The 72,089-nt window shown below is 44.0% G+C and overlaps 1 protein-coding gene and 1 long non-coding RNA gene across 5 annotated transcripts; one reads left to right on the top strand and one right to left on the bottom strand.

Moving 5' to 3' along the window:
* Window positions 11,946-33,843, top strand: MSRB2 (methionine sulfoxide reductase B2). 2 transcript variants are annotated; one of them, XM_005668153.3, is made up of 6 exons: window positions 11,946-12,084; window positions 12,281-12,421; window positions 19,991-20,091; window positions 25,966-26,042; window positions 32,084-32,231; window positions 33,088-33,843. In XM_005668153.3, exons 1-6 carry the CDS (start codon window positions 11,961-11,963, stop codon window positions 33,190-33,192), a joined length of 696 nt encoding a protein of 231 aa, XP_005668210.2. In that variant the 5' UTR covers window positions 11,946-11,960; the 3' UTR covers window positions 33,193-33,843. The 2 variants fall into 2 exon arrangements, with proteins under 2 accessions (XP_005668210.2, XP_020920577.1); XM_021064918.1 differs by having other exon boundaries at window positions 12,049-12,066.
* On the bottom strand, window positions 23,013-52,651 carry LOC110255700. 3 transcript variants are annotated; one of them, XR_002336380.1, is made up of 4 exons: window positions 52,540-52,651; window positions 51,591-51,830; window positions 49,695-49,767; window positions 23,013-23,267 (listed from the first exon to the last, which is right to left on the bottom strand). It is a non-coding gene; the product is annotated as an uncharacterized LOC110255700 (long non-coding RNA). The 3 variants fall into 3 exon arrangements; XR_002336382.1 differs by lacking the exon at window positions 23,013-23,267 and adding an exon at window positions 30,490-30,668; XR_002336381.1 differs by lacking the exon at window positions 51,591-51,830.

Below are 72,089 nucleotides of genomic sequence, written 5' to 3'. Positions count from 1 at the left end.
GAAAAAAAAATTAAATTCAAAAAAAATTAAACCCCCCCCCACACACAAAAAAAACCCAAGAGAGAACCTGAGAAAAACGCTGCAGCTCTCATAAAAAAAAAAAAAAAAAAAAAAAAGTTGTAAGTTTCTTGTAGTTTCCAGAGGTGATTTGTACTCCATCGTCTTGGTAGTAGATCTAAAGTGGCCTTAAATACAAGTACTAGTCTCCTCTTCATCTGTTCTGTAACTCTGAATTCCTTGTTTTTCCATTGGAATTTAGGAAATGTCACTTTTTTAACCTCACGATAGCCATCAAATTAAAGAAAAGCATACATTCGACTCCTATGTTTATTTTTCGAGGTAAAACTTCCTTTTGAGTACTGGAACATAAATTGGACTTTTATGCCTTGCCGAAGGTGGTATCAAAAGGGCTGCAGCTTGCATTGTAGAGGTGTCCCTATAATGGGCTCTGGAAACATCTTGCTTCAGTTTGCCTGGGACTGGAAGGCAATCAAGAGGGCAAAGGCAAGTCCAGTCATGATTACTTCTCAAATCCAATGTTTTGATGCTTTCGTTTTGGTTTAAATGTGGCCAATTCCAAATGCCTCTGAACTCATGAGTCAAATCAAAACCAATACCCACACTCATGCAGAACAGTGGGCAACCTCTCACACTCCGATGCAACACAATTCAATCAACCTCAGCCGTCTGTATGGCCAAGGTCTTAAAAGAAGGGCTCTGCACAAAGCTTCCAGGGTTGAGAACCCCGGGGGCTATCTGGAATAATTTGCTCTTACTTTTTCTTTTTTCCATGATCTGATTTTTAAGTGTACAGGATTACACACTGCCTGCAGCTCATTAATCACGGCAGCTTTTGATGAGGAAAACTGCAATCCAAAAGGTAGAACTCTGAGGACTTGGCAGAGAAGTTCTATGCCCATCCCTGAAATGTGCCAGAACACCCTGCACTCTGCCAACTATGATTACACTTGGCATTAATTGAAGATGCTGAGAGCTATAAGCCTTCCTGAGTTTAGCCACCTGGAGCAGATTAAAATCTGGGTCCTGCCAGTGAGGAGGTTTGAGGGATTGGGAATACAAGGCTGTTTTAATCTTTTCCAAGTCAGGCTGTTTAGAAATATCCATACATCAAATGTTCATGGATCTCATACAATTTCCTTCTCAGGGGAGAATTCAATCACCAGTAACACAAAGTGGGATTAGCTTTGTGGAAAGCCATCTGGAGACAGAAGATTCACCTTCCCCTGTAAATATGTTCAGAGATTTGCCACCATGCTTTTGAAGAAGGTGCTTAAAGTGCAAAAAGGTACAAAGGATGTTTCCTCTGAAAGTCTTGTTCAGTTGACCCAGTGAAATTAAAATGCAGCTGGAGGAAAATCTAGTTCTTCCTCTCTGCTTTAATATTCCTCTGCCACAGGAGGGCGCTATTAGGGTTTCAAGGACCAGCTTGAGTATTTGTCAAGCTATGACAAAAAGCAAGTGGAAACTGTCCTGAAACTGTATTGCACAGAAAAAGAGAAAAGCTCATGAAAAGGAACATGAGTGGAAGGAGGCACTGACAGGGAAATTTCTCAGACTCAGAATTCACATCTCTGCATCCCGCTAGAGTGTCAGATTAAGGGCTGACTCTCTTGAAGAACACAGAAACAGCTCTCTTACGATGCAGTGAGTTAAGGATCTGGCAATGTCACTGCCATGGCTCGAGTCACCGCTATGGTATCGGGGTTCAGTCCCTGGCCTGGGAACTTCCACATGCCATGGGCACGGCCAGAAGATAGGTAGGTAGATAAATCAAATAAATAAAAAGAACACAGAAACAAATTTAGATTAGCCTTCGAAAGTAGAGCCCCAGAGGGGCACAGAAAGCAGAGAAAGACTTCACATTTTAATGGACAAAAACGAATTAGCATACTCGGGGGATAGAGAGAAGATGGCCCTGGAGGTCAAAGGCCAAACTCAAGTTCCCTGGGCCAACTCAGGTCATCTGAAATGATTCCAGTCTTCAGAACAGTAAGTATATCTGTCCTCTGGAGGAGTAACTGAGCCTCAATGAAAAAAGTAAATGCCAGTCATACCAATTTGACAAGAAAAACTCTGTGATGTGAGGGTGGAACCAGATGGATTAGGAAAATAACAGATTATTTTAAATTGCTTTTATTAAATATTTACCATCGTCACTAATGAAATTACTGACAAACTATACATACATTGCCTTCTTCAATTTGTAAGTCAATTATGAAATGAACAATAGCGAAGCCATTAAAATTATGATACATTGATTGATTCTGAACAATATATATAAGGCCTCTAGATTCCTTTGGTGAGGCTAGCAAGTTTGATATTTAAACCAGGCAATGGCACCATAAGAATGGAAAATTATAATGTCAACTCAGTTTTGAATGTAAATGAGGAAATCCTTAATTGAACATTGACAAACCATCTAAAACTGTGTAAAAAAAATACATAATGACTAAGCTGGGTTGATCTCAAGATTCAGTGATGGCTTACCTTTAGTACAAAGTCTATTAATGGAATACTCTACAATAACATAGGGAAATAGAAAGACCGTGTGGTCATCTCACTAGATATGGAAAGCCAACAACTACAATTCAACACTCATTCATGACAAGAACTCTTAGTAAACTAGGAACAGAAGGGAACATCTACACCTTAGTAAAGATGACCAAAAATCTACAACAAACACCGTGCATTTTGGAGAAATGTTAGAAGCATTCCCTTACGTCAGGAACAAAACAAGGGTGCCTGCTTTTAATGCATCTGTTCTAAATTTTTTGGAAGTCCAAGCTGGCACAATAAGAAGTTAAAGATATAAGGACTGGAAAGAAAGATGATGTAACACCAAGATTGTTTTCATAGAAAATTCAAGAAACTCTTCAAGACAAACTGTGGAATATAAGTGGAGAATTTTTTCAAAATTACTGGGTAAAAATATCAATGTACCAAAATTGCATTCAAATACATAAACATCAAGTAATGAGAAATTAGAACATGAAATTCAATAGCAACCAAGTTACAAGTTGTCTAAGAGTAAAGCTAACAAAAGATGGGTTAACTCCTTCATCAATAAAACATAAAATGTAGTAAAACAAAATTAAACTTATAAGTGGAGAGCTACATTACTTTAGTAAACATTATCAAAAATAGCGATTATCTGTCCTTTAATTTGTAAATTCAATGCAATTCTGACCAACGCTCCAAGAGAGTTATCTTTATGCAACTCAATTCCATATGAAAGGTGCTCCTATACTTCATTTGGATGAACGAAGAGCCAAGAGCCAATACATTTCTGAAGAAGGGAAATTTATATTTGCCATTTAGTGTAGTTTCATATAAAATTTTAGTATTGAAACAGTGTGATATTGGTACAGGGATAAACAAATAGGCTAGTGGGACAGAACAGACTTTTAAATAAATGGTTTAATAAATGGACATTTAATAAATGGTTCTTGACAATTGGTTCTCCATCTAGAAGAAGACAAAATTAGATCCATACCTCACACTATACACAAAAATTAATTTCAGGTGGACTAAAAACTTAAATGTGGGAGTTCTCATCGTGGCTCAGCAGGTAACAAACCTGACTAGTATCCATAAGGATTCGGGTTCAATCGGTGGCCTTGCTCAGTGGGTTAAGGATCTGGCGTTGCTGTGAGCCATGGTGTAGGTCGCAGACATGGCTCGGATCCCTTGTTGCTGTGGCTGTGGTGCAGTCCAGCAGCTTCAGTTCCAATTCGACTCCTACCCTAGGAACCTCCTTATACCACGGGTACGGCCCTAAAAAGACAAAAACAAAACAAAAAACAAAAAACAAAACCCTTAAATGTGAAAATAAAAAAGTGTAAGCTTTAGAAGATAAGAGAATATCATTATTATGTAAGATCCATGAAAAGAAAATGAAATCTTGGTAAGATTCCATTAAAAGAAATTTTATCATACAGGTAAATTTTTATTTTTTTAATATTTTATTATTTTAGTTTATTTATTTTATTTTGTCTTTTTGCCTTTTCTAGGGCTGCTTCTCGCAGTATATGGAGGTTCCCAGGCTAGGGGTCTAATCAGAGCTATAGCCACCAGACTACGCCAGAACCACAGCAACGCAGGATCTGAGCCTCACCTGCGACCTACACCACTAACCCACTGAGCAAGGGCAGGGAGCGAACCCGCAACCTCATGGTTCCCAGTCGGATTCGTTAACCACTGCACCAGGACGGGAACTCCAACAGGTAAAATTTTAAAACAAAATACTGAGTGAGAAAAGCAAGTTGGAAAAGAATACATACATTTTGATAATAGTAGTATGTATTGTTTGTGGAAAATTATATACATACATACAATAAAAGAACATAAACTATAAAGGCAGATAAATCTAAATACTTAAAAATTAAAACTTCTGTACAAATATATCATTAGCAAAGTAAAAATTAAAATCATGTAAAGACAGAGCTCCCACTGTGGCCCAGAGGGTTACAAATCTCACTAGTATCCATGAGGATGCATGTTCAACCCCTGGCCTTGCTCAGAGGATTAAGGATCCAGCGTTGTTGTGACCTGTGGTGGAGGTTGCAGACACGGCTCAGATCCTGTGCTGCTGTGGCTGTGGCTGTGGCTGTGGCTGGCAGCTGCAAATCCAATTAGACCCCTAGCATGTGAATTTCCATATCCCACAGGTGTGGCCCTAAAAAGCAAAAAAAAAAAAAAAAAAAAGAAAGAAAGAAAGAAAAGAAAAAAAAATTACGTAACGAGGAAAAATAATTACAGCCCATACCGTTATCCATAACTGCATAATAATAAAGAAATCCAATAAGGCTGTAACAAAACAGAAACAGTCTAAAAAAAAGAGACAAGAATTCCAACAATTCACAAAAATTGTGCATTAGTGGCTATTAAGCATCTGAAAAGATTCTTAACCCCATTAACGATCAGGGAAATGAAAATTAGAAATCAACGAAATCCCATTTTGTACCCATCATATTGGCAAAAATTAGCAAATCTCGTAACATCAAGGACTGGTGAAGATGTGGGGAAACAAGGACTAATACGCATTGCTGATACCACCACTTTGAAGAGCCACTGATGAAGTCTTAGGAAAAGGAAGGTACATTACACTTTGATCCAGTATATCCACTTCTACATCTCTACTCTAAAGTAATTTTGCATGAACAATAAGGAGTGTACCAAGTCATTCATTGTAGTACGGTAGTGTGTTTGCAATAAGCAAAGAATGAAAGCATCCTACTGTTTCTAAGTAGGATAACAGATATCCTCTGATTTGGCAATACAATGCATTTATACAGCAGTTAAAATGAATGAAGTAGATTAATATCTGTCTGTCTATTGCAATAAATCTTTAAAAACCAAAATACTGAATAATAAAATCAAGCGCTAAAGGCATACTGACAGATTTTAAAGCACATTAAACAGCAGTTAAACTGTTTTAGAATACAGTCATCTGTATCCTGTCAGTGGTTCCCCGCAGGGGACATTTGGCAGTGTCACAACTGGATGTTAACTACTGGCATCTAGTGGGTAGAAACCAGAAATGCTACTAAACATCATATAATGCATTGCACAACTATCCCCCAGCCTCAATACCCTCCACAGAATTATTTGACTCCAAATGTCTGAAAGACTAAAGTTGCTTGATGGATCTTGCTGTAGATCCATCCTATCCAAATCACCTAACTGGGCACAAGGGATTGGGGAAGGAGTGTATTTCAAGATAAAAAAAAAAAAAAAAATCAGGAATTCCCGTTGTGGTGCAGCAGAAATGAATCTGACTAGTATTCATTAGGATGCATGTTTGATCCCTGGCCTCGCTCAGTGGGTCGGGGATTAGGCATTACAGTGAGCTATGCTGTAGGCTGCAGACGTGGCTGGGATCCTACATTGCTGTGACTCTGGTGTAGGCCAGCGGATAAAGCTCTGATTCCACCCGTAGGCTGGGAACCTCCATATCCTGTGGGTGTGGCCCTAAAAAGCAAAAAAAAAAAAAAAAAAAAAATCAGAGTTTAATTCAGGGAGAAGGGAAGTAATTAAAACATATTAACTACAATATGTATGAAAAAGATTGAAATACATCAAAATATCAGTAATGTTTTCTGAAATAGTGTTTAAGAATTGTGTATACTTCCATTTTCTAATTTATTTATTTTTTGGCGGGCGAGGCTGCACCTGCGGCATGAAGAAATTCCCAAGCCAGGAATCCAACCTATGTCACAGCAGCAACCTGAGCCACTGCAGTGACAACACTGCATCCTTAACCCAGTGCACCACCAGGGAACCCCATGTTCTACGTTTTTTCGTTGACATTATTTCATATAGATCATTCCATAAATCCAGAGACCCAGATAATCTTCATATTTGAAGTTTTACTAGCTATACAATGTTTCATTGTATTACTATGTCAAGATTTACTTAGCCGTTTCCTACCTGTTAATGGTTTGGGGTGCTTCTATTATCATGAAAAGCAGAGATATAAACATCTTTGCAAAAATCAAGTATTTCCCTTTATTGAATTCCTTCTTTGGGATTTGCTCCATGGAGCATTATATGGAAGGATATAATGAGTTCTTTGATATTTGGTACATGTTGTTAGGTTTCTCTCCAGAAAAATTATGCCACAATTTCTACAATCAATGTATGAGTATACCCAAGTTTCCCAAACACTGTTAACTTGGTCTTTTTAAAATCAATTATTAATTTAATATGTAGGAGGTAGTGTACTGGGCTCTTTTAATTTGCAGTTCTTTAATTATTAGAGAAGCTAAACATTTTCCCAAGTGTTTGTTCACTATTTGTTTTTTCCCTGGTGCAAACCATCTGCTCATATCTTTTAACCATCTGGCCAATCAGACCTGCATATTTTCATACAGATAATATTAATTTTCCTTACATTTGTAATAATAAATGTTTATAGGTTATTACAGTGCTCCCCCTGTTATTTTCCTATTTATTTTTCCAATTTGGGACTGTGACGGTTAATTTTATGTCAATTTGACTGAACCACCAGATCCTCAGATAATTAAGCAAACATTATTTGGGTGTATCTGTGAGGGTTTTTCTGGAAGAAAGTAGCATGAGTGGACTCTTCAAAGCTGGTGGCCATGCACAGAATGGAAGGGGAAACAACCACTTTGGAAAATATTTTGGTAGCTTTAAAAAGTTACATTTAACTATGACTTAGCCATTCCATTTGCAGGTATTTACTGGAGAGAAAAGTGCTACTGAAAGTAGGTTCAGCTGCTCACAGTTCTAAAGCCAGTGAAGAGGCAAGGTTGGTAGCAAGGAAAGTTTCCTTTTTTTGGATGCCAGCAATTGAAGGTGGGGGTGGGGGGGCAGACTCCTGTCCAAAGGCTAACTCCTCCCACTGACAATTAGTGGGCAAAGCTTTTATGCCCCCGGGGAGGCAGCTACAGGAAGAAACAGCACAGTCAGCTCTGACAGTCTTCTTGAAATTGGTCATGGGGTGGTCTGATCAGCATCACCTAATTGTTTTAAGCACAGGTCTCCTCAGTTCCAAGGTCAATTGTTCCCACATCTTTGAGGCTAGTTCCTGGGATGGTGGCCGCTTATGGCGTGGCTACAGTCTGGACATCGTGCAGTTAACTTCTTCCACCTGGTGGAGGTTTCAGTCTCTACAAGATCCCTCTCAGGAAATGGCTCAATGTTATCCATAGCCCTTGAGAAAAGGAACTAAAGATCCTTGACTTTGCTTATAGACTAAACTATTCTTGTTTTGTCCTGTTTGTTTTCCTTTGCTTCTGTATTTTTTCATTTCTCTGATTATACTTTTTTTTTTTTTGGCTAAAGTTTTTCTACAGAAAAAAGGCAGGTGGAGGGTCATGGGGGCAGGGAAGGACCATAGGGTCCTACTCCGTTTCAATCCCCCCTTTTCTTTGATACACCTCAATCTTGAGGAGAGACAGGTACAGAGCAAGAAAGGAATAAAGTTTTGGATAGAGAGGTGAATCATAAACGTGGCCAAGGAACTCGGTTTTCATTTCCATTTTTGCTGCAATTTTTCCCAGCTCTTTGAGGAAATGGGGTGATGACCTCATTTACCTAATTTGGGGAATTGACACAGAGTTGGAAAAAATCCCAAGCTCCAAGCTTAGCATCCATATTGTGTATTATGAAGACATTACCTCTCTCTTTGATTGCCTTGTCATGGTACCTGGACAAACATTTGAAAATTAGCAGATATTACAATGAGGATAATAATCGAAACGTATTGGTGTACTATTTTCTGAATGTATTTTTTCTCTAATGATTAAAGCAGATGTACACTGTATGTTTAATAGGCCATAAATAGGCTGTTTGGGTTAGTCCAAAGTTCAAACTCAATAATGCAGAAGCCAGAATGACTTCTCCATACCTCAATATGTGAAAATTTCTTCCACCATTTTTCCCTTTTAATTATAAATCTTTCCAGAGAAAGTACTGATAATCAATATAATTTTCCAACATTGCCAGAGTGGCTCAGTTGCCTGCTCTGGGTCTATTCATGTCCCTCAGTGGTAGACCTATTTTTGTTTATATATTTGTCTAGTTAGTCAAATTGTGGGAAAACTAATCAGACATAACAACCATGTACAGAGGTATGTTGATGGGGAAACATTTTACAGGCTATACATTTGAGCAATTATACCCAATTGTCAAACAAACGTTGTAACGTGCTTGTAGCAGTAAACCCAGCGTAATTATACTCTGGAACAACTTCACTAGACAATTATTTTTTTCACCCTGAACATTGGAGTCAAAAATATTGTTGGGGGTGAAGCAATAACTTTTCATGATAATTTTCGAAATTTCCTACCAATATTTCTCTCCGAGATGCTTCAGGAGACCCAGGAAAACTCAGTTAGCTAGGAAAAGAAACTTGCAATCTATTAGCAAAGGCAGTGCAATATTCCTCTGTTTTTTTTTTTTTTTTTTTTTTTTTGTCTTTCGCCTTTTTAGGGCCACACCCACAGCATAATCGGAGCCGTAGCTGCTGGCCTACACCACAGCCACAGCAATGCCAGATCCAAGCCGTGTCTTTGACCTACACCACAGCTCACGGCAACACCGGATCCTTAACCCACTGAGCAGCAAGGCCAGGGATCAAACACGCAACCTCATGGTTCCTAGTTGGATTCATTTCTGCTGCGCCACAACGGGAACTCCTTCCTTTGTTCTCTTAACAGAGAAAACCAAATTCCAATCTTGAATCAGTTTACTATTAATAATAAAGTTTATTCACCTAATTAAATTTAATCTAATCTTAACTCTGAAATGTACAAAAATTTTTAATCCAAGTTTCTCTTTTACAAGCCATTTATCATTTTCTGTATTCATATTTATTCCATTTAGAAACAGCCAACTCTAGGAAAAAATTATCATATTTTTCCTCAACAAAAATATCCCCATTTTTTAAATATTTTCTCCCACCAACATATATCCTACTTGCTTTACATACTGAAATGCTTCCCTTATCATTTTTACATATTACAATTTTTAATCCTTAAAAACCAAGACCAAGAAACAAGGAATTGAACTGTTATACCAGCATTTTTGGCTAGTGAACTTAAGAACATATTCCATAACCTCTAAAAACATACATTTTTTTCTTGTAGCACTACTCCTCTTTAATGTGGTACAAGATGCGTGTTTAATAAACTTAAACCCCCTTTCTCTCTCCACCCCCACCCCGTGGCTTGAAGTTTTACTAATTAACCCAAGGCTGAAGTCTCGGGCAAAGAGAGCTGTGTTTGTTTTCAAGGACAAGATAAGAGTTAACTTCAAACTTTCTCTTAGGCGTATTTTTTTTTCTCAGGAATAGAATTCTGAAGAAATATTTTATTAAGCTGGTTTTCTCTAACTGCATATGGAAAACTAACCAGTTTGGGAATTTCAAAAGAGTTTCGTCTTAACTAATTTTTTTCTGGAGTTTGAAAACTTAGGGCCACACAGTGTTTTAAAAAATCATCTTTGTCTTTAGTCATAGTTTCATAACTAAAATATTTCTAATGAATCGAATCTGAATTTCTCATTTTGCAAAAGGCAACAAGAATACCAATCACACAAATGGGAGTACACATTCACACACCAGAAGACAGAACGGTCACAAATCCTCCAAGAGAATGACCAATACAGAGTCCCAAACACTCCTTCAACACAGAAGTACTCCATGGTAGATACACATCAGAACCAACTGGCAAAATACCCAAATGACACTTAGTGCTCACAAATAGTCTGCAATGGCAGACAGACATCAGAAACAAATGGCAAAATGCCCAAATAGCAATTTGCGCTCACAAACGGTCCTCAATGGTAGACACAAATCAGAACCAACCAGCAAAATACCCAAATCACAACCAGTGCTCACAAACAGTCCCCAATGGCAAACAGACATCAGAACCAACTAGAAAAGGCCCAAATAGCATTCTGTGTTCAAAAGAGAAGGCTGCCTGGGTGCACACCGGTGGACTTACTCAGTCTTGGAGCCGTCAGCTTGTCCAGAAGCATCTTTATGTTCCACTGAGGAAATGCATACGTTGCCAGCCAGTGTTGAGCAGGGGAGACACAGGGAGGATCCCTGAAACAAATGGTTTCCGGAGCTGCTAGGAATGTCCCCCAAATCCCCCTCTGGGGGCCAGCTAGCCAGGAGCAGGGAGCAGCAGGCACGTCACGTCGATTCCGGCGCTGACATGGCCGCGGCTCTGCTTGAAAACCCGGGGAGCCAGATGTCGCGAGAGCGCGGCAGCCCCACGTGGGCGCCAAAACCTGTTACAAAAAGTGGGCTTCCACCTGGCTCACCAATCTAAAGCCAATAAAGAGGCGAGGTTGGTGGGAAGGAAAGTTTGCTTTGCTTCAGAGTCTGGCACCCGGTGGCAGGGGTGAGAGGTTCTTGTCCAAAGGCGGACTTCCCCCCAATGACAATTAGTGGGCAAGAGCTTTTATGGCTGGAGAGAGGGGGCTACATGCAGAAACAGCAGTCAGCTCTGACAGTCATCTTGAAATTGGTCATGCACTGGTCTGATCAGTGACATCTTGATTATTTTAAGCACAGTTCATCCTCAAATCCAAGGTGGGTTTGTGCTCATTTCCTTGAGGCTAGTTCTTAGAATTGTGGCAGTTTATGTCATGGCTGCAGTCTGGTCATACAATTGACTTCTTCCACCTGCTTGGGGTTTCAGTATCTACAAGATCCCTCACAGGACATGGCTCAGAACTTTGTCTATAGCCGTTGAAAAGGAACTATCTCAAGAAGGTCAAACTAAAAAAGGTCCTTGAGTTTGCTTACCAACTAAACTATTATTGTTTCGTCCTGTTTGCTTTCCTTTGCCTCTGTATTTTCTCACTTCTGATTAAACTTACTCTTTGGCTAAAGTTCTTCTACAGATAAAAGGCAGGCAGCGAACATGGGAGGGAAGGACCATACATATCCTCCTGCTCCTTTTCAAAAGGAAAGTACATATCAGGAGTTCCTGTCATGGCACAGCAGAAGAGAACCTGACTAGTATCCATGAGGATGCAGGTGTGATCCCTAGCCTCCCTCAGTGGGTGAGAACCTGGCTGTAGTTCGGATTTCATCCTTAGCCTGGGAACTTTCTTATACGGCTGGTTGGTGACCCCTCAAAAGAAAAAAAAAAGAAAAGAAAAAAAAAAAAAGGAAAGCACATATCCATACAAAGAATTGTACAGAAATGTTCCTAGCAGCTTTGTTTCTAATAAGGAAAAATTGGGACCGAACCACATATCTGTCAACACATGACTAGATACATTGTGGTATACCCAGAAAAGTACTCAGCACTAACAATGAATGAAAAATTGTTACACGCAAGAGCAAGAAGGAGTATAAAAATAACTATTCCGAAAGAAAGAAGCCAGACAAAATATTCAAGACTATGCAATTCAAGGCATACAATTCTAGAAAAGTAACCAACTATGGGGGGGGGATGTTGTGGGGCGGGAAGAGGGGAGGAGCTGCAAGGGATCAGGGGAGGAGCTGCGAGAGAGTCACAGAGCTGTTGCGGGGCGGGGGAGAAGATCGCAGGGAGGCAGGTGGCTATATAGGCAAAGGTGGGCGGGAGAAGGCCAAGAAGGGCGGGTAGGGGCAGGAGCACTAATGGGGTTAGGAAGAGGGGTGCAGGTGGTGGGAAAGAACGCGGGGAAGAAAAGAAAAACAGGGGCGGGCGGGAGCGAGGACAGGAGGGGCTGAGTGAGGGTGGGGAGGGGTCGGAGCCTGACGTGTGGGCTGGGCCTCGGGTGTGGGCAGGTCCCGGCGTGCGCAGCAGCGTCATGGCGCGCTTCTTCCGCGCGGGCCCGGGCTTACCCTTCCGAGAGGTGCTCTCGCGGGCAGTGTGGGGTCGTGCCGACAATGGCGGCCTCAGCCCGAAGGTCGGAACCGGAGACGCAGGTAGGACGCAGTCCCCGCCGCCATCTCCCGGCTTTTGGGTTCCCCTCACTCCCTGGGACTTGGGGGCCCAAGTTCTGGTTCTGAACCTGGCAATTCCTTCCTCGAGAAGCTCCTTTGGGGCGCCCCTGCCCGCCCACCGGCTGAGCAAGCGAGCTGTAAGCTCGAAGGGACGTGGACGGGGGCTCACTGACCCCTCTGAGAATTTGAAAATAATCGGTCGTTTCCTCAAACGTGCACTTTTTTTTTCTTTTTTTTTTCTTTTTGCATTAAATGTCAGGCTCCGGATCAGGAACCTCCCGGTGAAGAACCTCGGTGTTGGGCCAGCGGCTCGACCTGCGCTCTCTCTGCTATTACGGCCCCTGATCTGTTGCACGGTCCCCCTCTTCCAGTTATGTCTGGTGCTTCTCGCGTATGAGAAGCAGACAGTGCAGACTTTGCATTCCCGTGGGTCTGCTTCCTCTCTGCTCTGTGTTCCTGTGTTTCCAGGACCCACAGTTGCGTGTGGGCTTGTAATCGGTTCCCCCTTTAACCTGATACCGTTAGTCATTGGCTGAGGTTCGGAACAGGGAAAAGAGCGTGTATTTTCTACAAAATGTCTTTTGCTGCTCTGTGGGATTGGGGTCCGTTTACATTTCATCCTTTAGGACGGAGTCATCTGTGGAGACCTGTGTCAGCTGGCCCCGAATTTCAGATACATTGCAGGGGAATCCAGTTCCCCGTGTCGATTTGCTTTTTGGTCGACTACCCAGCATACTATCTCTGAATCCAACTGTCATGTGTCCGCTGAGGCCATTTAAAGATACCTATCTCTGCTGAAGATGGACCCCGTCAAGTGGAATTCTTTCTATCCCCTGATGTTTTCAAAATGTAGTGGTAAATAAATAAAAGCCCTGGCTCTTGTGGAGTGGAAGCTGACCCAACATGACTTCCGGCCTTGGCCTTCAGACCCCTTGGTGTCTGTAGTCAACCAGTCTGATATTTGTTCTTTGCCAAGCGCTGGTTTCCTGAGAACCACAGGTAATGGGGACATCACAGGTGTGGGCTAGAGCTCTGCTCATTCCTCTTTATAGAGTGATGGCTTCAGTGGAAATTTGTCCTTCATGTTTTTGTTTGTACTTGGTGCTATGGAAACAGCCTTATGACTTGCCTGGGAATCTGAGGGGTGCTTCAGCAACATTAAAATTTGGCCAGACACCAATACAAACAGGAACTGCTGACCTCTCAGACACCCCCCTCCTGAGCCTTTATTCTAAGGAAATAATTCAAAAGAAAAACAAAAGTTATTTGTGCAAAGATGTTTTTAACACCACTACTCTTAAAAACCAGAAACTGGCTAGAACCCAAATGTCCATCATTTAAGGATTTAACTGAACCATTAAAGTTCAATTCAGCCAACTAGTGGGCACCCACTAAAAATGACAGGCAGGTAATAGTTCTGTGGCTAAGGGGATTTCAGTGTGGATAGTTTCACTTACTGGCCCTATGTCTTTGGGCATGTCTTGAACTTGATAAGCTTATACCTATTTTTTTCCTCTGTAAAATAAGGATAAGGATAATAGCAGCCTTGTCCAGAGCAAATGAAAAAAAAAATGTTTTATCAGAATATTGGAACTTAGCCAGCACACAGTAAGCATTAATTCTAATTACACAAATAAGGAGTTCCCATTGTGGCTCAGTGGTTAACGAATCTGACTAGGAACCATGAGGTTGTGGGTTCGATCCCTGGCCTTGCTTAGTGGGTTAAGGATCCAGCGTTGCCATGAGCTGTGGTGTAGGTCACAGATGCGACTCAGATCCCGAGTTGCTGTGGCTCTGGCATAGGCCAACAGCTACCGTTCCGATTAGACCCCTAGCCTGGGAACCTCCATATGCCCTGAGTGCGGCCATAGAAAATCCAAAAAATAAAGATAATAATAATAATTACATGAATAAAGTGTAGCTACCATTTTTTTTTCCCCTTTTGGCCTGTGCATGTGGATGTTCCTGGGCCAGGGATTGAACTCACATCACCAGTGACCTGTGCTACTGCAGTGACAATGCTGGATAATTAATCCACTGTGTCACAAGGGAAGTCTGAAAGTGTAGCTAACCTTTAACCTATGTTGTGGACTTGGGGAAGGTAGAAAGAGAAGATGCTGAAAGTGATAGACCACTGTGCTCCAGTGCTGACATTCCTGAGGCACAAGAGGCAAGGCCCCTATGGTTTTGCCATCCAGACTGACCAAGAACAAACTGAAAAAGCAAAGTAAGAGGTATCCTGGAGAAAACAGTGTTATTTCAGGAAACATTCTTTCTAGAGATCATCTGCTAGGAAACCATTCTGAGCATAAGGTTCAACAGTTCAGTCACTGTGGTGGGAGGGAAGACTAGTCCGCAGATTGGAGTGGGCGGGGACTTCTTTTTATACCTGTTCTTATTAAGTTCCCTTTATGTCAATCAGTATTTATTGCAGTGAGGCTGGCTCACATGGACAGTTGGCAGTAAAGCAACTTTGGCCAGAGGTTAACAAAACCAGAAGGAGGTAACCAAGGGGTGGACCGTATGACCAAGAGTGGGTTTCCTTAAAGGTGAGAAAGTCAAGGCACACCTCCTGGAACGTACGACCAAGAAGAAAGCCTGTGCAAATCACAGCACAAAGAGAAGGGAACCCAAAGGAACCTGAGTCTATCAAAGCATAGCTCCAGGTACAGCTGTATAGCTGTCTAGTACAAAAGCAGCAGGCGAACACTTTTTGGTAATGCAGGCAGCAAGAGTGCAGCGGGATCTGAAAGATGCGCAGCTCCAAAAGGACCAGCTCGAGGTGCAGGGGATGTGGCTTAAGGGCAGAAACCACCTGCACACACAGGAGAGGAGAAGACCAACTCCAAATCCTACTCTCTAGCCAAGACCTGACTTATTCCTGAGGGACACCTTGTGTGTTGTGTGTCATGCACCTAAATGGCTGTGTAGCAAAACTGCATAGAGTTTACCCACAAAGCAATTGTCGTTTTTTTTTTTTTAGGGTCTTACCCACAGCATACGGAGGTTCCCAGCTAGGGGTCCAATGGCATTGCTGTGGCTGTGGTGTAGGTGGAGCTACGGCTGCTGACCTACACCAGAGCCACAGCAATGCCAGATCCAAGTGGCATCTTCGTCCTACACCACAGCTCATGGCAACGCCAGATCTTTAACCCGCTGAGCAAGGCCAGGGATTCAACACGTATCCTCATGGATACTAGTTGAGTTCAGTAACCACTGAGCCATAACGGGAACTCCTATTGACGACTTTAGATAGCTACTCAAGATGATAACAGAGTTTTACAAAGCAATGCAAGCTTAAATGCCAACTAAATGGTGGAAACATTTTCAAATCATTTTAGGCTGTGTTAGCAGAGAAAGGTGTTTTCATTGTTTTAAGAGCAAGTGGGATTGGAACTGGTTTAAATGGATGTGAACTATGTGTTGAAGTGTAAGGGAAGTGGAAGGTCTTCCATTGTAGGCAGTTTTAAAAACTGACAGATGTGTGCATATAATTACATTTTGTAAGGCTTCAGCCAAGGGCAAGACACCAAAAGATGGCCAGTGCCAACGTGAGCCAGTGTGTCAGAGTGACAAGCTTGGACTGGTCACTCTTAGGATTACCCTAAATGGCGGGAAAAAGGAAGGCAAAAGCAAGAGCAGGCTTTGGTAGTTAGAGTGAACTGTCTCCAATTCCTCCTCCCAGAATCATTTTTAAAGTTAAATTCAAAACCAAGTTTCTAGGAGTTCCCATTGTGGCTCAGCAGTAAGGAACCCAACTAGTATCCATGAGGATGCAAGTTCTATCCTAGGCCCCGCTCAGTGCATTAAGGATCTGGTGTTGCCATGAGCTGTGATGTAGACTGGCGGGTGCAGCTCCAATTAGACCCCTAGCCTGGGAACTTCCATATGCTGCATGGTGCAACCCTAAAAAAGCAAAAGCAAAAACAAAAAACAACCAAAAAACCCCCCAAGTTTCCAAATCTGCCAGAGCCCAAAAACTGCACAGTCCCTTGACCCTTTTTTTCTCTCACCTCCACATCTGACCCATCAGCAGATTCTCCGGCTGGACCATCAGACTGTCTGGCATCTGACCACCTTTCAGCTGCTCTACTGCTGCCGCCCTGATCCAGGTCTCCACCTCTCAGCCGGACCAAAGTAGCCTCTGTCGTGGTTCCCCTGCTTCAGTCTTTACCCTGCTTCAATTTTTTAAGTATCTCTGCCACTAATCCTTTTAAAATACATTAGATTATGCCATGCCTCTGCTAACTTTCCATTGACTTCCAGATTCACTCAGAACAAAAGTCTTCCAGTAGCCTTTGAGGCCCTAAATGGTCTAGCCACCATTACCTGTTTGCTGTCAGGTCTATTGCCTTCCCTGCCAGCTCCAGCCGGTAGTCTGGCCTCCGTGCTGTCCTTCAGACATGGCAGGTGCAGCCAGCCTGTTGCTCCTCTTGCCTCCGAGATAGTCACATGGTGTTTGCTCATTTCTTGCAAATTTTTGCTGAAATGTCACCTTCCCAATAAGGCCTTCCCTCACTACTCTATTTTAAATTGTGTGTGTGTATACTCACACATAAACATGTATACACATATATCCTCACACGCTTGAATCTCCTTTGTGATTTTTGAAAACATCATCTGAAGTTTTATATTCTTAGTTAGCTTACTTTACCTCGGCCCTGTAAGGGCAGTGATTCTTGTCTGTTTTCTTTTCTTTTCTTTTTTTTTTTTTTTTTTGTCTTTTTGCCATTTCTTGTGCTGCTCCTGCGGCATATGGAGGTTCCCAGGCTAGGGGTCGAATCACAGCTATAGCCCCTGGCCTACACCAGAGCCACAGCACGCAGGATCCAAGCCGCATCTGCGACCTACACCGCAGCTCACGGCAACGCCGGATCGTTAACCCACTGAGCAAGGGCAGGGATGGAACCTGCAACCTCATGATTCCCAGTCAGATTCGTTAACCACTGCGCCACCACAGGAACTCTTTGTCTGTTTTCTTTACCTCGGTATCCCCAGTATTTAGAATAGTGTCGGTATATAGTAGGTGCTCTGTAAATAGGACCAACCAAATGAAGAAATGAATATTTATCAAATGCCAAGGCACTCTAATATATTCTAGGAATACACTGAACAATGATCAGCTTTTTCAGACTTTCAGCTTCAAGGTGGATGAGCCATCCACACAAATTAACCTGTGATTGATGTGATTAAATAGGTCTATTGTAGAGGCACTGAAGGCTGTGAGAACACAGAGGAAGAGCTTGCAACCCAGACCTGGGGGTGGGGACTGGGGGGCTCAGGGAATGTTTCTTGGAGAAGATAGCATGTAAACTGAGACCAGAGATGGGACATCCTGGAGGAGATACACAGGTGTGGATTTTGTATGGGTCTGGAACTCAGCAGAGAGATCTAGGATGGAGGAAAAATAGGTTAGGAGACTCGTCGTGTGGCTGGTACTTTAAGGATTAAATCACCTGGTGGTGAGGAGGGATGACAGAAGAAAGCCTAGAGGGGACAGACTCCTCTGCAGACACCTGTATTCAAGGGAGGCTCAAGGAAGGAGAGCTGAAGACGGACGCTAAGAGGGAAAAGCTGGAGAGACAGGAGAATTTGGCATCATGGAAGCCAGGGAGTAGATGATACCACGAAAGAGAGAATGTCCAGTGTCACCACGTAGAAGTAGATGGGTGAGGATGAAGGCTTCCTTGGTGTCACTAAGTCCTGGCAGCTCTCTGAGCGCCAGCTCAGTGCAGTGATGAGCTGATGTCTGTGTGTCACACCTGGAGGCACATGATGTCAGCTGGCCCCACTCTCTGTGATGCTAATCTTGCTTACTTGGTTGAGGTGGCGGCTTCTAGAATTTTCCACCTTCAAGGTACAGTTTCTTACTTGTAATTAGTAATCTTTGAGATCATATTTTGAAAATGAGTGATTATTCCATTCTCCAGCGGTCTTTTCACCCAAGGGTTTTAGAATCCCCTGATGATTCCTGCTGAATCCATTTATTATTTTAGTGATTACAGAAGGGTGATTTTATCATTCCTTCTCCATTCATTACTTGGCATTCTGCATGATTACTCTGAAAGTCACTGGGCACTAATAGTTGTCACATAAATACATTTTGCTTCACTCCCCAAGAGATCAGTTCCTGAAAATTTGTGTGTAACTGAGAAATATTTCCATAGGAACCTTTCAGAGGTATATTTCCATAAGAAAAAAGAAATCCCTGTGGCCTTATAAAAAGTCTTAAGAAAGGATAGCTTCTGATATATTTAACGGATAAAAACTCTTAAATATAATGTAAACAACCATAAGCAATCAAAAAAATATAGTACTAAAAATACCATATTGTACAGTATTATTAACCGGTGACCAAGACACAAGTCTTTTTTTCTTTTTTAGGGCTGTACCTGTGGCATATGGACGTTCCCAGGCTAGGGGGCGAAACAGAGCTGCAGCTACCAGCCCATGCCACAGCCACAGCCACGCCAGATCTGAGCCACATCTGTGACGTAGGCCGCAGCTCACAGCAGTACGAGATCCTAAACCCACTGAGCAAGGCCAGGGATTGAACCCACAAATTCATGGATACTAGTCAGATTCTTAACCCATTGAGCCACAAGGGGGACTCCACAAGTCTTTTCTGGCTGATAAATTATTTAGGACTTTCTTTTTTCTAACCTGTAATGAAATTCAGATATGATTTTCTGACATGTTTGATATGTCAGCGGTGACATCACAGGTATTTAACGTTTCATCTTCGGTGCTGCGTTCAAGTTACCAACCCTTGGGGCCTCTGTTTTCTCCTTTGTAAGTTGAGGTGTGCAGATAAGATCCTTTCATACTCTTAACTTCAGATGATTAAAATATTTATTTATTACAACATACATTAGACTTCCTAACCCCCTTTGGCTAAAGAGAGTGTGGTCCTGGTTTCTTTGTTTACACTCATGGGAATGAAAGTAGGAAGACAGAAGCTGAAGGGAGCAGAAGAAAGGAGAACAAGTGGGCAAAGCCCACGAAGCAGGATGATAGATTAAGGTGGGTCTCAGTCCCCTTCCAGGAGTATGTGCTCTAAGAGTCTCTCCTTTTTTCCACCCAAGACAAATTTTTAATAAAGACCTCCCTTGACAGACAAAATCAGAGATATCTTTATAAACCAGCAAGGAAGAGGGGTTTAAAAACCCAGTGATCTTTTCTCTCCAATCCTTCAGCTACTCCCAGCTGTATCTGGACAGGAAATACTCCTCTGAATGTATTAATGGAAAAAGGATAAATTTCTCCCCTTAGGGACCCAAGGAGAATTTATTCTGCATTATTTCATATTTCAGCTGCCTCGTTAGCTTCTGTGCCCCCATGGGACTGGAAAATGGGCTCTCCACGTATTACTCATTTCTCATTAAACTCATGAGTCAATTAAAGCATTTCGTACCTGAGCTTTCTGGTCGCTGTGAAGGAGGAAGGGGTTGTTCTGCTGGGAGATGGTGTACTTTAGGAGAAGGACCAGGGGAGGAAAGATCACTGTGTCTTTCTGTTTTAATCTTTAAAATTTCCTATTTCACAACACAGGGTCCCTTACAAAGCGTGAGCCGTTCCTCTCCAAGAGTGAGTGGCAAAAGAAGCTGACTCCAGAGCAATTCCACGTCACGAGAGAAAAAGGGACAGAACCGGTGAGCTGCGCTGCTGTTCAGTTTCTGAATAGCTGTGCTGGGGGTGGGGGAGGACAGGTGGGAAAAGGTCTCACAACAGGACCAGTGCGCTGCTCTAGGACGCCCTCCATTGTACCCCCTCCCTGGGCATCAGCATCCATCCACTTGTGCCAACCAGAGACCTTCCTCTGGACCCACCGCCCTCCATCACCTCGTCCTCCCATTCTGCCCCCTAAATGACCTTCCCATCACTCTGCTTCTCTCTGCTGCTCTTGCCTCCGGGCTGGTCCCCAGCCCACCCTCCCTGGCTGGTGTGCAGCGGCCTCCAGCTGTTTTCCTCACAGCTGTCTTTCCTCCTCGCCTCGCCATTCTTTGCAAGGCCACCAAAGAGATCTTTTGAAATCACAGATCTGACCACGCCACCCCCTGCTTGAAATCTTTAGCGGCTTCCCACTGCTTTCAAGGTAAAGAGAACAGTTTAAAACTGGCTGATAAGGCCCCAGAGACTCTGGCCCCTACCCCCTACCTCCGTCCTGGTCCTGGAATCCCGCCCCTTTGCCTCTTGATCACTGCCCTCCTTTCAGCTCTCAGACCCTGGGCTCCCCTCTCCCTTCAGGCCCTTTCACCTTGTGTCCTCCTCCCCTCTCCCTCCCTCCCCCGACCTCCTTCAGATCTACCTTTCAGCTCCCAGCCCCATCTCACTCCCACAGGGAAGCCTTGTCGCAGCCCGCGCTGGGTTTACTTCTACCAGCACTTTCCCTTCTTCGCATCTGCCCGGTTGTTGGATTGTCCCTAGCAGGTGACGTGGTGACTGCAGCTAGTAGGCGCTCACAAAATAAACGCTTGTGAATGTCGGATGACTGCAGGCCAAGGGGTGGACACGTTATTGAACCGCCTTCAACAACTCAGCTTTCTTTCATTTCCTGGGAGAACAGCCCTCAGGGGTTCCTCAGTGTAATGTCCTTTTATGGCATGCGCTTCCCAACACACAGTCTGCCTTGGGCCCAAATACGGCCCCTGGAATATGGGTGCTGAACCAGGTCATTAGCTGTTTTCATCTGTGAAGCAGACCACAGAGTGGACCACAGCACAGTGGTTTTGAAAGTCATAGAATAAATACTTCTGTCTTTGAACTTACCGGCAAAACTCAGGGAGCTGTGCGTGTGCCCGTGGCCTCATAATCGTGGTCTCACCCTCAACTTTGCCACCGATGCTAAAGCCATTAGACAGGCCAGCAGAAACTGGTAGACTCTCGTGAAATACTGGTATTTTTGAAAACTTCCTGCGGGTGGAATTTTCGTAAAGGCTTCACCAGGAAAGAGACTCCATTAGCCATTATGCAGGTAGCATAAGGGAGCCACACGTGCTGCTCTGTGCAGTTGTGCATATTCCCGGGGTGTGCTAAGGGGCCTGTTCTGAGGGATGGAGCCAGACAGGGATTGGAGCTGGAGACGGCAGCCTGGAGATGAGCTGCCAGCTGTTTAGGAGAATAAATATGTGGGGTTCTCAAACAGATGGCGTAATAAACTCTGTGCATTTGGCCATTTTACAAAATGAGCATCATCCATTATTTTAAGTAATGTTATAAATCCCTTTCAGTTGATCCATTTCCACATTTAACTTTTTCGGACACTGCAGAATGATAAGCCTCAGTTAGCTCCAGGAGGCTAAGGAAAGATAAGTAAAACACCTAAGCTTTCTGTTTGGTGACTCAAAATTAAAATTCTGTTGCCCATACTTTTGATTGGGCAGCAGTAATTTGCGAGCACTCTGCCAGCACAATGAAGGGGTCTACAGCCCAGTCAAGCAACAACTAAAAGTCAGATTATCAATAAAAAGCAGGTTTTATGCAGGTCATTCTTGGCCTTCCAGATCTGCTGTCCACATGCTTCTCTCTGCTCTGAGCTCTGGGAAGACAAACCAGCTCCCTTGCTCCTGGCCCCTGGGAGATGCCAGCGACATCAGAGGGCTTGGCAGAGAGTCAGGGAGCCAAGGGCCTGCCAGGGCTGTGTTCCTCCCATGCAGGGGGCAGCTCCTGCAGCAGCCCTCACCTCCAGCCGTGGCCTCGCAGGGCTTGGTGCCTGTCCCCTTCTGTGTCCCACAGGCTTGGTAGGGTTGCAGGTTCTCAGTCACTGCCCAGGGGTGCTTCACCTTCCCTTGCTGGTCTCCATCAGCCCTGTCTCCATCTTTGTAAATTGTTCTTTGTGAGATTATCTGCCAAGCATCTCTTTTGAGTGTGTCAGCTGTTCCCAGTGGTGTGTTGTGTTGACAGGATCAAGGAAGGGAGAACTCGCATTGGTCCACACAGTCTCCAGCAGTTCGGCTGCTGTAGCAGAATGCCATTCACTGGCCGGTTTCAACAACAAACAGAGATTTCTCACAGTTCTGGAGGCTGAGAAATTCAAGGTCAAGGTGCCAGCCAATTTGGTTCCTGATAAGGCCCCTCTTCCTGGTTTGCACATGGCCACCTGCTTGTCGTGTCCTCACATAGTGGAGAATGCGGCCATCTCTGTCATGTCTCTTCCTCAAGGGCACTAGTCCCATTCGCAAGGGCTCACCCTCAGCACCGAATCACCTCCCAAAGACTCCACCTCCTGCTGTCATCACACTGGGGGGTAGGGCTTAGACAGGAATTGGGGGGGCACACACATACTCAGTCCTCAGTATAAGGGGACTTATCTTGGGGGGGGGTATTGGGGGGTTATCATGGAAGTCATTCTGTCTCTGAATCTGAGCCCCTCCGGTACAGTCATTTCATTTCTCTCTTCTAAATAATTCTTGAATCTCTCCTTGTCTTTTATTTCCACTGCTCCTGCCACAGTTAAATCCAGGCCTGAATTGGTGGCCGTTTGACTCTCCTTTGCCTCCAGTGTCTTCCTGCCCCCACTCTGACCCATTCTTCATGTAGATGTCAAGTGCTCTTGCTAAAAACCAGCTCTGATCGTGTGCGCACCCAGTTTAAAAGTTTCCAGTGGCTTTCCATTTTCAGTAGGATGGTCTCATCATGGTCTCATCAGAGCCACTACAGTGGGTCCTCCCCACCTGCACAGTGACTTCCTTGCGCTTCTCCCTACTGCCCTGTTCTGTCATGTGGGCCCAGCCCAGGCTGCTCAGTCTGTCTGAAATACACTGTCTTCCTCTTCTCTGATTAATTCTTACTCTTCCTTCAAAACGCAGTTTAGTGTCTTGGCATTTTTCTGTAAACACCAATTAGCCATGCAATGAAAAGTAATGATGATAAAATCTAAAGGAAAAGAAAATTCTGGAGTTCCTATTGTAGCTCAGCAAGTTAAGGACCCGATGCTGTCTCTTTGAGGATGCAGGTTCGATCCCTGGCCTCACTCAGTGGGTTAAGGGCCCAGCATTGCTGTGGCTGTGGTATAGGTTGGCAGCTGCAGCTCAGATCGACCCCTCGCCTGGGAACTTCCATATGCCACTGGTGTGGCCTTAAAAAGAAAAAAAAAAGAAAAAAGAAAACTCTGATCTCAGGCCTCTCAGACATTACCTGGTACAGAAAGCCTTCGAGGAAATTCCCTTAGTAGTAAAGGAACTAGTGCCACCCTCACCCCCTGCTAACCTCTCCGTCAGAGCTGCTGTCATTCAGTCTGCCAGCTGTCAGCTCATGTGTCTCATTCCAACTCAGTAGCAGATTCCAAGCATAGGAACTGTGATTTGGTTTGGTCTGGTTTTTCTATCTCTGCAACCTTAGCACCCAGTCCAGCACTGGGTACACACTAGATTTTCAAATAAATACTGGAGTGAACAAGTGCACTCGAAGCTGATTCTGGCCCTAAATAAGTGATAGGACTTGCAGAAAGAGAAAGACAAATACCATATGATATCGCTTATATCTGGAATTTAATATACGGCACAAATGAACCTTTCCACAGAAAAGAAACTCATGGACTTGGAGTACACACTTGTAGTTGCCAAGAGGGAGGAGAAGGGAGTAGGATGGACTGGGAATCTATTGCATTTGGAGTAGATAAGCAATGAGCTATCTATTCACTTGTGATGGAACATGATGGAGGATAATGTGAAAAAAAGAATGTATATATATGTGTGACTGGGTCACTTTGCTGTACAGTAGAAATTGACTGTAAACCAACTATAATGGAGAAAATAAAAATCATTTAAAAAAACTGATAGGACTTGGATAAAATCAGGGAGGAAGGGTGAAAGTGCAGACCTCAGGCAAGGAGGCAGAGGAGAAATGTCATTTCATAGAATATGTCAGCTAAGGATTCTTTTATACATATATATTTTTTTTACTTACTCTGCTAACAGTTCCGTGTCACTCCAAGTGTCCCTGCAGTGACTAAATTATATTTTGACTATTATCAGACTGTCCAGATCCTGGGAGTAGCTTTTCTACATCAGCTTCAGGTCTGGGTAGCCCTTTGGCGGGTGTGTCTCATCGCCCAGGTGAGAGGGATGTGAAACTTCCTCTTTCTTACAGATGCCCCTTTGTGCCAGCCTCAGTACCAGCATTCAGGGGATGGGCCCTAACAAGTCCAGCTCACTACTCTCCGATGTTTGCAACCAAGCTCAGGGGTTTTATTTTTTAATTTTTTTTTTCATTTATGAGTTTTTTGGTTTTTCGTTGTTTTGTTTTTTGTTTGTTTGTTTTTGGCTTTTTAGGGCTGCAGGTGCAGAACATGGAGGTTCCCAGGCTAGGGGTCGAATCAGCTCTACACCGTAGCCACAGCAACGCCAGATCCGAGCCACTTCTTCAAACGACACCACAGCTCATGGCAACATCCTTGACCCACTGAGTAAGGCCAGGGATCAAACCTGCGTCCTCATGGATACTAGTCAGATTCGTTTCCACTGCACCACAACAGGAACTCCAAGCTCAGGGTTTTTAAAGAGGGGAAACATCCAAGTGTGCCCAGATGCCCGGCTCAGTGGGTTCGTCTGAAATGGACTGTTACGCAGTTCCATGAAACCGTGCTGTTTCTCCCACCTCAGGGAATGTGAGTTGTTGGACCTGTGACTCTGTCGAGGTGGGAGGTCTAGAGAGGGCTGCTTATTTCCCGAGTCAGCTCTGGGACTGGGCGACCTGTCCTGTGCCTCATTTTCTTTGCCATACCATGAGACGGTGCCCACCACCAGACAGTGCTGGCAGATCTTCACACTTGGCTTGTGCAAGAGTTTCTTTTTCTTGAAATTTCTTAGAGGAGATGATGAAAGGAATTGGGCCAAAAATAATCTTTTTTTTTTTTTCAAACAATAAAATCAGTTTAAAAAATAACATTAAAAAAGAAATTAGACTTGGCTCACTCATTGTCTCAAATCTCCTTATCTTCTTGGAACCTCTATGTTCCTTAAGCCACAATGAACATGGTAATTTCATCTAAGTAGTAACTCAGGCATTAGGAGAATCTAGCTCATTATTTAGCATTTATTACGTATTCAGTGTCCTCAGCACCACAGGAAGCATATTAAAGGCACAACCCCAATCGCAGTGAGCTTTGCTTTTTATGTATCTATATCCTGTCTTTAATTGGAGATTTCAAAGTGTTTCAGACAGTGGACTAGATTCCTGTTGTATTAGCTCTTTTGAAATGGACACCATGATTTTACACAATCCAGAAGCCCGTTCTCTCATTTTTTCATGAGCTTTGATGTTTTGGGATGAAAGGTACTACATAAATACACAGCATTATTAATGTCATAATTTGAATATTTAGCACAATAAAGGCCGGTTGTAAACAAGCCTGCAGACTGCTTCACCAGGCACATTGTAATTTTCTCTCTGGTAATATTTGCACTTTGTCAAATTAATACAAATATGCCTTTCTTGGGGGACCTCATCTTGGATTGAGATCTGCTGTTTCATGTCCCGCCCCTGTTATGAGAAACCTGAACATGATGTATCGACTTTACTGTCAGCCTTTCAGTGGGACCTACCTGAATAACAAGGAAGCAGGAATGTATCACTGTGTGTGCTGTGACAGCCCACTCTTCAGGTAAGAAGCTCAAGAGGTACCAAAGAAGAGTAAGCTTCTAATTTCACACAGCTCTGTCTCTTGGGGCCTTGGATAAACACATACCTGTGTTGTTTTTAATTGCCCTTCTCATTTGGCCTGGTTGCTATAAGGAGGGCTGTTCATTTACGAGTCTTGCCTGTCCTGATTATTTCTAGTGTTTTAGAGCAATTAATTTCTTAGCCGATATTCTTTCTTTCCGTATCCCCAAGAAATAGCAAAAAAAATAAAACTTGGTGGGCACCTTAAGATAAAGCTATTAGCATTGTTTTTCCCCCTGGGAAAGTATTTAAAGAAATTTAAACGATAATGGTATTTGGTTGGCCATGTGATTAAAACTCTCTCTCTCCCAGGGGAAAAAAAAAAAATGGGTTTATAATTTAATTTAGGAAATGTAGAATTTTATGAGGATAGATTCCCCGCAGTGCTTGACAGTAGTGAATACCATGCCCTCGTCTATATAGCTAAAAGTAAATTTAATTGTCCCTTGATTTCAAAGCCTCTTTTAAGTCAATCAGGATCTGAAATCTCTCAACAAAGGCTTTTTTGTTTAGACATGCAGGAAACAGTCTAAAAAAAAGTAGATTCGATGAAGAAGAAAGGAAAACATCTTTGAAGTCCTGTTTTTCAGAACTTCAAAGATGTTTTCCTTTCCTTTGCCTCAACCCCAAATTGGTTTAGAATAAAATATAAATCAAGCCAGTTCTGTGCATCTTCCATTAGGAAGTGCTTCATCATGTGCTTTGGGCTTTGCACAGACTGGGCTTTCCTGGACTGCTGGCTGCTAATGGGGGCTGAATTTGGAAAGCCAGACCCCACTTGCAAGGATGAGGAACAATCAGGATTGATCTTCCTTCATGCTCACAGCAGGGCAGGCCTTTGCCGGGATTCATTCACTGTCAGTGGCTGGTGAGGAGACAGCTAACACGGCAGTCAGCCTGCAGTGGCCTGGGGAAAGCTGGGAGACATCGGTTAATTTTGACACAGTAAAATGGATGCATATTTCTGAGCTATGATTCTTTGACCTTTGATTCTCTTAAAAGGGGAGGAGTGGGACCTTGAGATGGCCAACCTGCTTTCAGCCAAGAATCCTATTGTAAAAGTGTAAAGGGCAGCCTTGCGCCTATGGTAACCAGATGTTCTTTCCATCTTTGAACTGGGAAGGCAGAAGACGTGAGCATGTTCGACATTTTAGTCTTTGTTTTTGGACTTCATTGGTGTTCCAGTTTCTGCACCTGTGAAGATGACACTTTCTTCCAACCCAGTGCCCAACATCCTGCCTCACCACGCAGGCTCTGTTGGGAGATGTCCTGTATCTGCCCCATCCACTCTGGTGGCCAGCGGTCACATGTGGCTGTTGGGTACTCCAGGTGTGGCTGGTGTGGCTGAAAAACTGAACTTTTTTTTTTTTTTTGTCTTTTTGTTTTTTGTTGTTGTTGTTGCTATTTCTTGGGCCGCTCCTGTGGCATGTGGAGGTTCCCAGGCTAGGGGTCTAATTGGAGCTGTAGCCACCAGCCTACGCCAGAGCCACAGCAACGCGGGATCCGAGCCGCGTCTGCAACCTACACCACAGCTCACGGCAACGCCGGATCCTTAACCCACTGAGCAAGGGCAGGGACCGAACCCGCAACCTCATGGTTCCTAGTCGGATTCGTTAACCACTGCGCCACGACGGGAACTCCTTTTTTTTTTTTTTTTTTTGTCTTTTTGTCTTTTGTTGTTGTTGTTGCTATTTCTTGGGCTGAACTTTTAATTTTATTTAATTTTAACTAATTAAACTTAAAAGACCACATGTGACCAGTAGCTCCTGTATTAGCACAGTGCTAGTCTAAATTAAGGGAGTGACCATCCCCAGGTAGTAAAGCAGCCAAGACTAACAAGAAAACCAGCCAGTTCTCCAAAAGCCCTTTTTACTAAGGGCCTGGTTTACTGATCTGCCAATTTACCAACCTTATTTGTTTTTAATCATTTCATCTTAGTTGCAGTTTGCATTTTCGTTTCTTAAGGACTTGTTTGTTCCATTTTTTTTTTCTCCTGTTGCTGTTGCATCTGAGACTGAGGAAAATAAGAGTATATTCACATGACCCTTATGTTCCAGAATATACTTTTGTTAAAGATGCATTTGTTTATGGGTGAGATAATGTTGTAGAATGGTTAAGTCTGTAGACATACATCCTGGCTGTGTGACCTTGGGCAAGTTTCTTAACCTCTCTGTGCCTCAATTTTTCCCACCTGTAAAGTAAGGGCGAGAGTAGTACTGAATTTACTAAGTTGTTGAGAGGATTAACTGAGTTATGAGTTAATACATAAGGAAGTACAGGAGCAATGCCTGACACATAGCAAGCACCCAGTACATGTTAGCAGTGATATATTCTTAGAGACAGAGCCTTCTTAGGGCTGTATACATCCATGTGTCTGATAATGAGGAACTCTTGAGAATCTCTTTTAATCAGTGAGAATCTATAAATGAAGACTACATTCCTGACAGCGCTTCCCATTCAAGAGGGTAGGTAGCCATCGGGAAATAGGAATTCTTGTTGGAGCCCTCATTCTCCTTTCCTGTCCCCAGTCTCCAGCCTCAGGAATGGAGAGCAGAGGCAGAAATAAACATTCCTTCACATAAACATAAGAAATAAACATTCCTTTAGATGCTTGTTTAGAGTCAGAGCTGAAAAGTCAATCAAAGCTGGACCATTAAGGAATCAAGTGGACGAGGGACTGTTGGTTCTTAGCCGCTGGGCTCCTTGCTGCCTGCAGACTTCCCTTCACGCTGAGCCAATGTGCACGTTCTAGGGGGGCTGCTGAGACATTTAATGTTCAGAGACATTAAATCCAGGGTTTCCAGGTCAAGAGCACTCTTGGGATGTTATCACTCCCCTGGGGACTCCAGACTGTCACTCTGTTAACCTTGGAATTATGTGACTTTGCCCCCTCCCCTGCTTCCTCTATTCTCCTCCTTCCCCCCCAACACTGATTCTGGAGGTGTGTATTAAAATCTACTGCGAGATTGCAGGTTTCATGGTCCTAAACCTTTTTAGAGTAGAAGTAAACTGAGAGCTGAATATTAGTTCCCTTTTTACAGAACACCCTGACATCTTTGTATGTTGTAGTAACTACGTAACATTGTTAACCCTTCATGTGCTCCCATTCCTTCAAATGAATGGAAATTCTTCTATACCATGAGGGGTGTTATCACCAAGTGCCTCTGCTTTTGGTTTGCAGGCTGTGGAATTTCCAGAAATGAAGATTAAAAACAAGGCAGATATATCTAACAAAGCTAAACAAAAGAAACACCTCTAAGAGTATACAAATAAAGAGATCCAGAATTGTTTCAGTTTTTCAAGGAAAGGCCTTACAATCTGTAATCATTTAAATACATACATTGAAATTTCTAATTAGCCTTAATATTTAAGTTTCTATTCTTAGATTAATCTATGATGGGCCTGGTCAAATCTCCAGATTCTATTAACTGCATCAATAAAGGTTTATTGTTTCCTGTATAATGTTTTAAATGACCTTTTATTAGTCTTAGATTCATTCATTTAAAAAAGTATTATATTCATAATTCTTCATCAAAATTCCTTTCATGATCACTACTTTATACATAATGTTGCGGGTGGAAAAGCTACGATCAAAAGATACTGAACATGTTTTTCCCTGGACCAGGGTGGCTCGGATGAATATTTTGGAACTCTTGGAAAAGGAAAGGGGTTGCAAAGAACCCAGTGTGAATGTGCAGCCACTTCTCACTGGACCCACAGCTGCTCAGATTCCAGGGATATCTGTTATTAGGAATAATAATGATGTTTAAAAGTAGTAGCTGCTGACTTAGGTACCACGTGTCTGACACCGCGCTAAAGGCACTGGATGTAGAAAGCACTTCAGTGAATCCTCTCAGCAACCCTGTGAGAGAACAGTGCCATTGCTGTCCTGTAGATGAGGGCACAGAGGCTTTACCAGATGAAGTAACTTGCCAAGGTCACACAGACCTAACTCGCAGAGCCTGGATTCATACCCGAGTCGCTCAGAAGCCAGCCTCGGAGTTACCTCTGCGTCTCTTCAAATGTTCCTGGGATCTTTTCAGGGGCTTTTCAGGTTCCCCTTTTTCCAGCTGCATATGTGCCAGACCATGTCCTCCTCCCACACTTCAGTCAAAACGACACTGCAGGAGTTCCCGTCGTGGCGCAGTGGTTAACGAATCCGACTAGGAACCATGAGGTTGCGGGTTCGGTCCCTGCCCTTGCCCAGTGGGTTAATGATCCGGCGTTGCCGTGAGCTGTGGTGTAGGTTGCAGACGCGGCTTGGATCCCACGTTGCTGTGGCTCTGGCGTAGGCCGGTGGCTACAGCTCCGATTCGACCCCTAGCCTGGGAACCTCCATATGCCGCGGGAGCGGCCCAAGAAATAGCAACAATAACAACAACAACAACAAAAGACAAAAAAAAAAAAACAAAAAAAAAACAAAACGACACTGCAGCAGACTGAATGCACAAGCACGCAGCCTGAGGCGGTGGTCTTTTTTTTTTTTTTAGCTACACATTAATGAGATTTGCAAAGTTATAAAACAATGCAGCTCTTCTCACTAAGTGTTTCAGTTTGGAAAATAGAACTGTTTGTTGTAAAAATAGATTATTTATGTTAGCATGTAATGAATGTATTATTTAAAAAATAATTTCTTGCATAAGTCTTTTAAAAGTTCTCACTTGTAATTTCTAATTTGTTAAGTATTGATAGACATAGTGAACAAAAGCTCTCAGAGATCCTAAATAATTGTTTAGTACCGGGGCGGGGGCGGGGCAAGACCAGACTGAAAACCACTGTCTTACACTAGACTTTCTAGTGCTGGGGTTTGTGCTGAGCTTCCTAATATGCTCATAGTCTGGGGGTTTGATTATTTCCCATCTTTTCTCCTTCTTTACCCAGGTGTTTTGTTTTGTTTTGTTTTGTGGTCTTTTTAGGGCCACACCTGCAGCATATGAAGGTTCCTAGGCTAGGGGTCTAATTGGAGCTGCAGCCGCTGGCCTACACCACAGCCACAGCAGTGCCAGATCCGAGCCTTGTCTGCAACCTACACCACAGCTCATGGCACTACTGAATCCTTAACCCACTGAGTGAGGCCAGGGATTGAATCTGTACCCTCCTGAATCCTAGTCGGATTCGTTTCTGCTGAGCCAAGACCGGAACACCACTCAGTGGTTTTGTTTGTTTGTTTGTTTTTTTCCTGAGTTTACAGTCCACTTCATGTCTCGCTTCCGTAGATAAAGCCATTTCCCTGCCACTTCACCTTTTAAAAATCTGCTTACCTGGAGTGATTTAAGGGAGCTCATCTTTCAGAGCACTCAGCGGGTCTTTGATGAGTAGATGTGCTTGTTGTCCCCGCCTCACCCTCAGCACCATTCTTCCCTGTGGGGCTTCCCCAGGAAGGTCACTGCCATGATGACTCTGAGTGCCCAGGCTTATCTAAACCCTCAGTACATATGCATAAGGTAGATATTATTATCCCCATGTTACAGATGCGAAAACTGAGGCTTGGAGAGGATAAGCAGCCCTCCGATTTTCACACGGCTGCAAGTGGCAAAGACAGCCCTTGAACCCCAAAGGCAGTCAGGCTTTGCGTTTAGAGAACCCAAGGTTCCCATTGCTGAAGATGGCTCTCACCAGTCCTCCTTTGACTGCTGGTATTTCATTTGATTCCCCCTTTGCTACAATTAGAGCATGTGGATTTGATCTGTTTCCAAACAAGCAGCAGTTCACAAAGCGCCTCTGTTTTTGGTCCTTGTTGGACACTGAGAGGGATGCCTTCAGCATCAAAGGAACAAGAAATCCTTGACCTGCCAGGCAGCATCCTTAATAGTGGAGGTGTGGTGGGCCGAATTCCTAGAAGGGATTTTTTCATGGAACTGGCCCTGGGATCTGGCAGAGGATGAGGGAGTCAGATTGTGCTCCCTGGAAATGAGTTGGGGCCCTGGATGCTCTTTGTAAGTTAGCAGTCTTAGCAGCTGTGGTGTTGTGAATGTCTGACAGCTCTGAGAAAAAGTACTGCTCTGGCACTGGATGGCCTTCATTTTCTGAGGCTCACGGCACATCTGGCTCTGATGAGAGTGACACAGGGATCCTGAGACGTGTGGACACCTCGCTGGGAACAGCTCGCACGGAGGTTGTCTGCAAGCAGGTGGGTATCTTTGCTTTGTTTTGTTTTCCCCAATGCTGCCCCAAGCGCCACAGAGAGCTCTCTTGTCCTTACGTGTCAGGTGCTGCGCCACGGGAGTGCTCTTGCCACAGAAGCACTTTGGGTTTCTCCCGCGCTGCAGCTGGTCCCTCTTTCCCATCTCCCTAGGCCTGCAGATACAAGGAGCCTTTCCTGGCTCTGCCTTGCAAAGGCAGGAACTGTGCGAGGATCTGAAAGAGCTGACCCTCCACGTTCTGTTGAGCAGGGACAGGCAGCAGGAAGGCCCAGTGTGGCTGGCCCTCTCCTCCCCCTTCCTCCTCTGCAGTGTGTCACCAGCAGGCAGAGCAACACTGTGGGTGTCATGAGAGTGCCATTCCTCCTGTGAGCCTGGGAGGAGAGAGCGGCTTAAATCCAAACAGGATTTTGATATCCTTGGGTGCTCAAATATTCTGGTTTTGGAAGATCCCAGAGGCAAGCAGATAAACAAAACAATAATAATACACTGGCTACAAGGTTACCGAGTATTTACCCAGGAACTGTGCCAGTGCTTTAAAGGTACTGTATCCATGAACCATCACAACAACTCCATCACGTAGGTATAATCATCATCCCCATTTTATACACGAGTAAATGAAGGCCTAAGGTAAGTCATTTGCTCACATTCTCACTGATAAAGTAGAAAGCTATTTACCACTGCTGGGCTCTGCTTCCTTTCATAATCAAATTCTGACGCGATGGGCTTTTTCCACATCCTGATGTCAAAGACTGGAGTGGGGCGGTCATGTGAGGTTCATCTGTCTGGTTTTACATAAAGAGCCTTGTCCTAGTTGAGCAATGACAGAGGCTTCTCTCCTTCTAGTGCGAAGCTCACCTTGGCCATGTGTTTCCTGATGGACCTGGGCCTACAGGTCAGAGGTTTTGCATCAACAGTGTGGCACTCAAGTTCAAACCAAGGAAACACTGACCATCGCCAGGAGTCCCTTTCTCTTCCACCCTCTCATTTCCAAACTCGATTTTCATAATTTATGCAAATGACTAGTTTTATTAATGACCAAACTAGGCTAAGCTTGCTGGCATACCTTCTCTAATTCATTACCTGGAGTCAGCTCCACCCTGGCTCTGGCTCTGACTAGAATTTCACGGAATGACAGAGGGGCAGTCCTTTCCCTTAAATCAACATCTGTGGGCTTTGCCAGGACCAGAGGGCATGACTCTTTGGGGACATTAGGAGGCTGATGGATAAGCCAAAGAACTCCTATAAAACTATGCTGAATTTTCCATTGCAGTCAAGTGTTTCACAGACATGTATAGGTGAGAGGTCAAACGAGAAGAGGAATGAAAATACGGGATGAGGATGATCCACAGTCCCAGTGTGGAAAAGGCAATAAGGAGGCAGGTTGTGGACGAGCTGCGTTTGGGGAGGCACATGTGGGGATCCACGGGATGCAGGAGATTTTTCCCAAAACCTTAGACTGTCTTGAACATTCTAATTCCAACCTCTCTACCTGCAACTAACTTTCAATGGGCGTTTGTTAAACTTTAGTGATAATGAATACAAGTGGCTACAAAGTTAAACTTTAAAATGTTCAAATAAAATATTTAAATTTGTATTTGCTTTCTGTCTAAGTCTGGGAAGTTGCCCTTTCTTAAAAATGACTGAATCAGGGGAGTTCCCGTCGTGGCGCCGTGGTTAACAAATCCGACTAGGAACCATGAGGTTGCAGGTTCGGTCCCTGCCCTTGCTCAGTGGGTTAACAATCCGGCGTTGCCATGAGCTGTGGTGTAGGTTGCAGATGTGGCTCGGATCCTGCGTTGCTGTGGCTCTGGCGTAGGCCGGTGGCTACAGCACCGATTCGACCCCTAGCCTGGGAACCTCCATATGCCGCGGGAGCAGCCCAAAGAAATAGCAAAAAGACGAAAAAAAAAAAATCAACCAAATGTCAGTAAACAATTAGATCACATAGTAGTAAGTATTTGGTTACACCAAATGCTAATAGCAACTCAGGTGCTTTTTATAAATTGAGAGTCTTGATAGTTTGTTACTGAAAGTGTTTAAAATCATTTTCTTTGAGAATTTGTGGGCAGAAATGAAGCTTAAATATTCCATTTTTCTCTTTATTATCATGTTCTGCATTATGAACTCTTCTTTTAGCAGTTACCCTGGACAGGCATCCTTAACTTGTTACAGTCAAACAAAAAAATACTACTTTTTTTTTTTACTTTTCCAAAGTGTTAACTTTAGAATACTAACTTCATGACTACCTCCCATATTTTATGTTACCATTGTCATGTATTTAATTTTACACACATTTAAACCCCACAAATCATTACTTTATATGTTACTATTCACTTATATTTACCTACATTTTTGCCCTTTCTGAAATCCCATGTTTCCTTGTGGGATTTTTTTTTCTTCTACTCAAGGAACTCTTTTTACTTTTTCTTTTAGTTAATGATTTCTCATGATGAATCTTCTCAGTTTTTATTGGTGAGAAAATGTATTTATTCTCCTTTCATTTTTTTAAAGCTTTATTGAGGTACAATTGATATGCTAAAAATTGCACATATTTAATGTATAACTTTTGGTCTTTCACTTTTGAAGAATCCTTTCCCTAGACATAGCATTTTAATTTGGAGAAATTTTTTTTTTTTTTTTGGTCTTTTTGCCATTTCTTGGGCCACTCCCGCGGCATATGGAGGTTCCCAGGCTAGGGGTAGGATTGGAGCTTAGCCACTGGCCTACTCCAGAGCCACAGCAACTCTGGATCCAAGCCGCATCTGCAACCTAAACCTCAGCTCATGGCAGCGCCAGATCCTTAACCCACTGAGCAAGGCCAGGGATTGAACCCACAACCTCATGGTTCCTAGTTGGATTTGTTAACCACTGCACCAATATGGGAACTCCTAATTTGGAGAAATTTTATACTTTCATTCAATTGTTTTATGACTTCCATAGTTTCTCCTGAGAAATCAGCTGTCTGTTCTATTGTTGCTCCTCTGAAGGTAAAACTGTGTGTGTGTGTGTGTGCGTGTGCGTGTGTGTGTGTGTCTTTTTAGGGCTGCACCTGCAGCATATGGAGGTTCCCGGGTTAGGGGTATAATGGGAGCTATAGCTGCCAGCCTACAGCACAGCCACAGCAGTGCCAGATCTGAGCCGTGTCTGTTACCTACACCGCAGCTCATAGCAATGTTGGATCAATAACCCACTGAGCAAGGCCAGGGATCGAACCTTCATCCTCATGGATGCTAGTCAGATTCGTTTCTGCTGAGCCATGATGGGAACTCCCCCTACCACTGCCTTTTTTTTTTTTTTTTTTGTCTTTTTGCTATTTCTTGGGCCGCTCCTGCAGCATATGGAAGTTCCCACGCTAGGGGTTGAATCGGAGCTGTAGTCTCTAGCCTACGCCAGAGCCACAGCAACGCAGGATCCGAGCCTCGTCTGCAACCTACACCACAGCTCATGGCAACGCCGGATTGTTAACCCACTGAGCAAGCACAGGGACCAAACCCGCAACCTCATGGTTCCTAGTCGGATTCGTTAACCACTGCGCCATGACGGGAACTTTTTTATGATTTTCTCTTTTTATTTTTTTCAGCAATTTGTAATGTATCCTGGTGTGGTTGCCTTTGTATTTATCGTGCTTGGGGTTCACAGAGCTCTTTGAATATTAAGTTGATACTTTCATCAGTTATGGAAAATTCTGCTATTATCTCTTCACTAGCATTTTTTTCCTCTATTCTCTCTCCTCTTCTGAATTACACAAGTTTTTGACCATTTATTGCATCCCACATCTCTAAGGCTCTTTTTTGTATCTTCCCATTCTTTTAAGATTCTTTTAAGTGTTATACTTTATTTGTCCTAAAATAACTGAATAATTAAATTCTTTTTTATGGATTCTAGTTCTCTGCTGAAGTTCTCCATCTTCAACACTTCAGAGTAAAACAAGTGTATTTTCCCCCCATATTTTTAATTTTTTTTTTCTTGAATACATTTCTATGCCCCCAGAAACTGGCCTTTGTGAAGTTCCTCTAATTGTCAGAGACTATGATCCAGGCTCTTGGGCCCTCATAGCATTTCACATATAATCCCCTGGACTAAGAGGTGGGAAAGGACCATTCAAAAAATAATGACTAATCAGAAAGGTCCCTTTGCCCTATTCAGTGCCCACCTCTGTAGCACTTTTTCCCAAGATGATTTCAGGCATGTTTGCCACATATCTGTTACGTTTCCACTGTGACCATATTTTCATTTAAGAAGGACTTTTCCTACAAAATAGAAATGGGGATTGCTGCCCAAGTCCACCCAGCTTTCTGCCTCTCACTCCAACCAAGTACTAACTATATGAGCATTCTTTCACTGAAGCACTGCATAACGCATGAGAAATAACAGCAACCTAGTAGAAAAGTGTATTCATCTACTCTCCAGGAATGTTTCTCTTTGGTCACAGAAGAGAACCTCAGTCATTTTCTATTGTATTAGCAACTTTATAGATTAACTTCATATCCAGGAACTTCATGCCTACCCTTCACCATCAAATCAGCACATATATACACAGTGTTAAAAAGTGACAGAGACAGCATTCTCATTGAGGCACAGTGAAAACGAATCTGACTAGTATCCATGAGGATGTGGGTTCAATCCCTGGCCTTGCTCAGTGGGTTGGGGATCTGGCGTTGCTGTGAGCTATGGTGGAAGCTAACAGCTATAGCTCCGATTTGACCCTTAGCCTGGGAACTTCCATGTGCCACACCTGTGGCCCTAAAAAGAAAAAAAAAAAAAAAAAAGAGCGAGACAGAAGTTGAAACCATAACTCATTTAGATAACTGCAGAGAATTAATCACCTAATTGTTCTGAATTATATCTTAAGATCTGGAAGGAATATCAAATGACTAGAGCAAAGAGATTGAATTACACACTGTTAAAAAATAAAACATTAAAGATATATTGACTTTGGTGCTACAGTGCAGTTCTGGTGCTAACCATTCAGTTAGCAGCCTCTCCACAGGTCTAGGGCATGATCCCCAACAAGACTGCCCTTGTGCCAGTGGTAAGTTTGGGGGTTGCTAAACCACCTGTACTTATAATCAACTGGCTACAAATCCAAGAATGCTTTTACAACCCTCTCGGTTTCAATAATTCGCTAGAATGACTCACAGAACTCAGGCAAGTGCTATCTATACTTATTATTACAGTTTTATTCTAAAGGATACAAATCAAGACCAGTCAGTGAAGAGACACATGGTGAGGTGCCAACCCAGAGCTTTGGCACCCTTTCCTGTGGAATTAAGATGCACCACCATCCTGGCACATGAGCCAGGAGGCTCACTCAAGCCTCAGGATTCAGATTTTTTTATTGGAGTTTCATGACATAGCACGACTGATTAAATCATTGCTCACATGATTGAACTCAGTTCCCATTCCCCCTTCCCTACCTGGAGGTCAGGAGGATAGGCTGGCTGATATCTTGTGGCTCAAAGATGTAACCTTCTAATCACATGGTTGGTCTTTCCAGCCTGACCAGCCTCACCTGAGTCACCTCCTTAGCATAAACTTAGGTATAGTATGATGGCTCATCATGAATAACAAAGATTCAGACATCACTTGGGAGTTTCTAAGGGTTTAGAATCTCCATCAAGAACTCAGGACAAAGACCAGACAAGTTCTTTTATTATATGACTTTTAGGAAGTAACACTGCATATAAAAAAATTACAGAGTCTGGGATCAAGATGGCAGAGGATTAAGGCATAGTGCATATCTTCTCCTACAAATACTTAAAAAAAACCCCAAAGATCTACATGTAGAATGATTTCAATGGAGCATCTACTGGATGCTGGCAGAAGACGTCAAACCTCTAAAAAGGGCAAGAAACCCTCGACAGCTGGGTAGAACAAAAGGGAAAAAAGAAGAAAGACAACAGTGGAGTCAGGATGGGACCAGCATTCCAGAAAAGGAGCAGAGAAAGAGGCAAGGAATTCACAGCCTGGGAGGTCACCTAACTGATCATCCTCAAGGCCTCAGAGAAAAGCACAGCAGCCAGACTGAGGAGGGCAAAGCAGAGGGAGCCACATGGACCATCAGTACCACCACCCAGGACACCACAGCCTGAGACAGGTTGGGAGCTGGGTGCTGAGACTCAGGCTTTGGAGGAAGAGGACCAGGAAGCATTGTGCCACAGCTGAGAGAGTGCCACAGGAGGCCTGGGCCTGCCAGAGAGGCAAGATGCCATTGCTGGGGAGGGTGAAAGGAGGAGGGGTGGGCTCGCCATGGGAACTTCTTACCCTGCACACCTGCAAGCTCTCAGTCAGTAGAACACCTCCTACATGGGCTATGGGGGCTGGTGCAAACTTCCACAGCCATCTCAGACTCCAGAGGTGGGCACAGCCAACCACCACTAACAGTCCCATGAACAGGCACTGCCTGCAGCCCCAATTACCTCAGGGGTTGCTACCGCCATGGAGGGCCCTGCAACGGAGCACTGCCCATTGCCCTCACCTCCCTAGAAAGACACAGGCCCTGCCTTTGCCCTTTCCAAAAGCTCTAGGCACCACTACCCCCTCCCTGAGTGTCACTGCCACTGACCAGGCACCACCTACAGGCACTGCCCATTGTCCCCACTCCCTGGAAGCATGTACAGGCCATATCCTGCACACACCCTATTCAAGGGGATAACAGCTTGCACACAATGAGCAAAGAGACAGCAAGCATCTAAACCAAAAGTAGCCCATGCCAAAAAGTAATGCTCCCTCAAAAGCTGCCCAGGGATGCTCCTGCATATAAATAGCCTTCCAAGACTACAGTAGAAAATTACTTTCCCTAAACTCAAAGAATAAGAAAAATATAAGCAAAATGAGGAAGCGCAGGAACCATTCCCAGTTAAAAGAACAGGAGAATTCCCCTGAAGGAGCAAACAAGGAAACAGGCCTCTGCAGTCTAACAAACACCGAGTTCAAAAAGGAGGTAATGAAACTACTGAAGGAATTGAGAATGGATATCAACAGTAACACAGGTTACTTTTGAAGGGAACTAGAAACTATAAACAAGAGCCAAGAAAAATTAGAAAATTCATTTGCAGAGACGAAAGCTGAGTTAAAGGCTTTGAACAGCAGAATGAATAATGCAGAGGAACAAATAATTGACTTGGAAAATTAAAATAATGGAAATCACATAATCTGGATAGCAGACAACCAAATGTAAAAACATGAAAGCAATATAAGAGATCTATGGGATAAGATAAAACATGCCAATCTATGCATAAAAGGGATTCCAGAAGGAGAAGAAAAAGAAAAGGGGATTGAAAATATGTTTGAAGAAATTACGGCTTTCCAAATCTAAAGAGGAAAGCAGCTATCCTGATACAGGAAGCAAAGAAGGCCCCAAACAAGTTGAACTCAAATAGACCTACACCAAGGCATATCGTAATAAAAATGGCAAAAGTTAAAGACAATGAAGAGGATTTTAAAGGCAGCAAGAGAAAAACAAAGAGTTAATTATAAGGGAAACCCCATAAGGCTATGAGCTGATTTCTCTACAGAAACGCTACAGGCCAGAAGAGAGTGGCAAGATATATTCAAAGTTCTAAAAGGGAAAAATTTGCAGCTAGAATATTCTATCCAGAAAGATTATCATTTAAAATAGAAGGAAGAGTTCCCATGGTGGCGCAGCAGAAAGGAATCCGACTAGGAACCATGAGGTTTCCGGTTCGATCCCTGGCCTCTCTCAGTGGGTTAAGGATCCGGTGTTGCTGTGAGCTGTGGTGTAGGTTGCAGACATGGCTTGGATCCCATGTTGCTGTGGCTGTGGTGTAGGCCGGCAGCAACAGCTCCAATTAGACCCCCTAGCCTGGGAACCTCCATGTGCCACGGGTGTGGCCCTAGAAAGGCCAAAAGACAAAATCAAGTAAGATAAGATAGAAGGAAAAATAAAGAATTTCTCAAACAAAAACTAAAACAATGCAGCAATACTAAACCTATTCTAAAAGAAATATTGAAAGATCTTCTCTAAATAGGAAAGAAGATATAGGATGGAGGAAACCACAAATGGAAAGTAATCACTTAAGCCAATATAGAGATAAAAAAAGGAAAAAAAAATCTACTTGTGAAAGCAATGACAGACACAAGGAACGGTAAAAGGATAAACATGAAGTTGTAAAAAAGGACATCAAAATCATAAAATGTGGGGAAGGAGAGTAAGAAAATCTAGTATTTTTTTTTTAATAATGTGTTTGAACTTATATAACTATCAGTCTAAAGCAAGCAGATACAGCAAGGAGTTAACACACTTGAAAAACAGGGCAACCACAAATCAAAACCAAACAATACATTTACAAAAACCAAAAAGAAGAGGACACAAGCATAAAATAAAAGGAAATCATCTAACCAAAAAAAGAAACAAAGGAGAAACATAGAATCAAATGGAAAACAAGGTTTAGAGTGGCAATAAATACATATTTATCAATAATTACCTTAAATGTCAATGGACTGAATGCTCCAATCAAAAGACACAGAGTGGAAGACTGGATAAAAAAACAAGAGCCTATGGGAGTTCCTGTCGTGGCTCAGTGGTTAACGAACCCAGTTAGCAACGATGAGGATGCAGGTTTGATTCCGGGCCTTGCTCAGTGGGTTAAGGATCTGGCATTGCCATGAGCTGTGGTGTAGGTCGAAGATGTTGCTCGGATCCTGCGTGGCTGTGGCTGTGGTGTAGGCCAGTGGCTACAGCTCTGATTCAACCCCTAGCCTGGGAACCTCCATGTGCTGTGGGTGTGGCCCTAAAAAGACAAAAACAACAACAAGAGGCTACAATGTGCTGCCTACAAAAGGCATACCTTAGGGCAAAGGACACATAACATTAATAATAACAGATCTTGAAGGATCTTCAAGAAGAGGATATTACACTGATCAATATATATGCTCCAATATAGGAGAATCCAAAAACACAAAACAAACACTAACAGATATAAAAGGAGAAATTGATGGGAATATAACAATAGTAAGAGACTTTAACACCCCACTCACATCAATGCACAGATCCTCTAGACAGAAAATCAGCAAGGCAACTGAGATCCTAAATGGCACAATCGAACAGACTTAATTGATTTTTTTTTATTTATAGGACCACACCCACAACATATGGAAGCTCCCAGGCTAGGGGTCGAATCAGATCTACAGCTGCTGACCTTCACCACAGCCGCAGCAATGCAGGATCTGAGCCACACCTGTGAGCTACACCACAGCTCCTGGCAATGCTTGATCCCTAACCCAAAATTTTCAGGATGTCACATCCAAAAAAACCCAGAATATATATTCTTTTCAAGTGCACATGGAGCATTCTCTAGGACAGACCACACACTGGGCACAAAACTAACCTCAACAAATTCGAGTATAGATGCTATTCCAAGGAACTTCTCTGACTACAATGGCATGAAACTAGAAATTAACCACAGGAAAAGAAATGAGAAAAAACTGACTATATGGAGACTAAACAACATGCTACTAAAAACCACAATGCATCAACAAGGAAATTAAAAAATACTCAAATGACAATGAAAACAAGACCACACAAAGTCTGTGGAATACTGCAAAAGCAGTTCTAGAGGGAAGTTTATAGTGGTACAGGCCCTCCTCAATAAGGAAGAAAAATCTAACATCAACAACCTAACCTACCACCTGAAAGAATCAGAAAAAAAAAGAAACAAAACCTTAAGTCAGGGAGTTCCCTCCGTGGTGCAGCGGAAATGAATCCGACCAGGAACCATGAGGTTGGGGGTTTGATCCCAGCCCTCGCTCAGTGGGTTAAGGATCCAGCATTGCCATGGTGTAAGCTGCTGACGTGGTTCAGATGTGGTGTTGCTGTGGCTGGCGTTGGGCTGTGTCTACAGCTCCAATTTGACCCCTAGCCTGGGAACTTCCATATGCCATGGGTGAGGCCCTAAAAACAAACAAACAAGCAAGCAAAAACCTTAAGCCAGCAGAAGGAAGGAAATCATAAAGATCAGAGAGGAAATCAATACAATAGAGATTAAAAATAGAAAAAATCAATAAAGCCAAGAGCTGATTCTTTGGAAGAGTAAACAAAGTTGACAAACCTCTGGCCAGACTCAGCAAGAAGAAGAGAAAGAGGACCCAAATAAAAAAAAAATAAGAAATAAAAAAAGAGAAATATCAATTGATTCTGCAGCAATGCAAAAAAAAAAAAAAAGAATACTATGAAAAATTATATGCCAACAAATTTGACAACCTAGAAGAAATGGATAACTTTCTAGAAACATACAGCCCACCAAAACTAAATCAAGAAGAAACAGACCATTTGAACAGACTGATTACTAGAAATGAAAGTGAATGTGTAATGAAAACACTCCCTACAAACCAAAGTCCAGGACCAGATGACTTCACAGGCAAATTCCACCAAACATACAAAGGAGAACTTAATACCCAGCATTCTAAAACTTCTTCAAAAGATTGAAGAAGAAGGAACACTCGCAGAGACTATCTATGAAGCCACCATCACCCTAATACTAAAACCAGACAAAGATACTACCAAAAAAAGAAAATTATAGGCCAATCTTTGATGAATATAGATGCAAGAATTCTAAACAAAATTTTAGCCAACTGAATCCAACAACACATAAAAAAGATGATATACACACCAAGTGGGATTCATTCAAGTTCATGAGGATGATTCAACATACACAAATCAATGTAATACACCACGTTAACGGAAATAAAGTCAGAAACCACGTGATAGTCTCAATAGATGCAGAAAAAGCATTTGACAAAATCCAACATCCATCCATGATAAGAACTCTTACCAAAGTGGGTATAGAGGGAACACATCTCAACATAATAAAAGCCATTTATGACAAACCTATAGCCAATATAATACTCAACAAGAAAAGCTGAAAATCTGGAACAAGATAAGGATGCCCACTCTCACCACTTCTATTCAACGTAATATTGGATATCCTGGCTAAAGCAATCAGACAAAAAAAAAAAAAAAAGTACCCAGATTGGAAAAGAAGAGGTAAATTTTTCCCTATATGCAGATACGATACCATACATAGAAAACCCTAAGAACTCCACACAAAAGCTACTTGAACTGATAAACAAATTCAGCAAAGCTGCAGAATACAAGATTAACATTCAGAAAATGGTTTCCTTTCTGTATACTAACAAACATTAGAAAAGGAATATTTTTTAGAAAACCTTTTAAAATTGCACCCCATTGCAGCAACACAGATGGAACTAGAAACTGTCGTATTAAGTGAAGTAAGTCAGAAAGAGAAAGCCAAATACCACATGATATCACTTATATCTGGAATCTAATAAATGACACAAATGAAACCTTCCACAGAAAAGAAACTCACGGATTTGGAAAACAGACTTGTGGTTGCCAAGGGGGAGGAGGAAGGAGTGGGATGGACTGGGAGTCTGGGGTTAATAGACGCAAACTCTTGCATTTGGGGTGGATAACCAATGAGATCCTGCTGTATAGCATAGGGAACTATATCTAGTCACTTGCGATAGAACATGATGGAGGATAATGTGAGAAAAAGAATGTATGTATATATCTATGACTGGGTCGCTTTGCTGTACAGTAGAAATTGACAGAACACTGTAAATCAACTAATGGAAAAAAATAAAATCATAAAAATAAAAAAAAAATAAATCGCACCCCTCAAAATTAAGTACCTAGGAATAAACCTGGCCTAGAAGGTGAAAGACATATATGTTGAAAACTATAAAACATTAATAAATGAAATTAAAGAGGATTCAAAGAAACAGAAAGCTATCCCACACACCTAGATTGGAAGAAATAATATTGTTAAAATTGCCATACTACCCAAAGCAATATACAGATTTAATGCAATCCCTATCAAATCACCCATGACATTTTTCACAGAACTAGAACAAATAATCCAAAAATGTATATGGGAGTTCCCATCGTGGTGCAGCAGAAACAAATCTCACTAGGAACCATGAAGTTGCAGGTTTGATCCCTGGCCTCGCTCAGTGGATAAAGGATCTGGCATTGCCATGAGCTGTGGTGTAGGTCGAAGATGGGCCTCGGATCCCGTGTTACTGTGGCTGTGGTGTAGGCTGGCAGCTGTAAATCTGATTAGACCCTTAGCCTGGGAACCTCCATATGCCATGGGTGCGGCCCTAAAAAGACAACAAAACAAAACATAAAAATTTATATGGAACCATAAAAGACCCAGAATTCCCAAAGCAATCCTGAGGAACAAAAACCAAGCAGGAGGTATAATTGCCAGACCTCAGAAATTTTACAAAGCTACACTAATCAAGACAGTGTGGTACTGCTACAAAAACAGACATACGGAGAAGTGGAACAAAACAGAGAGCCCAGAAATAAACCCAGACACCTAACAATCAATTAATCTTTGACAAAGGAGGCAAGAATATAAAATGAGAAAAAGTCTCTTAAGCAAGTGGTGCTGGCAAAACTGAACAGCTGCATGTAAATCAATCAGACTAAACACACCCTCACACCATGCACAAAAATAAACACAAAAAAGCTTAAAGATTTAAACATAAGGCAAGATACCATAAAATTCCTAGAAGAGAACATAGGGAAAACTTCTCTGACATACACCGTGCCAATGTTTTCTTAGGTCAGTCTCCCAAAAGCAATAGAAATAAAAACAAAAATTAAAAAATGGGACCTAATCAAACTTACAAGTTTTGCATAGCAAAGGAAACTTTTATAAACAAAAAGACGGAGTTCCCGTCGTGGTGCAGTGGTTAACGAATCCGACTAGGAACCATGAGGTCGAGGGTTCGGTCCCTGCCCTTGCTCAGTGGGTTAAGGATCCGGCGTTGCCGTGAGCTGTGGTGTAGGTTGCAGACGCGGCTCAGATCCCGCGTTGCTGTGGCTCTGGCGTAGGCCGGTGGCTACAGCTCTGATTCAACCCCTATCCTGGGAACCTCCATATGCCGCGGAAGCGGCCCAAGAGATAGCAACAACAACAACAACAAAAGACAAAAGACAAAAAGACAAAAAAAAAAAAAAAAAAAAAAAAAAAAAAAAAAAAAGACAACTTATAGAATGGGAGAAAACAGTTGCAAATGATGCAGCTGACAGGGGCCTAATCTCCAAAATATATAAACAACTAAAAAATCAAAGAACCCAATCAAAAAACGGCAGAAGACCTAAATAGACATTTCTCCAAAGAAGACATATGGATGGCCAGTAAGCACATGAAAAAATGTCCAACATCACTATTAGAGAAATGCGAATCAAGATGACAATGAGGTACCACCTCACACCGGTCAGAATGGCTGTCATTAATAAGTCTACAAATAACAAATGCTGAAGAGGGTGTGGAGAAAAGGGAACCCTCCTACACTGTTGGGAATGTAAATCAGTACAACTACTGTGGAGAAAAGTAGGGAGGTTCCTTAGAAAACTAAAAATAGAACTACCATATGATCCAAAAATCCTACTTCTAGGCATATATCTAAAAACTACAGTTTGAAAAGATACATGTACCCATATGTTCATAGCAGCACTATGCACAATAGCCAAGACATGGAAACAACCTAAATGTCTATCAACAGATGAACGGATTAAGAAGATGTGGTATATGTATACAGTGAATACTACTCAGCCATAAAAAGAACAAAATAATGCCATGTGCAGCAACATGGGTGCAACCAGAGATTATCATACTAAGTCTGGAGTAAATCAGAAAGACAAATGCCATATGATATCGCTTATGTGTGGAATCTAAAATATGGCACAAATGAGCCTGTCTACAAAACAGAAACAAACTCACAGCCATCAAGAACAGGCTTGTGGTTGATGAGAGGGGGGAGGGAGCGGGATGGAGTGGGCATTTGGGGTTAGGAGATGCAAACTATTACATTTAGAATGGATAAGCAATGAGATCCTACTACATAGCACAGGGAACTATATCCAGTCTCTTGGGATAGACCGTGATGGAAGATAACTAATAAAATATATCTATGCCTGGGTTGCTTTGCTGTATAGCAAAAATTGGCACATTATAAATCAAGTATAATTTAATTTTTAAAAAGACTTAAAAAAATCCCGTTAAAGGTAGAGGATAACACAAAGGAAGATCTATAAACCAACTTCATCCCAGAAAATAGATGTGAAAACATTAAACCAATTTCTTTCTTCCTTTCTTTTTTGCTTTTTAGAGCCATACCTGCAGCATATGGAAGTTCCCAGTCCAGGGGCTGAATCAGAGCTGCAGCTGCCAGCTTACACTACAGCCACAGCCACGTGGGATCCAAGCCATGTCTATGACCTACACCAGAGTTCATGGCAACGCCGGATCCTTAACCCACTAAGCGAGGCCAGGGAACAAACCCACATCCTCACAGATACTAGTACAGTTTGTTTGCTTCTACTGAGCCATGATGGGAACTCCCAAGCCAGTTTCTAACAAAGTGATTTCAATAGGATATTTAAGAAGTCATTCAGCTTTTGATCACTATGAAAAATTAGATTCTTTGGAGATCCTCCCAGCTCAGGACAAAACAAAAATCAAACCCATGTGAAACATTCATATTTCAAATTACATTGCTTGGCCTACAGGACCTAAGAGAAATCCTCAAGGCAGGTTGGGGTGGTGGGGTGACTCTAACAGGAAGCAAGACTTATTAAGCATTGAGAAAAGGCTGGGGGTGGAGTGGATAAGCCCACATCACTCATCCATTCGCTCATTCATTTAGCAAACATTTAAAAGGCACCTGCTAGATGCTGGGCTCGTCTCTAGGTACTGGTGACCCAGCTGTCAACAACACAAATGATCTGAGCCCTGTCCTCATTTGGGGCATCCATTCTAGTAGGGGAGATAGGTGACAGAGTCGGTTACTAAATATGGTAAAATTGAAGGTGGTGCTAAGTGCTGTGCAGAACAACTAAGCCTGGAAGGAAGCCAGGGCGTGTTGGGTGGGTTAGGGGTTTAGATAGGGTGGTCAGGGGATGCCTCACTAAGAAGGTACCATGAATTCTTGGAGGTGAAGGCAGTGTTCGTGTTCCAGGCAGAGGGACCCGCACTCCACACAGGTTACGTGGAAGGACTGCTCTTCAGAAAGAGGAGACTGTGCGGCTGCAGAGGAGCCGGGAGATGACACTGGGGCTGAGGGTACAGTGGCCGCCTGCTCTTTCCAACGTGATGCCTTAAATGGAGAGGAACTGGGGAGTCTCTGGGGGTGGTACTAAGTTCCCTAATCTTTCCTAAAGGGACATAGAGCCATTTGCTATAGTCACTGTACACTAGAGAGGGGGGTCTTCCAACTTTGGGGGTCTCTTGGATTTGGGATCTGAGCAGTTGCTGATTCTAGGGAACCTGAAAGCACCGCAGTCACAGTGGGGGTACACAGAGCCCATGGGCCTGGCCGGGCTTCACTCAGCAGGGGATTGCTGAGTCGTGGGCCCAGTCTGTGGCATTTGCCCGGCTCTGCGCACCCCTTACCAGGGTGTACACTCACTCCAGCTGGCAGGGCCCCAGCTGTGGAGTAAGGACAGCTGTGCTAAGGAGGTTCAGGTGGAAGGCCCTGAAGCTGTGCCCGCCCCCAACCAAAATGATAAACCAGAACAGTACTACATCCAGGGAAAGGACAGAGATTAAACTTGCAAACAAATGATTAGAATTAAAAAAGTTACGAGGCCAAGGATGCAGAGCTGCCTTTTTTTTTTTTTTTTTTTAAGAGGAAGAGCTCCTTCTTGCTGTTCTGACTTCCTTTTTGGTTTGTGTGTATTCCTCTGAACTACGGTGTCCTCTGGAGCAACTGAAGGATCTGAATAGGTCAGTTGGCTCGTATTGGACATAGGAAAGGATGGAGCAGACACAGGCCACATCGCCACACGTGTATACATCTTGCCACGTGTGTGTGCATCTTGCCCAGAATCTTCTATCTGAATTTTAGGCTTGGCCCAAAAATTGGGTTTAAAGTGTGACCCAGTAGACACTCATGCTTCAAAAAGGTGTGGCCCTCAGCCTGAAGACTGGCTGATGGATCTGAAGGGATTCTTATATGTAGGAACGCACTGTTACTCGGAGTCAGGGCGGGGGGAGGTAGGAAAGCCTGTCCTTAGGAACAGGCCAAGGATGTCTCTCAGGGGTCATCAGGGCTGGGCTTTGCCCTCGCATAGACCATCAGCATCAGCCACCCCCTGGGACGCCAGGGCGATTTGAACACATTATATGACCAGCGATCTTGAGATTCCCAGGTCTGTCATCACTGACTGATAAGTCACCAGGAGGATGGTGACAGAACCCCACACTTCTCCCCCACCACCCCTGACCAATGTGGCTGTTGGAGCTGATCAGTGAGAAACGATGGCCTGCAGAAGACAACTGCCTGCATAGATCAACCACCTTCCAAGGTTACCTGCCCTCCCCTGCGTTGTGTAACCTTCCCCTCCTTCTGTTTATTGTTCCTGCCACAAGTTCCCGCCATAAACTCCCACTGTAGATTCACTCCCTGAATTCTGTATAAGCCTGGCAGCTCCTCACAGTGTTTTTTTGTTTTGTTTTGTTTGTTTTTTTTTTTTTTTTTGGTTGCTTTTTCAGGGCCGCATCTGCGGCATATGAAGGTTCCCAGGCTAGGGGTCTAATCTGAGCTATAGCTGCCTGCCTCCACCAGAGTTCAGGGCAGTGCTGGATCCTTAATACATTGGAGTGAGGCCAGGGATCGAACTCGCAACCTCATGGTTCCTACTCGGGTTCGTTTCCGCTGCGCCACAACGGGAACTCCAGCTGCACCATCTTGAGCTCAGCCCATCTGCTTGCGATGGCTTCGTAAATCTCTCCTGCTTTACCGACTTGGCCTTGAGTGTTCTTCCCTGAGCACACTGAACACTGACATTGTAAGGTGTCCTGGGAGACCCCACCGGGGCTTCAAGGCTCCAGGAAAAGGCCATTTTCTCAACACACTAGCAAAAGAGGAATGCTTCAGCGAGGGAGTGGCCTGCAGGTTGCTGTCCACGTATGTCCAAGTTCCTGTCCCCTTGCTCTCTGACCTCCCATATTAAAGCTCACTATTGAAGGGCCCCTGAGTCTAGTTCTGGGGAGCGGGGAGGGGAGATGAAGGCTTCTGCTCATTTCCTGTGAGGCTGCCTCCCTGCCTGTGTCAGGGAGGGTGTCTGGGGCTGTCAGGTTATCCAAGCCCAGGTCCTAGGGTCCCTGAACACGAGATGCCATGAAGTCTGACCTTTTGCTTCCCCACCCACACAGTCATGAACAAAAGAATAATTCCTGTTGCATTTAGATGCTGATTATGGGGGAGGAGTGGTAAGAGTGAGAGTGGCAAAATACTTGTAGTAATCCGAGTATTTGAGTAATTACTCCGAGTAATCCGAGTAGCTGACTGGCAACTATTTACAGTTTGTTTCTTTCTAGTGTGTACCCCTTGAAATCATTTTCTTTGTACATGTCAAAAGCTACATGAAAAAAAAAAAAAAAAAAACCAACCTTGATTGCTCTTCTCTGTACCTCAATCAGCAGCATGTCAGCCTCTGAATAAACGGTAATTCCTTCACTGCGCCTGTGAGGAGAACATTTAGGCCACATGTAAAAAAAAAAATCTTGGTAGGGGTCGCAAGAACGATTAGCAATTCCGAGCATCTGTTTTCTACACGTTGTTTGGATTGATTTCAGTCTCAGGGACTGCGTCGCTGGGATCCTCCTTCTCACCAGCGCCCCAGCTCTTGGACTCTAGGGAGGAAGCTCTTGGTGTTTGTAAATCTCTTAGCATGTCATTAACTTGAGACCCGAACCTGACACCTTTTCCCAACAGGCTCCAGGGCGTCACCAGCACTCGGCTCCAGTCTCTGTTGCTGAGACCTCACGTCCTAATAAGAACCCAGCTTGGCCAGGGCAAGTGCTGGTGGAAGGCCAGGACCCCTGTGTCCTCCCTGGTCCCAGCCACAGCCTGTAGTGCACTTTGCCTGCAGATCCTGCTCTATCATCAGGGTTCTTACCAAACTCAGGTTCAGCGGCTTGCTGCTCAAAAGCCAATAATCGAGAAGCAAATGTCAGTAAAAAGGAGAGATGCTGTAATCAGACAAGACAGCAATCTGGGGAGAAGGCAGACTCATGTCCTGAGACCAACCTGAAGATTCTGTTCAGCCATGATTTTTTTTTTCCCACAGCTGCAGCATATGGAGGTTCCTAGGCTAGGGGTCGAATCAGAGCTGCAGCTGCTGGCTTATGCCACAGCAACACCAGATCCAAGCCGCATCTGTAACCTACACTGAAGCTTGTGGCAATGCTGGACCCACTATTTGAGGCCAGGGGTTGAACCCACATCCTCATAGAGACAACACTGGGTGCTTAACCCACTGAGCCACAATGGGAACTCTGAAGCCATGATCATTTTTAAAGGGGAATCAGTCAGTCATGGAGGCAGGGGGTTGGGTTCTGCATCATTCTCCACTGAGTGCAGACTAGCTGACGCTTCACACATTATGTTGCCTGTGTGATCTGCCTACAGGATTACTAAGGGGGCTGCCGAGCATAGAGAGCTAGTCATTCTTTAACTGCTTAATTCTTCAGTCTTTTAATCTAGGAAAAGAAGCAGGAGTTCCTACTGTGGCCATCCTGTTAAGGATCAAGCGTTGCCACAGCTGTGTCAGCTGCTGATTGGATTCAGTCCCAGGCCAGGGAACATCTACAGGCCACAAGTGTGGCAGAGAAAAGAAAAAAAAAAAAAAAAAAAAAAAAGAATCAACAGGTTAGGCAAGGCATGGTGTGCATTCAGGACAGCCCAAGGCAGGAGTTAAATTGCCTAGTGATCTCATTGCTATCATTAGGTTCTTTGATGTTTCGAGGGACACAGAAACAGGCAAACAAGAAAGGGGCAAAAGAGCTGCTTTCAGGACAAAAGAAGAAATCACATATAACCAGTACTACTAATAAGAACAGGAACACGGAGTTCCCGTCATGACGCAGTGGTTAATGAATCCGACTAGGAACCATGAGGTCGCGGTTCGGTCCCTGCCCTTGCTCAGTGGGTTAACGATCTGGCGTTGCCGTGAGCTGTGGTGTAGGTTGCAGATGCGGCTCGGATCCCGCGTTGCTGTGGCTCTGGCGTAGGCCGGTGGCTACAGCTCCGATTCAACCCCTATCCTGGGAACCTCCATATGCCGCGGAAGTGGCCCAAGAGATAGCAACAACAACAAAAGACAAAAAAAAAAAAAAAAAGAACAGGAACACTATACCATACCCCACAAATAGTAAAAATACAATAAAATGGGATATTATGGGAAAAAAAGAGAGCTGCTTTCAGGACTATTCCCAGAGTAACAGACTCCTAACACATGAAATACCACGGAGAGGAGATGAAAAGGCACTGGGTCCAACTCCTACCGTTTTACAATTAAACAGACTGAATCCTAGTGCAACACCCAAGGCTCCCAAGTCCTCACACCGCGGTCTTCATGGGTGGAAAGTGGGTTGGGTGGTTTTTCACTTGGAAAAGCAGGATGTTCACTTCGCACAACAGGTCAGATACAATCCCGACTTCAGGCAGAGAGGACTTGAGGGCTTCTCAAGGCCGTGGTCAAGACCGGGAGTCTCTGAGACCCGCAGACGACCTGGCGATGCTCCCTATTTGGTGGTGTTACATGTAAGTGGGTGGCCAGTCTGCAGCCTCATCCCCACCTACCCTCCTGGAGCCTGAACACTGAGGCCTGGGGGCGGGACCAGCAGGGCCAGGATGCATGAGGTGGGAGAGGCCCCCACTGGTCAGCAGACTCTCACCCTCAGACCCCGAGAGGCGGCCGATGCTGAAATTTCGCCTCACCCTTGGCCCTGTGGATACCCCCAGAGGATGTACGAATGGGGGGGATGTCCTGCACAGGGCATGGGCCCTGAGAAAGGTCACCCAGATGAGGTGCAACAGAGAAGAAACGTCCCCAGTAGGAGTGGACCCTTGCCTGGGCCTGGGGTCTGAGTCAGGAATGGAAAAGGCGCCCCTTTGAGAGGCCCTGAGGTGACCATTTCCACTGAGCCCACGGCCTGCATCAATCCGGGACCCTAGGCTCAACTACGGCTCCAGGACGGGACCAAGGGCCACGGGCAGAGCTCCTCCCTGGGGTCTCCTCCCTTGGGGATCCTCTCCGGGGCCAGAGACCCTCTGCAAGGCACAGCAGGTAGGACAAGCAAGAACAGCCTGAGGGTCCCCTGTCACCAAGGAGAGATGTCTTGGGCTGCTGCCTACAGGCCTATGAGGCCTGTGCTTGTCCAGCTTTAAGACCGAAGAAGGCCCGGAGTCAGCCACAGAGACATCAGTGGCTTAGTGGATGGGGGAGCTTACACGTCTGGTCCGCAGCCAGCTCCTAGAGCGACATTCCACCGTACGTGGTAGATGGCAAAGGGCGGGCAGAACAAGGCCGCAGGCTTGGCTCTGGAGGGGGAGGGGCTATTGCCAGTTATGGGGGAACTCGGGTCAGGTGGGCTCATTGGTTACCAGGGAAACCAGGGAGGGGCACAGCCCTCGCTGCCCCTTTGATAAGAACAATCTCCAGCTGGGCCAGGGGCCAAGTCTGTGGCAAGGTCAGTCAAGGGCAAAGGGTCCAGGTGAGGCAGGCACGGGTCGGGCTGGGGATGGACAGAGAGCAGGAGACCAGCCATCCTGAGAGGCCTGACCATTCAGCTGGTGACCACACTCCCTCCAAAGTGGCCTCAGTGGCTTCGGTGACACCTAGACCATGATTTCCGTCTGTTAAGCAACGTTTCCAGAATGTCTGAGCAAAGTGTCCTGTTGTTTTGCCATAGACAGGAAGCTGCCAGGAGCCCAGGACCACCCCCCCAACACCCCCGCTGTCCCCCACAGTTTGCACTTAATAAAAGTGGCTCAGATTCATTCAAAAACAAATATGTGACAGTTTATGACATAGAACAACCAATTGTTGCAAAAAAGCAGTAAAATATAAAGCAATAAATAGTAAAAACAAATTCTGGCAACATTATTATGAGATTTTGAGCATTTTTTTTCACTTACCATGATTTTTTTTTTTTAAATGTAGGCGTGTTTGGATGAGATGACATTTGAGTCCTGTGAATTTTATGCATTTTTAAAGAAATTGTTTCCAAATTGCGGCATATTTTTCCTATTTTTTTTAAATCACTGTGCTTATTACTCTTGCCTGATTGATGATATTTTCCATGAATTTAAATTTTTCTCTTTGGGGTTCTAAGTAAATCTCCAAAAGAATACCGATCAAAATGAGTCTTTCAAATCTCTAATATTTTTTATTGTTAGGTTTTATGCACTCCAGGATGATTTATATTTAAATCTATTTTCCAATAATTTTGTCTGCTTTCCCAGTTATTTTGCTTTTATTTATTTATTTACTTTTTGCTTTTTTGGGGGGGCAGGGGGGCCACACTTGCAGCATATGGAAGTTCCTGGGCCAGGGGTCAAATTGGAGCTGCAGCTGCTGGCCTACACCACAGCCACAGCCACAGCAACGCAGGATCCGAGTTGCATCTGAGGCGTACACCACAGTTCACGGCAACACCAGATCATGACTCACTGAGCAAGGCCAGGGATCAAACCTGCATTCTCATGGATACTAGTCAGATTCATTTCTGCTGAGCCACAACAGGAACTCCCCATTTTGTCTTTTAAACTGGTGTAAGTTGGTCTTCAGTCAGTCGTTCCTGCTTTGCTGTTATAAATCAGAGCCAGCTAGTTGTGTATTCTGCTGTGTGCTTGTGAGACACACGGAGGTGCCCATGGAACCAGACATTCAGGGCTGACAAGATGCTGTCAGTGTAGACGATGCTTTAACCCACATTCCTGTGCTGTTGGTGTTCATCCTATGCATGAGAGCCTCTGCTTTGTAGAGGAAGGCCTCTTGGGATGGGGTTTGAACAGCACAAGGAAGGAACCCCATTTATGAAAATCTTCATAAGATTCTAGACAAGGATCAGAAGCCAAAAGCAGACTGAAGTCTTCTGGAGCTACTTTAGGAGAAGGGTACAGATGAGGGGAGGGGTCAGGAGACAGTCTAGTGCAGTGTGGGGGCAGCCACTCTGCCAGTCTCTCCAGGTCTCCTAGCACTGACTCCTTACCTCCCAGGTCGCTGGTTGAGGGGTGGTCAGTGTCCTCGTAGCCGCCACCACTGATGCATGATCGCAGGGGAGAGGCTGGGGCAGCAGCCAGCTTGATGACTGCAGCTGATACGCCTGCTGGTGGCTGCCTTCCAGGTCCCCTTTGGAGGCTCCCCACAGGGACTGGGAGACAGAAAGATAGCTATGCCCCCTTTCAGCTATGTTTAGGAAACCTCAAACTACTATAATTTTGGCATTAAAAGTTAATGAGACTTGGAGTTCCCCAGTGGTCTAGCAGTTAAGAATTTAACATGGTCACTGCTGTGGCATGGGTTCAGTCCTTGGCCTGGGAACTTCGACATGCCATAGGCAAGACCAAAAAATAAATAAATAAATAAAAATGTAATGAGACTTAATATTGTAGCCACAGGCTAATGGAGCCGGGATGTAGCCCATGTACCTGTGGTGATTTTAATGCTAAAGAGGATATTATCTAGACAAAATATTTCTTTTTCTTTTCTTTTTTTTTAATTGAAGTATAGTTATTTACAGGAGTTCCCGTCGTGGCTTAGCAGAAACGAATCCGACTAGGAACCATGAGGTTGCAGGTTCGATCCCTGGCCTTGCTCAGTGAGTTAAGGATCCAGTGTTGCCGTGGGCTGTGGTGTAGGTCGCAGATGAGGCTCGGATCCCGCGTCTCTGTGGCTCTGGCGCAGGCCAGTGGCTACAGCTCTGATTCGACCCCTAGCCTGGGAACCTCCATATGCTGTGGCAGTGGCCCCAGAAAAGACAAAAGACAAAAAAAAAAAAAAAAAAAGTTTAGTTATTTATAATATTGCGTTAGTTTCAGGTGTACATACAGCAAAGTGGTTCAGATATATATATATATATATGAATATATGTAAGAGTCTGAATCAGATATATATATATAAGAATCTGAATATATATATTCTTTTCCCTTATAGTTATTACAAAATATTGAGTATAGTTCCCTAGACAAAACATTTCTTACTTCTTCATTCTGATTTCAATGGTTAAAAAATGACATTTGCAAATTAGTAACTTCACTGAGATAATGAGTGAAGCTCTGAGATTGGCAAAAGTCCAAAAATTTGGTAACATACTCCATCCGTGAGACTGCGGCGAAATAGGCACAGGAATGAAAAACCACAGGACCCTAAAACACCGTAAGGGGCAATCTGGCACCATCTACCAGAAAACACGTTTACCCTTTGACTCAAAAACTGGACTTCCAGGGATTGATTCTAAAGCTATATTAGCAAAAATAAGAAAAGAACGTATGAGGATTTTCATGGCAGCAGTGTCTGTAAAAGCAAAAACACTGGACACGATGTGTTTCTCACTCAGGTGACAGCTGAAGGAGCTCTGGTGCAGTCACCCAGGGGAACACTGTCCGATTCTAAACAGAACTAAGACCATCTCCATACACGAACACGTGGAGGGACCTCCAGGGTGTGTAACAGTCGGGGAGAGGGTGTGTAATACGCTCCTTTCATCTAACAAAGAGGGCGACTTCTCCAAATAAACATTCCTTTGCCGATTCAGGTCAGAAACCATGAAAATATTTTCCATAATTATGAAACAAAATGAAATTTGCAAAATCAGTCCTCCGAATAATCAAGTGAAACAATGAGCTTGACTGTCTATCATGTTAATGGCATCGCCATAGAGAGAGGAACCATGGTAACTGCTTTTAAGACATGGTAATCTGACTGTCTAGCCACCTAGGACAAAAAGAACGGCAAAAAAACAAAAACAAAAAACAAAAAAAACTATTAAACCGTTTTCAGCATCATAGTGTTGGCTTATGAGCAATTAGGTAGATAGAATCCCATTAGGAACTGGGATTTTCAGTGTGGGAGAAAGGAGAAACCTAGGGGATGATAGATATGGTGACATAAAAAGTCTATAGTTTTTTGTTTGAGTTGGAAAGACAAGTAGGTAATTATATAAAACTCATTTTATCTTAAAAAAAAATAATAATTTCCTAACTCCATCCAGGAAAAGGCCTGAAAACAAGGATCATTCCAGTGATAGGTGGCAATCTGTGGTCTCTATTTCCCACTCAAAGGAACCAGGGATCCTTGAAGGAATGGATGATTCCAGGTCTGGGACAGGAAATGTGTAAGATGAGCTTGGAGCATCTTGTCATAACCAGAGAGCAAGGAGGCTGTCAGCCACTCAACTAGGATCATGCCAAAAGCACTCAGCATCCCGTCTGAAAGGGCTCACACTGACCAAAGGTGGGGCAATCTGAGGACCAATAAGAATGGTATCTAAAATAGAGTGAAATACTTCAAATGCCTTTAAATCCTTGGGAGTTCCCATCGTGGCTCAGTGGTTAACGAATCCAACTAGGAACCATGAGTGATAAACGATAAAAATAAAATGTCCATTGGTCCACTTGTGAGGGTATTAGGTAACCAAATAATCACTTTGAAAACCGATTGAAACACCGCATGTTTGAAACCTAAAATTCATCTTCTGACATCTAATCCTCAAGGTGATGTATTAGGAGGTAGGGCCCTTGGGAGGTGATTAGGTCCTGCGGGTGGAGCCCTCATGAATGGGATTAGTGCCCTTAGCAAAGAGACCCCAGAGAGCCCCCTTGGCCTTGCACCATGTGAGGACACAGTGAGAAGAGGGCCGGTGCCTTGACCTTGGATCTCCCAGCCTCCAGAACTGTGAGAACTCAATTTCCATTGTTTACAAACCACCCATCTCTGCCTGTCAGTTACTGCAGCCCTAACTGACTATGGTTCTGAGAAACAGAGGGAGGGTCTCAAGTTGGATCCTGCCTCTCCTAGAGGAGCTGTACTTTAGGAGAGTCAAATTGTTAATTTTGGGGAGGTTTCTCTATATATAAGGAATCCAGACAATAAATAGAAAGATATCGCTTTGTATCGTGATTTTGCAGCCCCTCATAAACCAACGGATCTAGATAAGGACCATCAAAAAGCAGACATTTGAAGTAATGTTTCAAAAATTTCCAACCCGATCTGATGAAATTCAACATTGAAACACAGGGGAATAGGGAGTTCCCTTCATGGCTCAGCGGTTAACAAAACCCAACTAGGATCCATGAGGATACAAATTCGATCCCTGGCCCACCCGGTAGTTAAGGATCCAGTGTTGCTGTGAGCTATGGTGTGGGTTGCAAACGTGGCTCAGATCCCGTGTTGCTGTGGCTGTGGTGTAGGCCAGCAGCTACAGCTCCAATTCGACCCCTAGCCTGGGACCCTCCATATGCCGTGGGTGCGGCCCTAAAATAGCAAAAAAAAAAAAAAAAAAAAAAAAAAGAAAGAAACTCAAGGTAATAGAGACACATGTTAAATAATATCACAGGGGATTCAATCAACAACATCCAGGCTGTGGAGGACTCCACAGGACAGACAACACGATTTCTTCAATACGTAATCCACAAGGAGGAGAGAGAAAAGGAAAAACAGAGAGATTAAAGAGATTCAGGAAACATCGCCCAACTGCAATGCGTAGGGATGTTACTTGGATCAGGCCTTAAAGAGATAAATAATAAAAAAAATTTAGGGGAGAACTAGAGGGACTTGGACACTCCTGGATCTATGTCCTGGATCAAACATCCCAGAGTGACCTTCCACTGAAGATCCTGCAGTGAAACTACTTCCCCAGAAGAAACAGCAGAACCAACCCGACAAAAGCAAGAAGTCTGTTTTCATCAGCACCAAATCTGCCCTGTGGCAGTGATCAGCCCAGCTGGGCCCTATCCCTGTGAGCCATCCAGATACAGGATTCCAGGGTCACTTGAAAGATAAAACCTAACCCAGGAAGCAGCAAGAGGGAGCTGGAGACATCAAAACCCGTCAGTTCATAAAAACACGCAGAGGGGCCCTAACAGAACACAGCTGCTGGCCCACCACCCACGGGGCCTGGCTGCAGGACGCGAGGCACTGGAGCAGGGTTGTCCTCTCCCCAGGGTCAGCAGTGGGGAGCTTGTCCCCTGCTTCCTTACTGGTGGAACGCTTTCTTTCCAACAGCTCACACCCCAGTCGTGGGTGGACACACTGGCTTCCATGGAGGATAGGGGTGAAAACACTTCACTCGGGGCTCCAAACTTCTTTCTCACATTGCTTCTAGATTTGGTGAGAATTTATTCATAGACTGCCTTTATTTCCTTTAAAGTAATAACACATTAAATTTGGAAAATTCAGAAAATACACATATATAAAAAAGACATCTAGGTCACCATGATCTCAACACCCAGAGACAGCTACCCTAATGTTCTGAGGCCTTCTTCGCCCATGAAAACACGTATTTTTATTTTATAAAAATGGCAGGACAGCAGTTGAAAAACATGTAATGCAGAAAGTATAAAATAATCAATCATTCAGTATCCACAAAATCCATCAGTGTGATACACCACATTAACAAACTGAAGAATAAAAACCAAATGATCCTCTCAATAGATGCGGAAAAAGCTTTGACAAAATCCAACACCCATTTCTGATAAAGACCCTTCAGAAAGTGGGCATAACGGGAACCTACCTCAACATAATAAAAGCCATATATGACAAAAACACAGCAAACATCATTCTCAATGGTGAAAGGCTGAAAGAATTCCCACTGAGATCAGGAGCAAGACAAGGATGTCCCCTCTCGCCACTACTCTTCAACATGGTTTTGGAAGTCCTAGCCACAGCAATCAGAGAAGAAAAAGAAATAAAAGGAATCCATATGGGAAAGGAAGAAGTAAAACTCTCCCTATTTGCAGATGACATGATACTATATCTAGAGAATCCTAAAGACTCTACCAGAAAACTGTTAGAGCTCATCCATGAATTTGGCAAAGTCACAGGATACAAAATTAATACACAGAAATTGACTGCATTTCTATATACTAACAATGAGAGATCAGAAAGAGAAATTAAGGAAGAAATCCTGTTCACCATTGCATCCAAAAGAATAAAATACCTAGGAGTAAACCTACCTAAAGAGACAAAAGACACTGAAAACTGTTAAGACCCTGATGAAAGAAATCAAAGGTGACACGAACAGATGGAAAGACATACCATGCTGGTGGATTGGAAGAGTTAATATTACCAAAATGACTATACTACCCAAGGCAATCTACATTCAATACAATCCCTATCAAATTACCAAGGACATTTTTCACAGAACTCGAACAAAATATTTTAAAGTTGGTCTGGAAGCACAAAAGACCCAGAATTGCCAAAGACATCCTGAAAAAGAAAAATGGAGCTGGAAGAATCAGGCTCCCTGACTTCAGACTACTACAAAGCAACAATCATCAAAACTGTATGGTACTGGCACAAAGACAGAAATATAGATCAGTGGAACAGGTTAGAAAGCCCAGAATTAAACCCACACACCTACAGGCAACTAATCTATGACAAAGGAGGCAAGAACATACAATGGAGAAATGACAGCCTGTTCAATAAGTGGTGCTGGGAAAAATGGACAGCCACATGGAAAAGAATGAAATTAGAACACTCCCTAACTCCATACACAAAAATAAACTCAAAATGGATTAAATACCTAGATATAAGACTAAACACTATAAAACCCTTAGAGAAAAACAGGCCAAACACTCTCTGACATAAACGACAGCAATATCTTCTCAGATCCACCTCTTAGAGTAATGACAGTAAAAACAAAAATAAACAAATGGGACTTAATTAAACTTAAAAGTTTCTGCACAGCAAAGGAAACCCTAAACAAAATGAAAAGACAACCCACAAAATGGGAGAAAATCTTTGCAAATGAATCGACTGACAAGGGATTACTCTCCAAAATTTATAAATACCTCCTACCGCTCAATACCAAAAAAGCAAACAACCCCATCAAAAAATGGGCAGAAGATCTACACAGACAATTCTCCAAAGAAGACATACAGATGTCCAAAAAACACATGAAAAGACATTCAAGGAGCTCCCGTCGTGGCGCAGTGGTTAACGAATCTGACTAGGAACCACGAGGTTGCGGGTTCGGTCCCTGCCCTTGCTCAGTGGGTTAAGGATCCGGCGTTGCCGTGAGCTGTGGTGTAGGTTGCAGATGCGGCTCGGATCCCGCGTTGCTGTGGCTCTGGCGTAGGCTAGTGGCTACAGCTCCGATTCGACCCCTAGCCTGGGAACCGCCATATGCCGCGGGAGCAGCCCAAAGAAATAGCAAAAAGACAAAAAAAAAAAAAAAAAAAAAAAGACATTCAACATCACTCATTATTAGGGAAATGCAAATCAAAACCACCATGAGGTACCACCTTACACCAGCCGGAGTGGCCATCATCAAAAAGTCTACAAACAATAAGTGCTGGAGAGGGTGTGGAGAAAAAGGAACCCTGTTATCCTGTTGGTGGGAGTGTAAATTGGTGCAACCACTTTGGAAAACAGTACGGATATTCTTCAGAAAACTAAAAATAGAACTCCCATTTGATCCAGCAATCCCACTCCTGGGCATCTATCCAAAGAAAACCATGACACGAAAAGACACACGTACTCCAATGCAATAGCTAAGACATGGAAACAACCTAAATGTCCATCGACAGAGGAGTGGATCCAGAAGATGTGGTATATATACACAATGGAATATTACTCGGCCATTAAAAGGAAGAAATACTGGCATTTTTAGCAACATGGATGGACTTAGAAATTATCATGCTAAGTGAAGTCAGTCAGACAATGAGACACCAACATCAAATTCTATCACTGACATGTGGAATCTAAAAAAAGGACACAATGAACTTCCTTGCAGAACAGATACTGACTCACAGACTTTGAAAAACTTATGGTTTCCAAAGGAGACAGTTTGCAGGGTGGGGGGATGCTCTGGGGGTGTGGGATGGAAATCCTATAAAATTGGATTGTGATGATCATTGAACTATAAATGTAATACATTCATTGGGTAATTTAAAAAAAAATCTATCAAATACACCCGTCCTGTTCATCAGCAGCATTGATGAATGTGAACATCTGGAAATAGTATGTGGGGGAGGTGTGTATTTGTGTGTCTGAGTCTGTGTCTGTGTCTATGAATGAGATGTTTCTGATAAATGTGACATCCCCTTTTTAGTAAAATCAGTTGATATGTTTTCTCCAGGGATGGATGGATGTACAGATGAAAGTACATATGTGTGTGTGTCTAGCGCATATGTTTATGTTATTTACACAAATGGTAATTTCTGTGTATACTGAGCTAAAACCTGTTACTTCCATTCTCCAGGTCTTAAATCTCCCCATGTTGATATCTGTGGCCCTGATATTTGTTTAAGCAGCTGTGTAGTACTCTTTTGCATGAACATACCATGTTGTGTACCCCTCTACTGTTAAAATTTAGGTTGTTCCCAACATGTTACTATTACAACCAATGCTGCAGGAAACTCCGTGCACAAATTTCCTCGTGCGCGTCTTCAAGGGTTTCTTAAGAGGAGTATTTAGAACTGGAATTGCTGGGTTGAAGGATATAAATATTTCGAGACTGCTCAGTTGATTTCCAAAGTGGTTTTGCCAATATGCACTCCCTGCAGCCATATATCTGTGTTCCCACTTCCGCACACCGTCAACAGCATCAGTACCGTCAGCCTGGCGACATGTGTGCCAGATGAAGAAGCTAGGGATTGTATTTCACTCTCCTTTCCAGGACTGCATGTGCATTTAAACCACACACTGTTTTGTAACAGCTTTCTCCACTTAATATATCAAAAACACCTCCCCACATAAGTAAATATTCTCCCACGTAATTTTAAGGTGTACTAGTTTGCACAGCCATGCCACTGTCTATTTAACAAATGCCCTGCCCTTGCATATTGATGTTTACTAGAGTTTGCTCTTATAAGCAGAATGTGGGAGCTAGCACAGCAGAGTGGTGAAGGGATGAGCTTTCTTAGATTCAGACAAAACCTAGCTTTCCTCTGGGACCCACTTGCCAGCTGTGAAGCTCCAGCCCCGAAGGTGACCTTCCAGGATTTCATGGTACAGCACGTGGCTCAAGTCCAGCCTCCAAAGCCAGCTACTGTTTGAATCCTGGTTGTGCCACTCACTAGCTGTGCAGCCTTAGGAAAGCCCTTTAACTTCTCTGTGCCACAGTTTCCTCGGTTGTAAAACTGGGTGTAATAATAATAATAGGACCCACCTCAGAAGGTTGTTGGAAGGAGGATGCAATGTGACAGATGATTTTAGGACAGTCTGGCACACGAGAATATCTAGCATTCATTAGATGCCTACCACTGAAGTCAGTTGAATAGAATTTGGTACCAAAATGGATCTGCACAGTCAAGTTCGAGTTGCCGAGATGGGGAAAATGCGGCTCAGAGTAATTAGTGCCCGGCCTGTGCTGGCAGTCAAGTGCTGTCAGCTGGATTTGTGGAAACCATCCGCGGGTGGCCACAGGTGAGCGTCCTCTGGTGCCTCAAGCTGCGTGGGGACTGAACATCTGGAATGTCCAGAATTTATAAACCAGAAGTCCTGTCCCTTTAGCGCACTTCATTCCATGGAGTCCAAACATCAGTTCTTTTCCATGGATGGTCCAGAGCATTTGCTGGCTCACCAGTCACTCTGAATGCAGATTTGTTCCAGGTGCAACAAGGTGGGCATTAACCTGAGGTTTCATGCACTTTGTCGCCAAGCCTAGATGCCAGCATGGTGGAGGCACGACGGTCGTGTCTTCTGCTCACTGCTGAGAAACAGCCTGATCCGTGACTGAGACCATTGACTGATTAATCGAAAGCTCTAATTGTCTGTCAGAGAGTCCTCCTGGGGTAGAGGGTGGACGCAGTTAAGATGTGCAAGTTGCCAGGCAGCAATGAACCTGCATGACCCTGAACATCTTGCTGCTGCTCAGACGATTTATCATCTCCCCCGGAGGAAGCTGGGGCACACCTGACCTGTTGCCTGCTCAATCCTGGCCATGCCCCACGCAGGTGCAGTCCAGTGGCTCCCACCTGGGGTGATGCCAGCAGTTGGGTGGAGAACCAGGGCTGGAGGTCTTCCCTCTCCACGGGGCCTTTCTCCCACTCCTTTTACAAACTCTGGTCCCTTTTTCTTTTTTTTCTTTTTTTTTTTTTTTTTTTTTTTTAGGCTGCAGCATGGGGTGGGAGGCAGCGGTAGGAGAGAGGAGGAGAGGCCAGGGGCCAGCCAATGTCTGTGGCGGGGGAGGAAGCTGAGACAGATCATGCACTTGACTGAGGTTCTTTCTCCCTGTAGAGACTGGGGCAGGATCTGGGGAAGCAGTGAAAGTAGCTCTGTCTGGAAGCTGGAGATGGAGAGAAGAAGCTTCCAGACACATGTGAACAGTCTTCGTTCATTACGGCAAAATTGGTATTAAAAATCTCCCCAAAGTATCATTCAGTGCAGTCAGGCATGTGCGCTACAAGCCTTCTGTACCTTCTTCCAGATGGGGTGGAGGCTCACTCCTCTTCCAGGGACTCTGAGCCTTGGGGACTTGTGTGACAGTGGCAGGTGTGATGCCATGAGACTTCTGAGGCCCCCTGGAAGCAGCTGGTGGAGTTCTGCCTGGGTCTTGAACACTCAACCCAGGGGGGTTGGGGGTAGGGAACCACTGCCCCTAAACATTCCACGCCCTGAGGTGGCCATGCCAGAGGGTCCTCTCTGAGATCCCAAGGGTCCCTACCTCCCAGCACTCAATGTGCACTGGACACGTGGCTAAAGCCATCCCAGAGCCCATACCATGTGGTGCCGACCCTACCACCCTGCCAGGCCTGCCTGAATTCTTGGCCCACAAAACAGATGCAATAAACTGGTGGTGGTTTCAAAGCTCTGAATTTGGGGGTAACTGACTCAGCAGCTGGGTCACCAGACAAGCAGCATCCCACACCCACCGCTATGATGGCTAGACACACCCACCTCTATGACCTACCAGGCAGACTCCTGGGTAATTTGCCAACTAAGTCTCTATTTGCACCAAAAGACTATAAAAAGAGGTCATGGCAGCACCATAGTCACAGCAGTCACAAACTGGAAACAACCCAAACAAAAAAAGGCAAGATGAGTACCACCCATCGCCTAGATTAGGCTGGATGGGACCAGAAAGAATCAGGGACAAGGATGGCAGCAGAGCAGCCTGGGTTGGCTGTCTGTGACCTGGTTGGGGGGAGGGGGCTCAAGTGAGATAGTTGTGTAATACTGAGTATGACACCCATTATCACAGCTAAACACCCACTGGAAGAGGAGGCGTCACCTCCCGCCTGCCCCCACCCCCACCCCCACTAGCATATACGAGCTGGTCTCCCCGAACCCAGCCCACTTTGCTTGTGTGTGTTTGATCATTAGAGTGTTCGCAGCACTGTGCCTGATCAGACAGAAGAGGAGAGAGAGAGAAGAGGAGGAGGAGGAGGAGGGAAGACAGGAGGGAGGGAAGGAGAAAGGAAGCCCTGGGGCTCTGTAAGAAACAGGCATGTGGGAGTTCTCTGTGGCACAAGTGGTTAAGGACCCGGCCACTGCAGCGGCGTGGGTTTGATCCCCGGCCCTGGAACTTCCACATGCAGGCATAGCCAAAAAAAAAAAAAAGGAGAAAGAGGGAGGAAGGAGGAAGGGAGAGAGAGGGAGGGAGGAAGAAAGAAAGAGACGTGGAAACAAATGATTTCAACATAATAGGATGGTGAGTGCCATGCTCCTTGTGTTGGTCACTAGATTTCACCTTAAAGGCACCACCTGTCCTCTGCACCCCTGCTAGAATGAAACTCCTTGAGGGCAGGGACTGTGTCCTACTGACTTTTCCATGCCCACAGCGTCCAGCCCTTGTGCACGGTAGCTACATCAAACCCATTTCTAAAAAACCGAATGGCTGAGAGCTAGGTTGGCGAGGTCACCCATGAGGGCACCTGGAGCTGATGCGAACCCTCCTCCCTCTGCTGTCAGATTAGAGGCGATACACTTGGGGCTGAGAAGATGAGCGTGCATGAGCAACTAGCCTCTTGTTTGCCATGAGTCAGTGGACTGAAGCGAAGATCTGAGGACAGCTGGACGCATCCCAGAGCAAAGCCCTCTCCCCAGTGTCCCATGACTGGGCCATCACGAGCTCCAGGCACAATGGTCCCATGTAATAATACAGCATCACAGAAAGGCAGGCAGGAAACGGCCCCTGGCCCTGGGGGCTGAGGAGGGAGCTCAGTGGACTCCACTGGTACAAGGTAATACCCAGAGGGTGGGCCCAGTCTTCCCCAACCTCCTTTTGTCCTCCAGGGGGCAGCCTCCCTGGACCCCAAGAGCCTTGGCACCCTGTGATGGATCCCACAGACCAGCTGCAGTTCACAAACTGGACATGATAAACAGACCTGCACATGATAAACAGAATGCAAATTATGCATGCACTTCACTGATCATTTTTAACATTAAATGTCTTTTATCAACCAATTAGAAATGTGCAACTCATATTGTAGGAGGAGGGAGCATGGGTCCTGGAACTCGAAAAGGCTCAGAAACAGTTAAGTGTAGGTGTAGATTCTGATTATTCCAAATGAAGAAAAAAAAAAGTCACAGATAGGACTTAGCGCCAATAGAGGGCGTCATTCATCTTTACAAGTCCCTAAAGTACTTTGGGGGGGGAAGGGTGGGAAGACCCTGAGAAGGTATTGAATCTAAATGGGCTGCAGACTAAGGCAGGAATATGTGGATGGTTTAGTATCTAGAAAACTGAGTACAAATATTGCTCAATTGCCATATTCCTTTTGCATGGAGTAGAGTTGAATCAGTGAGTGTGTGTTTGTGTGAGTGTGTTGCGGTTTTGTGTTTGTCTTTTGACTGTACTCACATGGCATATGAAAGTTTCCAGGGACTGAATCTGAGCTGAAGCTTCAACCTTCTCCATAATGCTAGATCTTAACCCACTGCACTACAGGGGAACTCCAGAGTTGAATACAGTTTTATCTTTTCCATTAACCTCTTGCTCTGGTGAGACTGACCCAAGGACATTAGCCAGTTCCCTCCACCCTTGGCATACAGCAGGCAGTCTGGGCTGGTAGACCGTTTCACTGCATCTTTCCATTTTCCCAACAAGCCTGTTTGTTGTGTGGGGGAATGAGTAATTCTGAAAAAGTCCACCAGAGGGAGCCAGACGACTGCTTTAGAACTATCCCTGGTTGGTTTGGGAATTCCTCTTTGGGGAAGCAGCTTGCTAACATCTTTTGAGCCATCTTTTTTCCTGTCTCTCCCCTTCCCCGTGACATTTTTTAAAAATCAGAAGTAATCATACTTCTGGAAATGTATCTTCTGTATTTTCTTACTTAACAACCCACAGACTTTAAACAAATAATACCACCGTGGTGAAGTATTTAGCAATGTGAGGGTTCTCTGCCCTCTTAACACAGAGTAGAATAATTACAGAAATTCTGCCTTAGAAGGTAAATTAATGCGTGGATGCTCAGTGAGGCATAAATCCAGTCCAGTACATTGGTGGGTCGGAGGATGGGAGAATAGTTTCTGAGTATAAATGATTTACCCGATTGAGCTGATCACTTTTTATGTATTTTCAACTGGCAATGTTTTAAGCATCTGTTGGGAGGGGGTTGTTGGCTGTGCCTGTGGCATGTGGAAGTTCCCTGGCCAGGGACTGAACCTATGCCACAGCAGCAACCTGAGCCGCTGCAATGACAGCGCCAGATCCTTAACCCACCGAGCCACCAGGGAACTCCAAGCATTGTTTTAAAGGAGACTAGACAGTGATTTTTCCTCTTACACTGTGATAAGGATTGGCTCTGCATTAGGAGCCACCTAGACAAATACATCCTTCCTGCTTCTGTGCTACTTGAGCCCAAGAAGACAGTCCCCTAAGGTCAACAGCATCCTCCCCTTGACATTGGCTGTGACTGGGCATTCCGTAGCCAGGAACATCTGGGGAAATGGTGCATCTGAATTTCAGCCAAGCTCTTTTTTTTTTTTTTTTTTTTTTTTTTTTTTTTTGTCTTTTTGCTATTTCTTTGGGCCGCTCCTGCGGCATATGGAGATTCCCAGGCTAGGGGTCGAATCGGAGCTGTAGCCACTGGCCTACACCAGAGCCACAGCAACGTAGGATCCGAGCCGAGTCTGCAACCTACACCACAGCTCACAGCAACGCCGGATCGTTAACCCACTGAGCAAGGGCAGGGACCGAACCTGCAACCTCATGGTTCCTAGTCGGATTCGTTAACCACTGCGCCACGACGGGAACTCCTGAATTTCAGCCAAGCTCTTAAAATACCCTCCCTCCTTCGTGATACCCACCCTGAAATCTTTTCAACCCACAGCCAGGGGCGAGCGGGTCCTTCTGAGACCCCCACACACTTTGTTACAGATTATAGCTCCAATTCCATCATATAGTCACTTTAAATCTGACTTCCTTATTAAATTGTCAACTTCTTGAGGAAAGAGTTTTGTCTGAATCTTCTCCAGAAAAATTTATCCCCAGAACCCAGCAGAGTGCAAGGTACACACTGGGAGTCAATCAATTTTTTATGGAATAAATAATATCCTCATGAACAAGGCATAAAATAATAAAAGCTAGGCTCAAGCAAGTACCTTCTCTGTGCCAGCTCTCTCTAAGGACTAGATATGTGTTCACTCATTTTATCCTCAGAAATGCCCTATGAAATAGATAACAGGTACTACCATTACCTGTATTTTAAGGTTGAGAAAATTGACCTCAGATTGACGAGACGGATTAAGTAACTTGCCGAAGGTCGTGAGTGGTCTAAGCCAAGACTGGGGTTTGAACCCTGGGACAGTGATGCCAAAGCCTGGACCCCCAACCACATTACCGTAAAGAACTGTGCAGATGAGCCTACCTACAGAACAGAAACAGACTCACAGGCATGGACAGCAGACCTGGGGTTGCCAGTGGGGAGGGCGAGGGAGTGGGGTGGACTGGGAGTCTGGAGTTAGCAGATGCAAACTTTTACATTTAGAATGTATAAGCAATGAGGTCCTGCTGTACAACACAGGGCACTATATCCAAACACTTGTGATAGAACATGATGGAGGATAACATGAGAAAAAGAATGTACATATACGTATAACTGGGACCCTTTGCTGTATAGCAGAAATTGACAGAACACTATAAATCAACAATAATAAAAAAAAAAAGTGGAGTTCCTGTCGTGGCTCAGTGGTAACAAACCCGACTAGTGTCCATGAGGATGTAGGTTTGATCCCTGGCCCCACTCAGTGGGTTAAGGCTCCAAGGTAACCATGAGCTGTGGTGTAGGGCGCAGACATGGCTCAGATCCCGAGTTGCTGTGGCTGTGGTGTAGGTTAGTGGCTATAACTCCGATTCGACCCTAGCCTGGGAACGTCCACATGCCACAGGTGCGGCCCTAAAAAAAAATAACAATAATTTTTAAACAAAGAAAGAACTGTGCCCAGGAATTGGAGGGAGGGCAGTCTTTCAGATGTGTGCCTGCTTACTGACTCCACGTTAAGGGTGCTAATAAATTCACAATTAAAGAAAGCCTGGAGTGAGTAATTTGCAATTTACCTCATGTCTTAGGTAGGTCTAAGGGGCTGTAATAAGAGGATGGCTTAAGGACAGAAATATTTATTTTCAACTTCCATAATAGCCTGGGGTGATGTTCTGGGTCAGCAGGCAGCTAACTCCATGTGGTCATTCAGGAGCCCAGGCTCTTCCATCCTGAGCCCTGCCCTTCCCAAGGGCTTTGTGGTCCTCTGTGTGGCTGGGACTGGCCCTGTCTTTGGAGAGAATTTAGTCACCAAGACACATGTAAGTGCTGGGCAATGAGGTCCCACAGGGCAGCCATACACACGGTGGCAAGTTTGTTACCATGGGAAGAAAGCAAACTTAATAGGAAATTAGCTTTCTCCACCACACTCAGGACTCACGGCTGTGCCAGTTAACATTTTATGACTTTCATAAGGATAGACTTTATCTGCTCATTAAGTTAGAGGATGACACCAGTACAGAAAAGAGAAAAAATATATATCAGATAATAGCGAAGGATTTTTAGACAATTCATAACCTTAGGAAATGGTTTCTTAGCTATGACACTGAGAGCACAAGAAACAAAAGAAAACATCATCAAAATTTAAAACTTTTGTGTTTCCAAGGACTCCATCAAAAAAGTGAAATGAGGAGGTCCCGTCATGGCTGAGTGGTTAGTGAATCGAACTAGGAACCATGAGGTTATGGGTTTGATCCCTGGCCTTGCTCAGTGGGTTAAGGATCTGGCGTTGCCGTGAGCTGTGGTGTAGGTCGCAGACGCGACTCAGATCCCAGATCCTGAGTTGCTGTGGCTCTGGTGTAGGCCATCGGCTACTGCTCTGATTAGACCCCTAGCCTGGGATCCTCCATGTGCCACGAGTGTGGACTTAGAAAAGACCCCCCCCCCAAAAAAAAGTGAAACGAAAACCACAGAAGTGGAGGAAATCTTTGCAAATCATATATTTGATAAGGGACTTTTGTCTAGAAGATATAAAGAGCTACTAGAGCTTGATTATAAAAAGACAATTAACCCAGTTTTTTAAATTGGCAAACCAGCCAAAGAGCTATGTCTCCAAAGATATACAAATGTCCAGCTAAGCACGTGAAAAGTGATCAACACCATTAGCCAGTAGGGAAATGAAAAGCAAACCCACCAGGCAGCACGCCACACCCACTAGCACGACTATAATCAAAACAACGGATAATAACAAGTGTTGCAGTGTGATTGGAAATTGCCTTCACTGCTGATAAGAATGGAAAATGGTGCAGCTACTTTGGAAAACAGTCTGGCAGTTCCTCCAATGTTTAAACATAAAGTTACCATATTCTGCTCCTAGGTGTATGCCCAAGAAAAATAAAAACATAATATTCACACAAAAAATTTGCCCATAAATGTTCACAGCAGTACTAGTCATAATAGTCAGAATGTGAAAACAACCTAAATATCCACCAACCGATGTGATGCATTTGTATAATGGAGCATCATTTGAAAAAAATATTTTCTTCATCATAACTATAGAAAATTGTCAAATCACTATGTTGATTACAAAAAATATCAAATCACTATGTTGTACACCTGAGTCTAATATATTGTACGTTAACTACAAGTCAATTTCTTTTAGGGCCACATCTGCAGCATATGGAAGTTCCCAGGTTAGGGACTGAATCTAAGCCACAGCTATAATCTACACCACAGCTGCTGCAATGTTGGATTCTTGAACCCATTGTACTGGGCCAGGGATTGAACTCAAGCCTCTGAAGCTACCTGAGCCACTGTGCTTGGATTCTTAACCCACTGCATCATGTTGGGAACTCCAAGTCAATTTTTTAAAAATTAAAATAATTATATAATGTACTTCCGAATTAAAAAAAAAAAAAAAGGAACAAAGAACCGATATACCCACGATATGGATAAACCTTGCAAACATTAAGGCAGGAGGAAGAGGCCAGTCACACAGACCACATATCTCCTGACTCCAATGGCACGGCGTGTCCAGAACAGGAACACTGATAGGGACAGAAAGCAGACTAGTGGTCGCCTAGGGCTGGGGGATGGAGAGGCTGGGGAGAGGTGTGACAGTTACGGGGTGTGGGGTCACATTGGGGGGATAATGAAACTGTTCAAACTTGCGGTGATGGATATAGTATATAGTGACTATATTAAAATACTAAAAGCCATTGAGTTGTACACTTGAAATGGGTGGCTTGTATGGTATGTTCATTATTCCTCGATAAAGCTGTTAAAAAATCATAAGCAGCTAGCACAATGGGCTCCCACTAACAAGATGAAATGTACTGTAGCCCCATGTAACATCCAGCTCATAGACTCTGAAAACCCTCTGCACAAATATGGGATGGGGAGACAGGTGTTGACAGTGACCCCAGGAAAAGGGGGTCAGGGCTACAGTTTTTCAGCAGCTCAATATGAGCAAACAGCACGATGCAGCTGCCAGAACAGTTAAATGTGCTGAACTGAAGGCTGTCCTCTCCCAGGGGAACTTCCAGGGGCTGTTACCTGCTTTAAGGTGTGGGGTGCTCGGGAAAACAGAGTCCACAAAGACAGAGCTCACAGCCCTAACTCACTACTAGGAAAAACAAATGCAAAAAAGTGGAAGTCCTCGTGGCGGTCATTGCCACTGCTCGCATGTCAGAGGAGGCTTCTGCTCTGGCTTCAGGTTGTCTGACTTACATCGCAGGGTCCAGGGGAGGACGAGCTGCACAGATCTCAGTGGGGGAGGGGGTCCCCTCGGTTCAGGGATGTTGGCTGGGTGTCTGCAGGGGCAGCCCTATTGCCAACTTCCCTGTGGACAGGGAAAGAGGGAGTAGAGGTGGGGTGGTCAGGAATCAAAAGGGTTTGCAATGAAGAAATTCATAAGAGGTATAATTTTTTTAAAAATGTCTCCCAGGAGTTCCCGTTGTGGCTCAGCAGTACTGAACCTGACTAGTATCCATGACGATGCAGGTTCAATCCCTGGCCTCCCTCAGTGCGTTAAGGATCTGGTGTTGCTGTGACTGTGGGTCAGCAGCTGCAGCTCCAATTTGACCCCAAGCCTGGAAACTTCCATATGCCGCACCTGCAGCCCTAAAAAGACTAAATAAAAAAATAAATACAAATAAAAGTTTTCTATACAGCCATATCTCCCAATGATGCTTCATTCTCAGTAAGCCACTCTCTCACTCCCTGTGCTTCCTAAAAAGTGTGCTTTCCTTTTCTTCATTTACACTCCATCTCTCACCACAAATAATCTGAGGACAAAACAGAAAGTTTAAGTCCCAGGAAGGACTTAATATCTTTGCCCAAGTTTTGAGCAGGACTTTGAGCTCCCTGGCAGGAAGAAAACAGAATTACCTGAACTGTTCTCATTTTGGGGA

This window comes from Sus scrofa, chromosome 10 (genome assembly GCF_000003025.6).
Source record: "Sus scrofa isolate TJ Tabasco breed Duroc chromosome 10, Sscrofa11.1, whole genome shotgun sequence".
NCBI classification, from domain to species: Eukaryota; Metazoa; Chordata; class Mammalia; order Artiodactyla; family Suidae; genus Sus; species Sus scrofa.
This window is presented reverse-complemented; position numbering and strand designations above follow the sequence as displayed.

Excerpts from the sequence above, each read along its gene's own strand:
- MSRB2 (XM_005668153.3), top strand. The coding sequence starts at position 11,961 with ATGTTGTGGGGCGGGAAGAGGGGAGGAGCTGCAAGGGATCAGGGGAGG. Across the intron at positions 26,043-32,083 it reads TGTGACAGCCCACTCTTCAG|CTCTGAGAAAAAGTACTGCT; the intron begins GTAAGAAGCTCA and ends AATGTCTGACAG. Across the intron at positions 32,232-33,087 it reads CGGAGGTTGTCTGCAAGCAG|TGCGAAGCTCACCTTGGCCA; the intron begins GTGGGTATCTTT and ends CTCTCCTTCTAG.